Raw genomic sequence first — 72,089 nt, 5'->3', positions numbered from 1 at the left:
CGAGTCGTAGTTTCGGCCAAAATGCGCGTTCTTGCGTATTTTGTAACCAAACTACTCGTGAGCATCAAAGCCGTTTGTTTTGATGCCAAACCTGTTTTCTAAACTTAGTTAAGCATGTTCTAACATGCTTAGCTGGTCACTTTTAGTATAGTGCTTATATAGGGTCGTAAGGTAAGCGATCTAAACCATCGCTTATACTTTCAAACCCGACCCATTTGGTCGATCATTAGGATCAGACCAAACATATTAGGTGACCATAGCTGTAACCTTCCGAGGTTATACCTTGTGGTCACGATGTTAGGCGTTCCAAACGCGTTCTACGCGAACGACGCGTTAAGGTAGCATAAGCTACCTAAACGGGTCGTAATGGGTCGCAAGCACTTAGGTTAGGTTTCATTTTAGTATGTAGGCTTTGTTAAACCATATTTCACGAGTCTCCATACTCGTTTGGTTTACGAACCCGCATAATATCCGATCCTTCCGATTTTGGTCCGGTATATTAACATAGCTACCTATTAGGTGTCGTTTGATATTCCGTGATCACTAGCATTGTGTGATTATTACACAAGAACTCCAAAGCAATCTCAGGTGAGTACATTGAACCCCACATTTACTGTATTTCCAAACTGTTTTGGGGTGAAACACATGTGCCTACTTGTTACTTTCATGCTTTCCCTGTTTTCACATCATATACCTGCTATGCTCATTAGTACATTATAGTACATGTTTTCATTACATTTCATGCTATGTATGCCCATTGTGTGCGTGCTTAGTACATTGTTTTACATTACATTTCATGCTATGTATGCCCATTGTGTGCGTACTTAGTACATTGTTTTACATCATATTTCATGCTATGTATGCCCATTGTGTGCGTACTTAGTACATTGTTTTACATTACATTTGATGCTAGGTATGCCCATTGTATGCGTACTTAGTACATTGTTTCACATTACATTTCATGCTATTTATGCCCATTGTGTGCATACTTAGTACAATTGCTTTCATCACTTGCCTACATTTTGGTATGACATTTGGTTTGTTTAACATGGAACAATACATTCATTAACATTGATCACGCCATTCGTTAGTAGGTAGTGGTACCATAGGAATTTACAACTCCCGTTCCTGAAATCCTGGGTTTGTTTGGATTGGAAGGAATGACCGAATTCGATATACATAACTTAGATAAACCTTTAATTTATTTAAGGGTTTATCGCCACAGTCTCAAGGCTTGGATGTATGCATTTTCACAATACCGCATAAATGTTTGTATCAGTATAGCATGCATTGTTCCACAAAACATAACGTTGATTTAAACCTTGTTTTACTTCAATACCTTGTGTGCATTTTACATATGGTTTAGTTGATACATCTCACTTACCATACAAGATATATTTTGGGTACACATTACATGATCTACATTAAACATAAACATTTAGACATTGATATACATACTTGGTGGTTTACATTGAACATAGACATTTCGATATGGTTTACACAATAACACTTGACAATTGGTTTATACATGAACAATTTACATGGTGGTTGGTTTGGGTAAATGGTTTGAGTAACGTGGCGTATGTAATATGGTACAAACATGGTGGATACGCCGCTGGTACTTCCTATATATAAATGCTTGTATGATATTACATACCGTGGTGTTATCTAAAGCATTTCTGTTTAGACATATTACGTTTTACACAAATAACATATTCTTCACAAGACTTATCTTATACAAATTCATTTTACTAGGTTATACATTTAACCTTACACTTTATCTATACGTATCATCTGAACTCATCGTTTTTCAAACGATTTACAAAACAAAACAATTTACAAGGTTCATGACTGTTGGACCGTTCTATGACCTGAAAAGTCAGTCGAAGTAGTTCATCTTCACATACGAAGGCGGAATCAACGTAAGTAAAGTAGCAACAGCTAATCCTTTCAATTCCTTGTGTTTGTATTGCTTTCTAATAAAATTCCAACAGAGTTTCGGCACCTCAGCACATACATACACCGTTACACATTATGAACCGTTCAACCTATTTATAGACAACCTGGGTCGCTTATGTGACAGTCCAATAAGCGATCCAGCACCAGTGTCACATAAGCGATCCACACACATGCCCTAAAAGCGGTTCTAAACTTAACCAAATGACACAAAAGCGGTTCACAACACATACATGACTAATAAGCGATCCTAAGTCTATATCACTCAATATTTACACTTTGAACCCCTTTAGACCAATCTTGACTTCAGACTTCATGTAGACGCAGTCAACAGACATTCCGTGCATCAACAGACTCCCCCTTGGATGTTGACGTAGTCTTTTTAGCATCTTCAGATCCGTAGTCTTTAGTCTTCGTTTTTACACCAACTCTGTCTGTCACCACAAACGTTCTTCACAGGTTCTCGGACTGACTTCTAGCTTTATCTACCATCTTCCCAATAGCTGTTGATCCAGACTCCCCCTCTCACTGACTCCCCCTTTCATTATGCTGGAATCTTGAGATATCTGGTTTAAGCTTTTGCAATTTGCCTCCGTTGGGAATTATCATCCAAACCTGTTTCTCAACTGATAACATTACATTCTATCTTATCAAACAATAAACACAACTTCAATCAGTTTTAGAAATCCACTCAAGTTTTCAAGTTCAAATTAATGACCCTGAATACTTAATTAATCTACCAAGTCCAATTTAATGACCCTGGTTGATCTTGTAACGAAACAAACTGATTTAGTAAAACAATTTTCCAATCTTCTGAAAAAAATAACAAGTATCAACTTAATGAACTTGTTTGAAACTTTTGAAAACAAACATTTTTCAACAATATAAGCTCTCCTTGATCTTCAGCTCAGAATCTCCTGCATCTGCTTCATTTTGCTAGAAACCGACAATCAACTTTCCACTCTGGTTTGTCTAAAATAAAGCAGAAAGAAAATCTTTTTGGATTTTAGGATGTTCTAAACTAAGAAATGAAATAACAGGAAACTTAAATTGTAGAAAACAAACTATTTACCAATCTGTTTTTGGCGAGCGTGTCAGGGAATCATATCAGCTCTTCAGACAGATTACAAGTACCGTTAAGCTATAACACATACTCAGATTTAAACAATTCACCTCGATTGTCGATATACTGATCCATCTTAAATTTTCATACAAACTTCAATCTATTCAGGATACTGTTTAAGTGTTTTAAGAACATAGATCGATTCATGTATCCCACCTCTTGAATATACTCCCGTATCCAGAATCCCAATATTCAGTCTTACAGGCAAAGATACTACAATGATGTCTGTACATAAATTAGGGTATGCGAGAACTGAGGGATCTCAGGTCAGAACTTCCGTTCAGCAGAGAGATATCAGCTTCGACTTTGCAATGTGTTCCCTTTAGAGAATCTTTTAGCTACAACAACTGATTATCAATTTTATTGTCTAATCAGCTGAGGGCTTTATGCTATGTTTCAAGCATTTGGGTGAAAGTATTAGCCAGGGACTAGGTCAGAACCACTGTTCAGCAGAAGTCCCGGAATAATACCCCAGACATCATAGAGTATAACCACCTAGTATATCAGAATACGAGACCTTTCAAACGAGATTTCAGGGGTTACCTATATATCCAAGTAGTGTTCCCCACGAATTTCACTAGTTTGAAATTTTAGGTTTATATCCCGAATAAATCTACTAAATGTACAAAAACCTATCGACACATCATTAGTGAGACTGTTTAACTCATTTTATCTTTCCAAATCTTTAGCATACTGTAATTGTCTAGCTGATGTACTATCATTTTCCCTATATACACAAGCTCTTTTTCAATTTTATCATATTTATGGATTTTTGCATTTTTTACTGTTTTTGTATTTTTCTGAAAATAAAATATGTACAACTATCTATCTCCCCCTAAATACCAAAACAAGTAAAAAATCGACAAACCATCGCAGATTGTTTCTCATCTTCATCCGCAACAGTACTCTCATCAACGCTCACAACCCCATCCGACACCGAAAGCAATTTCATACCATTAAGTTTTAACAAATATTGAAAGCGATTTTTATCAAAAGCTTTGGTATGCAAATCAGCTTTTTGTTCGTCAGTGTGGATTTTCTCAATTCGTATCAACTTTTTCTCGAAGCAATCGCGAATAAAGTGATGACGAATCTCAATATGTTTAGTTTTAGCGTGATGTACTGGATTTTTAGTTATATTAATCGCAGCCTCATTATCAACAAACAGAGTTGTGTTAAGAAACTGCAAACCGTAGTCGCGCATCTGTTGCTGTATCCACAGGATCTGAGAGCAGCAACTGCTAGCAGACACATACTCTGCTTCACATGTAGATAGCGCCACAGACGTTTGTTTCTTACACTGCCAAGTAACCAATCTCGGACCAAAAAACTGGCATCCTGCAGTTGTTGATTTCGCGTTAACTTTGCAGCATCCGAAATCTGAATCGGAAAACCCTTCGAGTGTAAAATCGCCGTTGCGAGGATACCACAACCCCAATGTGGGTGTGCCTTTCAAATAACGTAAAATCCTCTTCACAATAATCATGTGCGATTCTCTCGGGTTAGACTGAAATCTTGCTGCGAGGCACGTTGGGTACATAATGTCAGGACGTGAAGCAGTTAGGTACATCAAAGAACCTATCATGGATCGATAAAGTGTCTCATCAACCCTGTCTCCGGTGAGATCTGGGTGAATACCATGATTTGTCGCAAGTGGGGTAGCAGCTGGAGTAGAACTTGACATTCCAAATTTCTCCAGAATATCATGCACGTACTTCGTTTGATGAATGAAAATCCCTTCAGGAAGTTGTTCAACTTGTAGTCCCAGAAAGAATTTCATCTCCCCCATTGAAGACATTTCAAATTTCTGCTTCATCACCTGTTCGAAATCTTTACATAACTTCTCATTCGTCGACCCAAAAATAATATCGTCTACATAAATTTGTACTATCAGAAGATGACCATCAACGACTTTAGTGAAGAGAGTGGCATCCACTTTTCCACGTATGAACTGGTTAGCGAGTAGGTGTTGAGACAAAGTCTCGTACCAGGCTCTCGGCGCCTGATGTAGACCGTACAACGCTTTGTCCAGCAGATAAACTTTGTTCTTGTGGATTGGGTCAGTAAAGCCCGGCGGCTGACCAACATAAACCTCCTCTTTGACCTTCCCATAAAGAAACGCTGATTTAACATCTAACTGAAATACTTTGAAATTCTTCCAAGACGCAAATGCTAGGAAAATTCTGATAGCCTCTAATCGTGCGACAGGAGCATAGACTTCGGTAAAATCAATCCCCTCCTGTTGACTAAAGCCCTGAACAACGAGTCGAGCTTTGTTCCTTACAACCACTCCTCTGTCATCCCTCTTACATTTGAAAACCCATTTTGTATTGATTTTTCTTTGACCGTCCGGTAAATCAACCAACTTCCACACACCTAACTTCTCAAACTGACTTAATTCTTCTTGCATCGCTATGACCCAAGAGTCTTCAGTAAGCGCCTCTTTGTAAGTCCGCGGTTCGACCTGCGAGATAAAACAACTTAATGAAAATTCAGTTTGTAAAGGTGCTACTGTAGAATAAAAACATCTTCAGTAAGCGCCTCTTCAGTAAGCGCCTCTTTGTAAGTCCGCGGTTCGACCTGCGAGATAAAACAACTTAATGAAAATTCAGTTTGTTTGACTTGACAACTGGATCTGCTCCCCCTCAAGATCTGAATCACCATGATCAAAAACTGGCATGTTTTCAGCTTCTTGATCATCATTCACCTCCGACTGATTACCAGGAGCAACTTCATCATCATGTTCACCAGCGTTACTAGGACCTGCTTCATCATCATTTGAAGTCTCCCGAGGTCTGCTAGAATACTCTGCTGGAAACCTGAGCGACGATTCATATTCTCGTAAAATATCCAGCTCATCAAAGAAATCTTCCTCTTCCTCTGATTCTTCTCTCATGTCAAACGATTCCCAAAGTTTGTCATAATTAAAACGCCATGAATCACCAGGATTCTGAGGCGGCATAGTATAACCTTGACACTCAACATTTGCTGCTTCAATAATACGCTTTTCGCTTGGAACAAAGACACGTCGTGTAGGACCTGAATATCCAACAAATATTCCTTCAAAGTTCTTCGGACTAAGCTTGCCATGTGACTCTATTACCGTACAGGGTGACCCAAACGGTTCTAGATATTTCAAATTTGGCTTGCGTTTATTGATTAACTCAAAACACGTCTTGTTGAACTTTTTCACAGTAAGAACTCTGTTGAGAGTATAGCATGCAGCAGAAACAGCTTCAGCCCAGAAATTGATTGGTAACTTGGAATCTGCAAGCATTGTTCTGGCTGTCTCGATTAACGTCCGGTTCTTGCGTTCTGCAACTCCATTTTGCTGAGGAGTGTACGGAGCACTAAACTCATGCAGTATACCTCTTTCATCACAGTATTCCTCCATCTTACTGTTTTTGAACTCAGTACCATTGTCACTTCGAATTCTACAAATCGGTCTCTGGTACAGATTCTCAATTTTCTTAAACAACACTACCAAACTATCAAAGGTTTCGTCTTTCGTTTTCAAGAACATGACCCACGAAAATCTGGAGTAGTCATCAGTCACAACCAAACAGTAAGAATCTCCTGTTATACTTTTAACATTCACTGGACCGAACAAATCCATGTGAAGTCTTTCCAAAGGCCTCGAAACTGAATTGACTTGTTTTGTAGGGTGTGACTTTTTCTTCTGTTTACCTCTGACACAGCTTATGCACTCCCCTTCCAGATGAAAACCTTTAATATTCACTCCGGTAACCAAGTCGTTATGCACTAAGTGATTCATTTTCCTTAAATGAATATGCCCCATCTTTCTGTGCCATAACCTTGACTCCTTTTCCGTTGCTCTGGACACAAAACAATGAGCCTGACCCGTGGTTGTAGTAGCAACGCTCATGTCCAACACGTACAGATCATTGACTCTTGGTGCCCTCATGATGATCCACTCTTCAGGTATCACAAATCCCGGTTTCAAGATCAAACATTCTTTGTCGGTGAAATGAGTAGTATACATCCTGTCACAGATCTGGGAGATACTCAGCAGGTTGTTCTCCAGCTCAGCGATGTAGTTAACTCTCTCAAACGTGATAATACCATTTGATAATGTTCCTTCACCTATGATCCTGCCTCCTTGATTACCCGCAAAACCCACATAACCACCATTAATGTCATTCACATCATACAGCAATGCGGTCTTCCCTGTCATATGCCTTGAAGCTCCACTATCCATTATCCACCTGGATACAAGTTTTGGAAGATCCTGCACATAACAAATCATCAATTAAGCAACTTCAAGAAAGATGCCGATTCATGCTTCGCAATCCAGGAAGCTCCGGCAATTCAAACTGTTTAGTCAAACATGGTGTCCACCCAGGCCTTATCAGCCTTAGGTGTAACCGTGACTTTAGCAATTTGAATTTTGAAATTCTTAGACTTAAGAGGTGGAAATTGTGCATCATAATCAACCGTAATTGATTCTTCAGCCTTTTTCACCTCAGAAGTTGAAACTTTCTTCTCAACTTTAGGTTCAATTTTAGGTTTCCACACCTGTTGAGCTACTGCAACCCTCTTATAAATTTTATCATTTTGATATACCAGCTTCTTTACGGGTTCAGCTTTTACATTCAAGTTGTCAATTTGAACATTTTTCTTCCCAACAATTTTCTTCTCAACATACATCGGTGTTTTTCCCTTCACATCAACTTTCTTTTGTTGAACTTTCACAGCTTCAGTCTTAGGCTTCACATATGTACACTTTCGTGCAATATGACCAACCTGTTCACATCTAAAACACGTACGAGTATCAGCTTCCCTACTCGTGCCTTCAGACTGAGCCTGTGAAGCTCTCTTTTCAAAAAATTCTTTGTTTGATTTTGTAAAAATTTCTTTTTCTTCATCAGCAAGTGAACTTGAACTATTCACAAACTTTTTCTTTTCAACATACCTTTTGTTTGAAACATTTCTTCTATGAAATGGTTTACCCCCCTGATAACCACCCGACCAATTGTTTCTGTTGTTATTGTAAAAACGTGGTGGATAAACAGCTTTCTTGTTGTAAATCCTTTCTTTCTTTCGACTCAGATTATTCACTGCTGACAACTCGACTTCAACCAGTTTGAAAACATTTGTCAGTTTTTTCAGATTAACATTCTCTAATGGAAACTCAGAATCCGAAAACAACTTATCCGATCCCGACATCTTGTACATGACAAGATCAGATTCATCATATAAGTTGTTTTTGGACTTCTGCTTCGGAATGTATTTATCTAGAAAACACCCATCCTCCTCAGAAGTGTCACAATCCGATTTAAGCACTTTGTCTATCACACTTTTCACCACATCATTTTGGACACCCTCTTCATTGGAAGACGTGAACGTGACATCAATGTTCTCAGGAAGTGTAACATCACTTTCTTCCTCAATTTCCATCAAACTAGACTGCTTTTTTGTGTAGTTGTCTAAAATTGGCGGTGGAACTTTGTGAAACCCTACACCCGTTCCATCAGAAAACACACCCTCACCAGCTTTGTTTTTTCCTATAGGTTTGGGAACGATGTGCTGCAAAACAAAGCTAGCTGAGCTATAACTGTTTAATTTCAACTGAATTCTTTCATTTTCAATCTCAATTTCTTTAACCTTAAGTTTTAAATTTGCAATCTCATCTAGTTGGTCATTAATTGATTTTTCTTTTAATTGCAACACAGCTCTTAGATGTTCATTTTCTTTGAATGTTTTTCCGTTTCGATCATCACTGTCTTTCACAACACTTTTAAGTTTCTCAAATTTTTCGGAGATTTGACGGTTTTCCAGAATTAACTTTTCATTTTCAGTTGTAATTTTGTCACATTTAGCGGTTAATTCATTAAACCGTTCAGTTGAAACTTTTAACTCTGTGTCACGATCAAGAATCTGATCTTCAAAAGTTTTAACTTTTGATTTCAGATTTTTCAATTTCTCATCATTCAAATACGTGACTGTACTACAAAAATTGCATTGTTTGTTGCAATTTTTGCAGTCAACATTTCCATCGACTTTGTTACCTGATCTGGATGTTGACACACTTTGACTGACCTTCTTTTTTGACTCAGAAACAGAAATAGAATCTACCTCAAGTGCTTTCGCAGCTAGCACTTGGTCAGCCACTTTCTCTGAATTCTCCGTATCAACCATCTTTGATCTCTTAGTCTCTGCGTTTTCTTTCTTCTCTCTCTCTTCGTTTTCCTTTCTCTCTTTTTCTTTCTCCTCCTCAATCATCTTCGAAGTTGGTGTTCCCCACCACTTATGCTGCCAGTATTCATCATCTTCTTTGTACTCCTGAATGATGGCTTCAATATCTAGCGTTTTGTCATCAACTGCTACATTACCATACCGATCAAGATAACACTCCCTGTCTGGATCCCAACGATTTGCTCTTCTTGCTTCCAAGTACACACCAGAAAGTCTGATAATCTTTGTTTCAGCAATCAACTTCCTGTATTGGTACTTCTGTTCCTCTGTTCGATCATCCTTCCAAGGAATCGGTTCATCTTGACTTGCCATGAAAGCATAACCAATGGCATCATCTTCCGGCAACACCTCTTTGCTCCAATCGTAACCTTCATCATCATAGATCACAGCTAAAGCCCTTGACTTTTCTCTTTGCTCTTCAGCCTGCTTTAGTCTGGGCGGCTCTGATTTATTTTGATGGTATATAGCTTTCTTATAATAATCGTCACGAAATGGATTTTCAGATTCATCAACATATGCATTCCGACACTCTCGCTTGAAATGGCCCTTTTGCTTGCACTTAAAACACGTCACTTTTGACTTATCGAACCCAAGCTTTGTTGACGGACCACCAATTGATTTCCTCCCGGTAATTTCCATAAAACGTTGCGCACGTCGCACAGCACTCGCCATTGCCCAACGAATGTCAATAAGCTCCATTTCCTCGGGATCTATCTGATCGTAGTCTTCTTTGGTCAAATTTGTATTTCCGATCTTCCCGGCTACCAAACCTTCATAGGACTCTAAAACAGACGCTAGAAAAACCATCTGTTGTCTGGCCGATTCTTCGTCAAAGTTTTGTGCATTCTTCAAATCGATTGCAATGTTGCACGAAAACTTCGCATCAGAACGATTTGTAGAAGACGTAGATCCACTGTGATACCCACTGTGACTTCCACTACTTGAACTGCTTTGACTTTCTTTGTTTGTTGAAGAAACATTCTCAGCAGAAAATGCCGTTTTCGGAGAAGAAGCTTTCGGCATCAAGCTTTTTGGATAATACAAATCCAGATTCTGCTGATAGGATGAATGATTAACTTTGTATGTTTTCTTCAACTCTAGCTCATGACTTTCAAGTTTCTCAATCACAACATCTGGTTTCAATTGGTCAGGAGCAATAGTGTTCTTTAACATCAATGCATAATATCTCCAATCCATCTCATCAGGTAGTGAATCAAACAATTTATCAACTATCTCATCATCAGGATAATTGATCCCATGTCGAACAAGTTCCAGCTTAAGATGACCAAACCGTTCAATCATTTTACCCACTGATTCATTTTTCATACACCCAAACATATCAAATTCTTTCCGAAGAAGTTTCTTCTTATTCTTTACAATTTCCTCGCTTCCAATACATTTTGCTTTCAGTTTTTTCCACAAATCTTGTGCATTTGAGTAATCGATCAAGGAAATGATGTCTTCTCGGACGGATTGGAAAAGCAAGGCTACACATTTTTGTTCTGCCACAAAAGCATCAATTTCTTCAGTTGATCTCAACGCTTCACCATTCTTCTTGCCATTTGCATAGCCATTTTTCATACTTTTCCAGCTCTGAAATGCAAAAGCCATCAGCCAGTCTTCAAATTTGGTAGCCCACCTGCTATAATCCTCTATAGCCATAAGCTTTGGGGGTTTGTTGAAAGTTCCGAAGGCGCTCTCGGACTCCCAAGCTTCTTTCTTCCTTTCCTTAGGCGGACTTTTATCTTTATTGCTTGACGATGTATCATTGTTGTCCGTACTTCCCGAAAAAGCATACATATCACTGAATGGGTTCAAGAAAATATCATCCATATTGATTGTACCTGCAAAATCAAACAACACTTAGAAAAATTTTGGTTTTGAAAAATATCGGTTCACAAAAACGATCCTGTTTAAACAGTTTGACAGAAACGCGGTCCAGAAAATGTTTGTAAAAGCTGATCAGACAATAATGGCTAATTCCTTTCGAACAATCCACAAATTGTCAAATAAGCGACCGAGAGAATGTTCGTTCGAGCGAACCAGAGTATGATCTTTCGAGCGGTTTCAAAATTGTCCGTTCGAGCGGTCCTAGGTATGTCCGTTCGAGCGATTCAAGTACTGTCACAAAAGCGATCCAACTTTCGTTTGTTGGAGCGAACCTGACTTGTTCGTATGAGCGGTCCAAGTATGATCGTTCGAGCGGTTCAACACTGTTGTCCGTTCGAGCGATCAGAAGAGTCAAATTGTCTGGAAAGCGGTCCTAATGTGATCGTATAAGCGGTTCAAGTATGTTAGGTCCAGAAAAGTGATCCTACGTCCGAAAAAGCGATCGACCGATTTTAACCTGTTTTAACCATTTTTAACCCGTATTTTCACCTGAATTTTTCTAGGGTTTATTAAAAGTGTGTTTTACACGTTATATTCAAATTTTAGACAATTTTGACCGTTAGAACCACTGAAAACCAAAAAAATATGAGAGAAAGTGAGTAGAAAAGAGAGATTTCTGCAGATCTATGCTGTCGTAGTATGAACTCCTCGTCCTGAGCTCTGATACCACTTTGTTCGACCGTTCTATGACCTGAAAAGTCAGTCGAAGTAGTTCATCTTCACATACGAAGGCGGAATCAACGTAAGTAAAGTAACAACAGCTAATCCTTTCAATTCCTTGTGTTTGTATTGCTTTCTAATAAAATTCCAGCAGAGTTTCGGCACCTCAGCACATACATACACCGTTACACATTATGAACCGTTCAACCTATTTATAGACAACCTGGGTCGCTTATGTGATAGTCCAATAAGCGATCCAGCACCAGTGTCACATAAGCGATCCACACACATGCCCTAAAAGCGGTTCTAAACTTAACCAAATGACACAAAAGCGGTTCACAACACATACATGACTAATAAGCGATCCTAAGTCTATATCACTCAATATTTACACTTTGAACCCCTTTAGACCAATCTTGACTTCAGACTTCATGTAGACGCAGTCAACAGACATTCCGTGCATCTACAATGACTGACTGTTGTTAAACGTTTCTTTAAACTCAAGCCATGAATCCCATTTTCACAAAACCTATGTATCTCATAGGCATTTTTATGCTGACGTACCTACTTTCACATGTGCTTTCAGGAGCTATCGTGTAGGTTGACAATGGTGACACTAGGGCGGACCTGTGCCTTAGAGACTAAAAATGAAGATAGACTAGCTTAATTATGTTGTGAACTCTTTATTTCTTGTTTGTTATAAACGATGTAACACTCTTGCTGATAAATAAAATGTAAACTTTAATTTCCATGGTTATGAAATAATTAATTCTGTCCAACACTCCCCGGCGTTTCCGCCGCGGTTGCATGTTGTACGCGGCCGGGGTGTGACAGAAGAGTTGGTATCAGAGCCAATGGTTATAGGGAATTAGGTTATTAGTAATGCTTTGACCTAGACTATAACTTTCTAGGACCCTAACAGAAGTTATCTTGTGTATAAGATTTTAAAACATGCGCTTCACCTATCCTTAGGTGATAACCACAACGAGAATTTCGATTCCGAATCCTCTTCGAAAATTAATCATCTGTTCTAGGATGATTGATTACTAGGTTTGAATCCTCTGTTATAAGGTTTTGAACCCCTTTGAATTTTCAAAAATCTCGTCAAGGTTTCCGGGTTTTAATAGTGTAAACACGTGCGAACGGGAAGAGTAAATGCCTGTACCCTGAGTTTTCTGTCTAAGGCTAGAGTGTTCGTACAAATCCACATAATCGGACCAGTCACTCTTACCTGGGAACTCTTGGGGTGAGTGTTCCCTTATAGGCGAACATGTCTTCGCGATACATTATTTTTGACCCATTTACTTTCACTAGACATTGCGTATCGCTTGTTTGCTTTGCGATGCGTAACCACATTCTTTGCTTTTGTTGATTTCGTTTCATTTCATCCTCTTCATCAAATCATCTCACTCGTTTCCTTTCATGTTTTTCCTCTTTTAGAATGCCTCCTCGATGCGAACACCAAATAGCAACTGCCGAGCTGGCAGAAATTATTGCGCAGCAGATGGCTGCTCAATTCACAAATCTCTTTGCTCAATGGAACCAGGCCAACAACAACAACAATGGTACATGCAATTTCAAGAATTTTAACTCGGCTAAACCACTCAAGTTTAGTGGTTCTGAGGGAGCAACTGGGCTTCTTCAATGGTTCGAGAGCATTCAGAATACTTTTCGCCACGTTCAGTGTCCGGATAATCGCAAGGTCGAGTTTTCTTCGAGCGTGTTTCAGAAGAGGGCTCTTACATGGTGGAATGGGGTAATGAGAGACCGTGGTGCAGAAGTTGCTCTAGCACAGACATGGCCTGAACTTAGAGCTCTTATGATGAGGGAGTTTTGTCCTCGTCATGAGCAACGAGCGTTGGAGAAGGAGTTTGATGATTTGAAACAAGATAGTGGCGAGCACAGGGCATATACTGATAGGTCTGAGGAGTTAAGTCTACTTTGTCCGACTGTGGTCGCCCCACTCGACAAGGCTATCGAAAGGTACATCGACGGCCTGCCTGACTCGGTACAAGACATTATTACTGGTAGCAACCCTACCACACTCCGTCAGGCAATCGAGTTATCAGCGACACTGACTGAGTCGCAGATTCGAAAGAATAAATTACACAGGAAGGGTGACAAGGGCAAGAAACAGTCGTCTGACAAGGAAGATAGCAAGAAAGGTCAAAACAAGAATGGAAAGGATTCTGGTTCATCAAAAAGGGAAAAGAAGCGAAAGGCTTCCCAAAACTGTGCTATCACTGCCCAAGCTAACCAGGCAGCTCCCAACCAACCTGCACAGCCTCCAGCAAAGAAACCCTATTCATGAAGTGCACCTTTGTGCAATCGATGCAATAGTCACCATCAGCTGCAACATCAGTGTCGTTTCTGTACTAACTGTGGGAAGTCAGGTCATCTTACCGATGTTTGTCGGTTTGCTCAAAATCGCGCAGTTCAGAACCCTGCTCAACAAGTTGCTCAGCCTCCTGCTCAGCAACAGGGTCAAGCTGCACGACCACAATACCCACCAGGTGCTTGTTATAACTGTGGGGATCTGACCCATTACAGAAACCGGTGGCCAAGACTAGCCAACCAGAACCAGAATGCAAACCAGAATCAGGCTCAGGCTCGAGGGCGAGTCTTCAACATGAATACTCAAGAGGCACAAACAGACAATGAAGTGGTGAACAGTACGTTCTTTATTAATAATCAGCCTGCATCTGTTCTTTTTTATTCGGGTGCCGACAAGAGTTTTGTGTCATTGTCTTTTGAGCCAATGCTTCGCGTGTCTAGAACGAAACTAGGTAAACCTTTGACAGTAGAGGTTGCCAGTGGTGAACCCATTGTTCTTAATTCTGTTCTACGCAACTGCCAGTTGAACCTTAACGACCATATTTTTCCTATTGTCCTCACGCCAATGCAACTTGGAAGCTTCGACGTAATAGTGGGCTTGGATTGGTTATCTAAGCATCGCGCAGAGATAGTTTGTTCTGAGAAGATTGTTCGTGTGCCGCTGTCGACAGGCGAGATCCTACAAGTTCGTGGTGAGAAGCCTGCCAGTGGTCTCAAACTCATGTTTTGTTTTAAAGCACGGAAGTATCGACGGAAGAAGTGTGTGGCTTTCTTAGCACATGTTATAGCAGATAAAGGCAAGGGTAAGTCTATTTCAGTTATTCCTGTCGTTCGGGATTATTCTAAAGTTTTTCCTGAAGAGTTACCTGGTCTACCCCCAGCACGCCAAGTCGAGTTCCGTATTGATCTCATACCTGGTGCGAATCCCATTGCCAGAGCTCCACATCGTCTTGCACCGTCCGAGATGCAAGAGTTGTCTAAACAGCGGCAGGAACTTTCTGACAAAGGTTTCATCCGTCCTAGCTTTTCACCTTGGGGTGCTCCCGTTCTCTTTGTAAAGAAGAAGGATGGATCTTTTAGGATGTGTATCGATTATCGTGAGCTTAACAAGCTTACCATCAAGAATCGATATCCCCTACCTCACATTGATGATCTCTTTGATCAATTGCAAGGCGCTTCTTATTTTTCAAAGATTGATCTGCGATCTGGATATCATCAGCTTCGTGTGCATGAAGAAGATATTCCAAAGACAACGTTCCGTACTCGTTATAGGCATTATGAGTTCACAGTCATGCCATTCGGTTTGACTAATGCTCCTGCTGTTTTCATGGACTTGATGAATAGGGTCTGCAAGCCTTATTTGGATAAGTTCATCATCGTTTTCATTGATGACATTTTAATATATTCTAAGACGCGAGCTGATCATGAGCAACACCTTCGTCTTACTTTGGAACTCCTAAAGAAAGAGCAACTTTTCGCCAAATTCTCCGAGTGTGAATTCTGGCTTAAAGAAGTTCAATTCTTAGGACACATTGTCAACGAACAAGGTATTCATGTAGATCCCTCCAAGACCAGTGCGATTAAGGATTGGGATACGCCTACTACTCCTACTGAAGTTCGTTCTTTTCTTGGTCTAGCGGGTTATTACCGCCGCTTCATTGAGAACTTCTCAAAGATTGTAGTTCCTCTAACTGCTCTAACTCAGAAGAACAAGCCATTTGATTGGGGAGTCAAACAAGAGGAAGCGTTTCTGACTTTGAAACAAAAGCTTTGCGACGCGCCTGTCCTAACATTGCCTGAGGGCAATGATGATTTCGTCATTTATTGCAATGCATCTAAATTGGGCCTTGGCTGCGTCCTGATGCAAAGGAACAAAGTCATAGCATATGCATCGAGGCAGTTGAAGATACATGAGAAGAACTACACCACTCATGATCTTGAGTTGGGTGCAGTTGTCTTCGCTCTTAAGATCTAGAGACACTATTTGTACGGTACAAAATGTGTGGTTTTCACGGACCACAAAAGTCTTCAGCTTATCTTCAATCAGAAATGTGACAACTCGAGTTTCCGACTCTCACTTTCGCAATTATTGCACGTTGACTTTGACTGTTAGTTGTTTGACTTGGTTGACTTGTAACTGTACGCGTTGTGTTTTAATGGAACGTATTATGATTGTCGGATATGTTATGTGCTATATGATGAAAGGTGTTATGTTCGCATGGTTAGGTGTTTGGTTGCATGAATACTTGTAAACTGTGTAAGAATTTAACAACCTGTCGAAACATGTGTGATTCGCCATAAGTTGTCTCGACGAAACAAGAGCTTGTTTCGTCAAACATACCACGACGAAACGGGCGTTTCGTCGGCCCAGTGTCTCGCCGAAGCCCAATTCGGGCCCAGTATGCTGTCTCGTATATCATTACGTGAAACAACATAGGTTTCACAACTTTAGAAACCAGGAAACCCTAGTCTCTTTCTCTGTGTGTGACGGCAATATCCAGATTCCTCGAAACCGTGACTAGCCTCGTGTTATCTGGTTAGTAATTCCATCTTGTGAGTAGATCGACTGCCATGTGATGTTGTTTATGATTGAAATTGATTTGCTGGTTGGGAATCTTTATAATCCGATGTTATGATTGATCATGTGTGCCTGTCATTGAATAACCTGCAGATTTATTAATGATCTTGATCTCACAATGTTTTGATAATTTATAAGGTTGCATGAACCGATCTGGTTGTATTGTTAATTGATAGATGATTTGGTTGACCGAAATTATTACTGATTGTTTGCTTGGCATCCTGTATTGACTGCTATCATGATTGTAGTTGTAATTTCATGTGCATTGTCAGTAGTGAATTTTTGGTTGATGTAATGTGTGCTCATTAGTTGAATTAGTGGCCGGATCAATTGTGGTCCAATCAAAAAAAAATAATACATATGTCATGGCACCTTACATAATCACCACATCAAAAAGTGGCGGCCGTAGGAATTAATAATAAGGAAGGGTCAAGGTCGGTTGAATGGTTTAATCGGTCCAGTTATATCTTGGGCGGCTAGCTTTGTCTTCACTTTATGTACATAGCCAAGCTTTATCATATGTATGTGTTGTATAATTTTCAAACCTACCAAAAGATTTGGTCCAATAACATTTGAGGTGATTTCAAAATTGTCGGCCATGTACATTAAAAATAATAAGACTTTCATGTATTTACTCATGTGGGGGCTTGACTTTTGAATGGATTTGTCAGATCCAATATGTTGAATCGGTCCAATGATAGGGTATGTGGTGGTTTGATTAAGTCAAAGGGGATAACAAGCAAATGGTCGGCCACTTATTGAACACATACTTTGTTTATATGGATTTACTAATATGTGATAGTTGAAAAAGGAAGTGTATTGTGTGATTGTGCATGGTTATGTGTTAATTGTGATAAACTTGTCAAATATGTAAACTTGATGGTGTACATGAAATTGTTATGAGATGGTGTACATGTGTAAAATATGATACTTAGGGAGGTAGAGGGTAAATAGTGAAATCCTAGAGATACTTAACCCTAATCCCTTTTTCACTAATCATTCTCACAAAAATCGAAAACACGTACTTCACATTCTCTGGCAAACATCACCAAATCATTGGCAAGACATTCATCACTTTTGATCCGTTTCTCTAGAATCATTCAAGGTAATTGTTTATTGATTATGTGTTCATGAAAACCCTAATTGATTGCTTGATTATCATCAAATCTTGATTCTTGATCATGTGTTCACAAAAACCCTAGTTCCTCATATTATGTTCTGTGATTTTGATTTGATTCTGGATAATTGTGATTATGATGATGATTAGTTCATACTTGATAGATTATTCTTGTGACGATTGTTGTTGTTAAGCTTTTGATTATTTGTTATGTCTCTGCCGTCAATACGTGTGAAATTAGGGTTTCAGAATATGAATGTAACTGATGATCAATGGAAACGTAACTGTTACGATGATACTGGACGTGTGATTGAATGGTTGTCTGAGTATGTTAGTCAGAGTTTTAGCGAATATAATTGTCTGAGTTTTAAAAGAGCATGCTTAATCTGAGTTTTGAATAACTTATATATGTCTGAGTTCTTTTATTTTGCTTGCTATCCGAGTTTTATTATAATGCAAGGGGTCCGAGTTTGTGACCCATCACCCTTGTCCGACCTTTAATGACCTTAGAAGGTCCGAGTTCTTAATGAGGAGCATGGTCCGAACTTTAATCCCCACCCCCATGGTCCGACTTTTAAAGGTACTTGATGTCCGACTTTTGATATGTTCTTGAGGGTCCGAATATTAAGAACATTGAGCAAGGGTCCGAGTTTATGGAGTAACCATGATCCGAGTTTGGGGATGAAGCTCTAGTCCGACTTTTAGTTGTTTATGCATGTCCGACCTTGTGAAGCTTTAACCCCAATCCAAGTTTTGTCATGGATGGCTGGTCCAACTTTTTGGACAAATAGCAACACTGTCCGAGTTTTTAGCAAGGAAATCCCCCACCCCTTAGTCCGAATTTGTGGTGGGGAGTCCCTCTAGTCCGACTTTTTCACATGTAGTCAGGGTTTCTAAGTCCTTGCCTCCTGTCCGACCTTTTTATGATGCAAAGGAGTCCAAAGTTTGTTAAGTGGATTGTGTTGTCCAAGTTTTGTTGACTTTATATGCTGAATAAGTAAATAAGTGTTCTGTTATGACAAACACCAGTAATTAAGCTTCCTGTATGCTTCTGTATATAGTTTCATGCAACTGTTCATGTTTGCTTATAAATGAATGATTCGATATATGATTTCATGCTTTTGATTGCAACTGCATGATCCTGTACACAATAAACACACACAACACAATCGCTTGGATATCAAAGATGTGTAAACCCTAATTTGATGCAAACACTTACATCGTATCATGTGTAATACAACCTAGGTCGTGTGTAACGGATTTAGACACTTAACAAACCCTAGAAGCAATAACATACCGAGCAAACCAAGGTGAGTTCACACTCTTAGTAAGGCATGGGATTCCCAAGGGCTTGGGAATGGGATTGAAGGAATGAGATTGACTAGATTCGTACATACACTGTTACTAGACTACCATACCATCGTCCTCGGTTGTGCAGGACACATACGCAAAACCTACGTATACTTATGCTACTCGCTATCCTCGGTTGTGAAGGATACTCACGTAAAACCTACGTGAAATTATACTCACTACTGCCTCGGTTGTGTCAGGCACTTATGTAAAACCTACGTATACCCCCGCGTACCCCTATCCTCGGTTGTGAAGGATTACTTACGTAAAACCTACGTAAACTTGTACGTGTTACTGTTCTCGGGATATGTAGAACACTTATGGTTACGAATAGTCTAGTGGATATACAACATGGGAAGCCCCCACCAATAGAACGTACTATCGGCCCAGTAGAGCCACATGTTACCAACGTACTTGCTATTACGTATTTACTTTTTGTGAACTCGCTCAACTAGTTGTTGATCCTCTGTTACATGCCTTGCAGGTCGTTAGGTACATGGAGCTTGCACATGGAGGAGCTGGTCGTTGTGGGCTTGGATCTTAATTATCTTATTAAACACTTATGACATTTCGTACTTAATTATGTTGGGTTTTGATTATACGCTTCCGCTAAACAATGATAACTTACTTATGTTTTGGAACACCTTTCATATGGATTTGGTTTGGTTTAATGGCAATTACTTTTACTATATGTATTGTTCTATATGATTGGTGGCTTGATCCTGGTCAGTCACGCTCCCAAGCGGTGATACTCCGCAGGTGCAATTTGGGGGTGTGACAGATTGGTATCAGAGCCACTGGTTATAGAGAACTTGGTTTTAATATGGGGAAACGTTTTTATTAAAACCAGACTATAACCAGAACAGTGCTCTCAACGATCCACAACGACGCTTCGCTCCACGTGCAAGACTCAACATCCTAGGTAATAAGGTTTATGTTTATTGCCTACATGCTAGAATTGCATAGAACTTTGCTCGTAGTATGCTTACATTACTTTGCTCACTACTTGTTATTGCTTGAGAACACCTATGTGCTTACACTCTTCTGTGATCGCACTATTCGCGAACCTTTCTCACTTATGTTGCCTTTGATGTGAAGATCAATGGCCGGGCGAATTAACATGACACAAGCCTAGTTGACGGCTTTCGTTAATGAACAAGTTGCTGCGGCACTTGCAGCTGCTCAAGCAGGTAGTATACCCTGCAGTTTATTCTCACACTAGGATCTTTAGATCCTACATTAACTCTTGTGTTTAACCTTGTCCTATTCGTACACAATAGGTCAACACGCTCAGCAGCCCGTCTGCACTTTCAAGAACTTCATGGATTGTCGTCCTAGCACATTTAGTGGCACTGAAGGAGCGGTTGGACTCCTCCACTGGTTTGAAAAGCTTGAGTCTGTGTTCGAGATGTGTGAATGCCATGAGGCTCGCAGGGTGAAATACGCCACTGGCACACTTGAAGGGATTGCGCTCACTTGGTGGAACGCACAGGTGCAGATCTTAGGGTTGGCAGCTGCTAACGCCACCCCATTGAATGATTTCAAGGAACTGATAAAAAGGGAATACTGCACTCGGGAAGACATCCACAAGCTGGAGGATGAGTTTTATCATTTGAAAATGACTGGGTCAGAAATCGAAGCTTATACTAAACGGTCAAACGAGCTGGCCGTGCTGTGTCCAACTCTGGTGGACCCTCCATACAAGCGCATCGAGTTGTACCTCAAGGGATTAGCACCAGAAATTAAGAACCATGTGACATCGGCTAATCTTGACAACATTCAGGCTATTCAACGCCTCGCTCAATGCATCACAGATCAGGCAGTGGATCAGAACAGACTGCCTAAACGTATCAGCGCTACCGCTACCGCTACTGCTTCTACTACACTTGCTACTCCCAGTGACAATAAGAGAAAATGGGATGGGGATTCTAGCAAGGGATCAGCTTCAGTGCAGTCACAAGTTCAGGAGCGAAAGACAGACAGTTATCAGAGTCCCAGTCAGCACTCTTCAGGTAGCCACATGCAGGGTGGATATCGAGGGAACCTTCCAAAGTGTAACACCTGCAACAGACACCACAGTGGCCAGTGTAACAAGGGTCGCTGTCAAAGATGCCTCAAGATGGGTCATGAGGCCAAAGATTGTAGAAGCCCTCGACCTGCGAATCAGAATCAGCAGCAACCACCAACACAGCAGAATCAACAACAGGGCAACAAAGGGTGTTTTCATTGCGGCGCAGAGGGTCACTTCAAAAGGCACTGCCCTCAGCTAAACAGGAACCAGAACAACAACAACAATAACAACAATCAGGGAAATGGCAACAACAACAACAACGGTGGGAACAACGGCAATGAAGCAAGGGGTCGTGCGTTTGTGTTGGGGCAGGGTGATGCCAGAAATGATCCCAACGTAGTTATGGGTAAGTTTCTTCTCGACGATATTTATGTTACTGTTTTGTTTGATTCGGGTGCGGATACAAGTTATATGTCTTTGAAAATGAGTAAATTGTTAAAACGTACACCAACACCCCTAAACACCAAACATGTCGTAGAACTAGCAAATGGTAAAAGCGTAGAAGCCACGCATGTAGTCAAGGGTTGTAACATCGTTCTAGCGGGTCAGACTTTCTCCATCGACCTTATTCCTATAGTTCTGGGTAGTTTCGACATCGTCATCGGCATGGATTGGTTATCTAGGCAGCAGGCAGAGATTCTATGTAAGGAGAAGATCATTCGTATTCCTCGTTCGGATAAGGAACCTCTCGAAGTTCAAGGCGACAAGAGTGGTGCAGTGGTTGGCATCATCTCTTTCCTGAAGGCTCAAAAATGTTTACGAAAGCGTCATACGGCTATCTTAGCGCTAGTTACTGATGCAGCTTCGAAAGAGAAAAGAATAGAGGATATTCCAGTTGTACGCGAATTTCCTCAGGTGTTTCCTGAAGATTTACCTGGTCTACCGCCTCATCGCCAGGTCGAGTTTCAAATCGAGCTAGCTCCAGGAGCAGCACCTATAGCTCGTGCGCCGTATCGTTTAGCTCCAACGGAATTGGAAGAACTGTCAAAGCAACTACAAGAGCTCTTGGATAAGGGCTTCATTCGTCCAAGCACTTCGCCTTGGGGAGCTCCAGTACTATTTGTGAAAAAGAAGGATGGCACCTTCAGGATGTGCATCGACTACCGTGAACTGAACAAGGTCACAGTGAAAAACCGTTATCCTCTTCCACGCATTGACGATTTATTCGACCATTTGCAAGGGTCGAGTTACTACTCCAAGATTGATATAAGGTCTGGTTATCATCAGCTGAGAGTCTGGGATGAGGACGTCTCCAAGACAGCATTCAAAACTCGCTACGACCATTACGAGTTTCTTGTCATGCCATTCGGGCTTACAAACGCGCCTGCAGTCGTCATGGATCTTATGAACAGGGTGTGCAAACCTTATCTTGACAAGTTCGTCATTTTCTTCATCGACGACATTCTGATCTACTCCAAGAGTCAGGAGGAACACGAGAAGCACTTACGTCTTATCTTGGAACTTCTTCGAAAGGAGCAACTGTACGCCAAATTTTCTAAATGCGACTTCTGGCTTCGTGAAGTCCACTTCTTAGGCCATGTGGTGAACAGGGATGGGATTCATGTCGATCCATCCAAGGTAGATTCGATCAGGAACTGGCCTGCACCGCGTACACCAACGGAAATACGCCAATTCTTGGGTTTGGCGGGGTATTACAGACGATTCATCAAAGACTTTTCGAAGATCGCACAGCCGCTTACTATGCTGACACAGAAAGGTGTCACCTACCGTTGGGGAGATTCCCAGGAAACCGCTTTTCAGTACTTAAAGGATAGGCTTTGCAGCGCACCTATTCTCTCATTGCCAGAAGGCACGGATGATTTTGTGGTCTATTGTGATGCATCGATACAGGGGCTTGGTTGTGTATTGATGCAGCGTGATAAAGTTATTGCGTACGCTTCGCGGCAACTCAAGGTTCATGAACGGAACTACACGACACATGATTTAGAGCTGGGAGCTGTTGTTTTCGCGCTTAAGATATGGCGCCACTACCTGTACGGTACCAAGTGCACTATTTACACCGATCACAGGAGTCTCGAGCATATCTTCAAGCAGAAGGAATTGAACATGCGTCAACGACGATGGGTCGAACTGCTTAATGATTACGAATGCGCCATCAAGTACCATCCAGGAAAAGCCAATGTTGTGGCTGACGCTCTCAGTCGAAAGGATACTTTACCTAGGCGTGTGCGAGCTTTGCAGCTCACTATTCAGTCTGATCTCCCTGCACAAATACGAGATGCTCAGGTAGAAGCATTGAAACCAGAAAACGTCAAAGCTGAAGCCTTACGCGGCTCAAGGCAACGAATGGAACAAAAGGAAGACGGCGCATACTATGTAACGGGGCGTATTTGGTTCCCACTTTATGGCGGTTTACGAGAGCTTGTGATGGATGAAGCTCATAAGTCTCGCTACTCGATACATCCAGGTTCGGATAAAATGTATCACGACATCAGAACTACATACTTGTGGCCTAGCATGAAAGCCCACATCGCTACTTACGTCGGCAAGTGTTTGACATGTGCGAAGGTCAAAGTGGAGTATCAGAAACCAGCGGGCCTACTGCAACAACCCAGGATACCACAGTGGAAATGGGAAGAAATTTCCATGGACTTTGTTACTGGCCTGCCTAGATCCCAGCGTGGGAATGATACCATCTGGGTGATCGTAGATCGACTCAGAAAGTCTGCTCATTTCCTGGCTATTAAGGAAACAGATAAGTTCTCTACCTTAGCAGACGTCTACTTGAAAGAAGTTGTTTCGAGGCACGGAGTGCCAACCTCTATCATTTCGGATCGGGATGCACGATTCACGTCAGAGCTATGGCAAGCGATGCACAAATCTTTCGGCTAACGGTTAGACATGAGCACAGCATATCATCCTCAGACGGATGGGCAGTCTGAGCGAACGATCCAAACTCTTGAAGACATGCTTCGGGCATGTGTTATCGATTTCGGCAACGGCTGGGAAAAGCACCTCCCGTTAGTGGAGTTTTCGTATAATAACAGTTATCACACTAGCATACAAGCCGCTCCATTCGAGGCATTGTACGGACGTAAATGCCGGTCACCTCTCTGTTGGGCAGAGGTGGGGGATAGTCAGATCACGGGTCCAGAGATTGTAGTGGACGCCACAGAAAAGATTGCACAAATACGACAACGCATGGCGGCAGCACGCGACCGTCAGAAAGCATACGCGGATAAGCGTAGGAAACCGTTGGAATTTCAGGTCGGGGACCGGGTTTTACTAAAGGTCTCACCCTGGAAGGGTGTGGTTCGATTTGGTAAACGAGGCAAGCTCAATCCACGATATGTTGGACCGTTCGAAATCATTGAGAAAATAGGCAAAGTGGCCTACAAGCTAAACCTACCAGCTGAACTCGGTGCAGTTCACAATGTATTTCACGTGTAGAATCTGAAGAAGTGCCTGTCAGATGAGACCCTCATAGTCCCTTTTAAGGAACTCACTATCGACGAACGGTTGCAGTTCGTCGAGGAGCCAGTTGAAATCACGGACCGGGATGTTAAGGTCCTCAAAACAAGAGAATCCCTCTTGTTCGAGTTCGTTGGAACTCTCGACGTGGCCCAGAGTACACCTGGGAATGCGAAGACCAAATGAAAGAAAAGTACCCCCAGTTATTCGGAACCAATGCAACCACTACAGAGGCTGAAGCTACTACTACAGAATTTCGGGACGAAATTCCAAATCAACGGCGGGATGATGTGACACCCCAGGAAAACCAGTAAACGATACAACTTACCTAGCTTCCTCAGTAACCACATGCTAAATTTCGGGACGAAATTTCTTTTAAGTTGGGGATAATGTGACAACTCGAATTTCCAAGATTCTATTTCGCATTTATTGCACGTTCTTGTCTTGTTTAGTTGATTAATTGCACAATTAGTTGCTATGGAATTGTATACGTTTTGGTTACAAGGAAGTGTATTGTGTGATTGTGCATGGTTATATGTTAATTGTGATAAACTTGTCAAATATGTAAACTTGATGGTGTACATGAAATTGTTATGAGATGGTGTACATGTGTAAAATATGATACTTAGGGAGGTAGAGGGTAATTAGTGAAATCCAAGAGATACTTAACCCTAATCCCTTTTTCACTAATCATTCTCACAAAAATCGAAAACACGTACTTCACATTCTCTGGCAATCATCACCAAATCATTGGCAAGACATTCATCACTTTTGATCCATTTCTCTAGAATCATTCAAGGTAATTGTTTATTGATTATGTGTTCATGAAAACCCTAATTGATTGCTTGATTATCATCAAATCTTGATTCTTGATCATGTGTTCACAAAAACCCTAGTTCCTCATATTATGTTCTGTGATTTTGATTTGATTCTGGATAATTGTGATTATGATGATGATTAGTTCATACTTGATAGATTATTCTTGTGACGATTGTTGTTGTTAAGCTTTTGATTATTTGTTATGTCTCTGCCGTCAATACGTGTGAAATTAGGGTTTCAGAATATGAATGTAACTGATGATCAATGGAAACGTAACTGTTACGATGATACTGGACGTGTGATTGAATGGTTGTCTGAGTATGTTAGTCAGAGTTTTAGCGAATATATTGTCTGAGTTTTAAAAGAGCATGCTTAATCTGAGTTTTGAATAACTTATATATGTCCGAGTTCTTTTATTTTGCTTGCTATCCGAGTTTTATTATAATGCAAGGGGTCCGAGTTTGTGACCCATCACCCTTGTCCGACCTTTAATGACCTTAGAAGGTCCGAGTTCTTAATGAGGCGCATGGTCCGAACTTTAATCCCCACCCCCATGGTCCGACTTTTAAAGGTACTTGATGTCCGACTTTTGATATGTTCTTGAGGGTCCGAATGTTAAGAACATTGAGCAAGGGTCCGAGTTTATGGAGTAACCATGATCCGAGTTTGGGGATGAAGCTCTAGTCCGACTTTTAGTTGTTTATGCATGTCCGACCTTGTGAAGCTTTAACCCCAATCCGAGTTTTGTCATGGATGGCTGGTCCAACTTTTTGGACAAATAGCAACACTGTCCGAGTTTTTAGCAAGGAAATCCTCCACCCCTTAGTCCGAATTTGTGGTGGGGAGTCCCTCTAATCCGACTTTTTCACATGTAGTCAGGGTTTCTAAGTCCTTGTCTCCTGTCCGACCTTTTTATGATGCAAAGGAGTCCAAAGTTTGTTAAGTGGATTGTGTTGTCCAAGTTTTGTTGACTTTATATGCTGAATAAGTAAATAAGTGTTCTGTTATGACAAACACCAGTAATTAAGCTTCCTGTATGCTTCTGTATATAGTTTCATGCAACTATTCATGTTTGCTTATAACTGAATGATTCGATATATGATTTCATGCTTTTGATTGCAACTGCATGATCCTGTACACAATAAACACACACAACACAATCGCTTGGATATCAAAGATGTGTAAACCCTAATTTGATGCAAACACTTACATCGTATCATGTGTAATATAACCTAGGTCGTGTGTAACGGATTTAGACACTTAACAAACCCTAGAAGCAATAACATACCGAGCAAACCAAGGTGAGTTCACACTCTTACTAAGGCATGGGATTCCCAAGGGCTTGGGAATGGGATTGAAGGAATGAGATTGACTAGATTCGTACATACACTGTTACTAGACTACCATACCATCGTCCTCGGTTGTGCAGGACACATACGTAAAACCTACGTATAGTTATGCTACTCGCTATCCTCGGTTGTGAAGGATACTCACGTAAAACCTACGTGAAATTATACTCACTACTGCCTCGGTTGTGTCAGGCACTTACGTAAAACCTACGTAAACCCCCGTGTACCCCTATCCTCGGTTGTGAAGGATTACTTACGTAAAACCTACGTAAACTTGTACGTGTTACTGTTCTCGGGATATGTAGAACACTTATGGTTACGAATAGTCTAGTGGATATACAACATGGGAAGCCCCCACCAATAGAACGTACTATCGGCCCAGTAGAGCCACATGTTACCAACGTACTTGCTATTACGTATTTACTTTTTGTGAACTCGCTCAACTAGTTGTTGATCCTCTGTTACATGCCTTGCAGGTCGTTAGGTACATGGAGCTTGCACATGGAGGAGCTGGTCGTTGTGGGCTTGGATCGTGATTATCTTATTAAACACTTATGACATTTCGTACTTAATTATGTTGGGTTTTGATTATGCGCTTCCGCTAAACAATGATAACTTACTTATGTTTTGGAACACCTTTCATATGGATTTGGTTTGGTTTAATGGAAATTACTTTTACTATATGTATTGTTCTATATGATTGGTGGCTTGATCCTGGTCAGTCACGCTCCCAAGCGGTGATACTCCGCAGGTGGAATTTGGGGGTGTGACATGCATTGTCAGTAGTGAATTTTTGGTTGATGTAATGTGTGCTCATTAGTTGAATTAGTGGCCGGATCAATTGTGGTCCAATAAAAAAAAATAATACATATGTCATGGCACCTTACATAATCACCACATCAAAAAGTGGCGGCCGTAGGAATTAATAATAAGGAAGGGTCAAGGTCGGTTGAATGGTTTAATCGGTCCAGTTATATCTTGGGCGGCTAGCTTTGTCTTCACTTTATGTACATAGCCAAGCTTTATCATATGTATGTGTTGTATAATTTTCAAACCTACCAAAAGATTTGGTCCAATAACATTTGAGGTGATTTCAAAATTGTCGGCCATGTACATTAAAAATAATAAGACTTTCATGTATTTACTCATGTGGGGGCTTGACTTTTGAATGGATTTGTCAGATCCAATATGTTGAATCGGTCCAATGATAGGGTATGTGGTGGTTTGATTAAGTCAAAGGGGATAACAAGCAAATGGTCGGCCACTTATTGAACACATACTTTGTAACACCCCAAAAATATTTATTATATATAAGTTAAAAAGTAACACTAAAAGGGTAGTGCTAGAATTAAAGTTGTGAAGGAAATACAAGGACTAAAGCTGTAAATACCTAAAAATGAGATTAATTAAAATGATTAATAATAAAAACCCACACACAGTACGTGTGTGGGGTTCTGTACGATCGAACAAGGGCCAAGGGGAGGGAGAAACCCTAGCTTCATCTAATTCACAAGGAAAATCATAAAGATTCAAGCAAATTGAAAGCATAATCAGGAAATTGCAAGCTCTTAACTAATCCTTTGAAAGGGTAAGTTCGATTTTGTGATTTAACAAATTGTAGCAAGTGGGTTTTGATCTAATCTTGAATGCATGGTAGGAAATTTATGAAATTTAGTTAAGGTTATGATGTAGGATCAGGATTATGTCTGAATTTTTGAAAGAAATGTGATTAATAGCCGAAACCCAAGTTGAGGAGAAGTTGCTAGGGGTAAATTGATCAAGATTTGACATGTGTATGTGTGTTGTGAGGAATAACCTTGTTTATGATGAATAATCACTAGATAATCTGATTTAGAGTAAAGCTTTATTGAATGTTATTGAATGATTAAAGAAATTAGCTTACCTATATATGTTAGTTAAATAAGTAAATTCCTCAAAAATGCGAAACCCGCCATGTGTTTGATGAAATGCTTGAATGAACACCTATGTGAAACATTGAATGTAAAGGAATGAAATTCCGGATACTAAACAAATGAACGGATGTGTTAATATAGGTGTAAAGGAAGAGGGCTCGGGTTCTAAGAAGTCGGAAAGCTCGCAAGACAAAGGTATGATCCGTTACATACGAAAGTTTACTTCTTTTTATTAATCGTTAGCAATTATAATGAATAACCCTTGTTATAAGAATCATTCTATGTTTAGTTATTGAAGTGTTAATAATGAATGGTAATCCCTTGTGGATTCGTTTAAGCTAAAAACGGACTATGCTAAGTTATGCAAAACGACCGGTTCTTGCAACTAGGTCGAGTAAGGATATGAAACCATCCGTCTAGAATGGGTGGTCATGCAAGCAAATAACCGTATGCATAAGGTTCAATCCATTAAACGGATAGAACGAAAGATTCTTAAGCTAAAAGTAACTAACCCGATGTTATCGGGTCGAATGCGAGATATTTGAATCTCAACATGAGTTTGTATGCCATACCCATTAAAGTGGGTAATCGAATGCAAGATACTTGAATCTCAATATGAGATTGAATGCCATACTCACTAAAGTGGGTAATCGAATGCGTATGAGAAATGGAAGCATATAGATGATTATAAATACCATATTGGTTTTATGGACTAAATAAATGTCTTTACTAACTTTTAAAAGTTTGATGTTTAATGTAGGTAAATCCTCGATTTAGACGTTTGGACGGCTTGGAACGTGCACACTTGGATTACGCCCGCCTCACGCTTCCGTTATTAAGTCTTTTAAAATGGGTTAAGTTTTGGTCATATGTAACTAGGTTTATGTAGTATGTTGATAACTTCGTTGTTGGGTAAAAACTTGGTAGTCGAAGTCATGTCGTGTCCAATGTAGGCTTTGTTCGTTTTGGGTTTTTGTCAAGAATGTTAAACGTTGAAGTTTGGTATGTATAACAGGGGGTTAATGGTTTTAAACGAATAGGTCATGCCGAATTTTTCCTTAAATTTTCCTATTTATTTTATATGTCGAAATTAGAGAAATGGGGCGTAACAAGTTGGTATCAGAGCCAAGGTTTGAGGGATTCGAGCGAGGATGATAATGCTTGAACTCAAACCTCTGGCTCACGCAAAAGTGTGCTCGCTCCGAGATCGTCAACAAGGTAAAGCTTTGACTATACGTTTAGTATAAGAATGTATAACTTATTCACGGTTAATGTTTTAAGCTATGTATGCTATAAAATAATGTTGGGGTGGAATAAGAGGTCTCGAGACCAGTGCAGCTGGAAAATGGACTCGAGAAAGAGCCAAAATGATAAAACAAAGAGCTGCAGCGAATTAACAAAACGGCTGGCCGTCGCCGACGGCTAGACACCCGTCGCCGACGCCATGCCTTCGTCCGACGCCTTAACACCCTGCCGACGGGTAAAAGTCCCCGACGCCTATTTTATGAGCCCGTCGCCGACGGGCATCCTTGCCGTCGCCGACGGCTTACAAAATGTCGATTTCTGATTTTTTTTTTTGTTTTTCATATTTTGTGGTCCCGGGCTATCCAAGAACTTATCCTACGATTAAATAGAATTCGTTAAAGACTTGCTAGGTGTGTGTGAAATCACAATTAGTGAATTCAACAAGGATGAATTCGTGAAAAGTAGAAAGTGATGAACCGAATAATATGAGGTGGATTAAGTAAATATGGACTAATGAACATTGATATACTAAAAGTCTATGAATTGTACTAAACAAAAATATGCTGTTGTATAGATGGCTGATGCAAGCAACGTTAATGATGGTGATGATACGATTAGACAAGAAGCACTTGAGAGCAAAGTCACGGAAGTAGCTGAAGGGGTTATAGAAGCCAATCTCCCACGATTAGCTCAAGAGGTAGAAAGTAGAGTCTTGGGAATAGTAGATGCTATGATGACAAGTAAGATCGAAGAGTTAAAAGAATTAATGGAAGGGTTTAAAGGAAAGGATAAAGGTCGACGATGTACATATAAAGACTTTATGGCGTGTAAACCCACCACTTACGATGGCAAAATTGATCCGGTAATGTGCCAAAGGTGGATCTTGAGCATGGAGGCGGTATTCAAACGAAGCCGGTGTGATGAGGAGGATCAAGTGATGTTCGCTACGGGGCAACTCACCTTTCAAGCGAAAGACTGGTGGGATGCTTATAGTAAGGATATAGGCGAAGACAAACTTCAGACAATGACTTGGCAAGAATTTAAAGAACCTTTCATGAAGTACCATTGCCCTCAGTCAGCCATCGATAAGATTCAAGAACATTTCCTACGACTCCGACAGAAAAACGAGACGATAAATGAGATATCTAGTATTTTCTTGGATAAAATGAAGTTCTGTACGGAGTTTGTGCAAACCGAAAGAATGAAGATCAATCGCTTTTATGGGATACTGAAGGCAGAATTTAGGGAATTCATCACTCCCTCGAAATGTGAAACCCTTGATGAGCTTATTAATTTGGCGCGGGATAGAGAAATTGAAATTAGAAGGCAAGAAGAACGTGGTGAGAAGAGGCCAAGTGAAAAAGGTATGAGCTCGAGTCCATCAAAAAGGGGAAGGTTTCAAGACCAAGGGAGGAAGGAAAAGTCGAAAGGTGGGATCACTCCTTGCAAGACTTGTGGAAAGCTCCATACTGGGGAGTGTTTATTGGGTAAGAAGGGATGTTACAAATGCGGTAAGGAGGGGCACTCATCTTATCAATGCCCGAGTAGCCCAAAGACTTGCTTTAACTGTTTCGAAAAGGGGCACATCAAGTCTGAGTGCCCGAAACTCCAGCAAGAATCGAAGAAGGAAGATAAGAAACAAGAAGGTTCTAGGGCCAAGGGTAGGATGTTCCAAATTACATCCGAAGAAGCCAAGTCTCACCCGAATGTGATTTCAGGTATCTTTTTACTAAACTCCATACCGGTTTATGTTCTATTCGATACTGGAGCTACTATGTCATTTATTTCGAATGAAATTATACAACATCCGTCCTTTAAGATCGAACGAATGCCAATACCTCTAGAAGTAGAAATAGCCGATAGTAAGATGTATATGTTACATGAGGTTTGTAGAAATTGTAAATTCACTATAGAAGATGAAGAATTTGACATCGACCTTATACCTATGGTTTTGGGGGAATTTAAAATGATCGTGGGGATGGATTGGTTGGCGCGACATCATGTGGAGATCAACTGTGAAAATAAAGTGATGCTTATTCAAGCTCCAAGTGGAAAACAATTAAGTATTCAAGGGGAGAGAAACGTAGAAACTAAGTTGTGTACCTTGGTCCAAGCTTATAAGTACGTACTTAACGGGAGTAGAGCATACTTAGCTTTGTAGGAGATGCCCAACAAACTCTCCCGAAGCTTGAAGACGTTGAGGTCGTGAACGAATTTCCGGATGTATTCCCGGAAGAATTGCCGGGACTTCCTCCCGAAAGGGAGATAGAGTTTCGCATCGAATTAAACCCGGACGCGAAGCCAGTTGCAAAAGCTCCCTATAGACTTGCTCCCACCGAGATGCGAGAACTGATGACACAGTTGCAAGATCTTCTAGATAAAGGCTTTATACGCCCAAGTGTGTCGCCTTGGGGAGCACCCGTCCTTTTTGTTAAAAAGAAAGACGGGTCGATGCGTATGTGCATCGACTATAGAGAATTAAACAAACTGACCATAAAGAACCGCTACCCTTTACCGAGAATCGACGACCTTTTCGATCAATTACAAGGGGCGAGCTGGTTCTCCAAGATAGACCTGCGTTCGGGGTACCATCAAGTTAGAGTACGGGAAGAGGATATTCCAAAGACTGCATTTTGAACCCGTTACGGGCACTATGAATTTCTAGTCATGTCGTTCGGATTGACGAACGCGCCGGCTGCGTTTATGGATCTTATGAACCGGGTGTGCCGACCCATGTTAGACAAATCGGTAATCGTGTTCATAGATGATATCCTAGTCTACTCGCGAAGCAAAGCTGAGCATGCAAGGCATTTGCGTGAAGTACTCGAAATTCTCCGCAAGGAGAAACTTTACGCAAAATTTTCAAAATGCGCCTTCTGGCTCAGGGAAGTGCAGTTTTTAGGCCACGTGATTAATGCGGAAGGTGTTTTAGTGGATCCATCAAAGATTGATGCTGTAGTGAGATGGCTTTCCCCAAAAAGCCCGACTGAAATAAGGAGTTTCCTAGGCCTCGCGGGATACTATAGGCGGTTCATACAGGATTTCTCAAAGATAGCTCTACCCTTAACCAGGCTGACGAGAAAGAAAGAAAAGTTTGTGTGGGGTAAGGAACAGGAAGAGGCCTTTCGTATACTAAAGGAGAGGTTGTCGAGTCCTCCGGTCCTGACATTACCAGATGGAACTGAAGACCTGGTTGTTTATTCAGATGCTTCACACCAGGGGTTAGGTTGTGTTTTGATGCAAAGGGGAAAGGTTATTGCATATGCTTCGCGGCAATTAAAGCCTCACGAGGTAAACTACCCAACACATGATCTGGAATTGGCAGCGGTAGTGTTCGCCTTAAAAGTCTGGAGGCACTACGTATACGGTACGAAATGTACGATTTACTCAGATCATAAAAGCCTCAAATATTTCTTTGAGCAGAAAGATTTGAATATGAGGCAACGAAGATGGCTGGAACTTATCAAAGATTATGATTGTGATATCCTCTATCACCCGGGGAAAGCAAACGTGGTAGCCGATGCGTTAAGCCGAAAAGAGTATCCGTCTCCTCTCCGTGTAAAGTCCATGAAGATGATAGTTACGCCACGATTGTTCGAAACGATACGTGAATCTCAAATAAAGTCTCTTGGAGAAGAAGACTTAAAGAAAGAAAGATTAAAAGGCGTAATTGATAAATTAGAAGAAAATTCGACCGGACTCAAAACGCGATTCGGCCGAATCTGGATACCCCGATTTTGTGAAGTCAAGGCCGCACTACTCGACGAAGCACATAAGTCACGTTATTCGGTCCACCCTAGGGCTACAAAGATGTATCGAGATCTAAAAACCAATTATTGGTGGCCGGGCATGAAACGCGATATCGTTAAGTATGTCGCAAAATGCTTAACGTGCTCTCAAGTGAAGGCGGAACACCAAAAGCCCTACGGGGAATCACAACTCTTGGGGATACCGTTGTGGAAGTGGGAGGAACTAACAATGGATTTGGTAACCAAGCTTCCAAGAACGAAAAAGGGGCATGATACAATATGGGTAATCGTAGATCGACTTACGAAAAGCGCCCATTTCCTACCCATTAAAGAAGCTTATTCTTCCGAAAAGATGGCGGAGGTCTACATGAACGAAGTCGTATCTCGACATGGGGTGCCCGTGTCAATCATCTCGGATCGTGATACTAGATTTACCTCTCGCTACTAGCAAAGATTTCATGAGAGTGTGGGAACGAGGTTGCACATAAGTACCGCCTACCACCCTCAAACTGACGGTCAGTCAGAAAGAACCATCCAAACACTTATCGATATGTTGAGGGCGTGTGCTTTAGATTTTGGAGGAAATTGGGATGACCATTTACCGCTAGTGGAATTTTCTTATAACAATAGTTACCACAGTGGCATTAAAATGGCGCCGTACGAATTACTGTATGGGAGAAAATGTAGAACTCCCGTATGTTGGGGTGAAGTAGGGCAAAGGGAGCTCGCGCCAAATGATTTAATAGCATTGACAAATGAGAAGATTGAATTGATTAGAGCTCGTTTGAAAGCAGCCCAGGATCGGCAAAAAGCTTATGGAGACAAAAGGAAGCGTCCTATTGAATTTCAAGTTGGAGATTTCGTTTTATTGAAGGTGTCACCATGGAAAGGCATAATCCGTTTTCGTAAACGGGGTAAATTAGGCCCTCGGTATATTGGGCCGTTTAAAATCTTGGCTCGTGTTGGAAGGGTTGCATATCGATTAGAATTACCGCCTACTCTAGACGGAATTCACAATACCTTCCACGTGTCGCAATTAAGAAAGTGTCTTGCGGATGAAACCGCGTTAGTACCTCTTGATGACATTGAGTTAGACGAAGGGTTAAATTATGTCGAAAGACCGACGGCCATTAAAGATGTCAAGGTGAAGAAGCTGCGCAACAAGGTTGTCCGACAAGTGTTGGTGCAATGGCAGCACTGAAAAGGGTCGGAGTTTACATGGGAAGCGGAAGACGAGATGAAGAAGCATTACCCGTTCCTTTTTAGTAAGTACACTTTTAAAAATATGTTTGTGTCAGGTTTCGGGGACGAAACCTCTTTTAAGGGGGGTAGACTTGTAACACCCCAAAAATATTTATTATATATAAGTTAAAAAGTAACACTAAAAGGGTAGTGCTAGAATTAAAGTTGTGAAGGAAATACAAGGACTAAAGCTGTAAATACCTAAAAATGAGATTAATTAAAATGATTAATAATAAAAACCCACACACAGTACGTGTGTGGGGTTCTGTACGATCGAACAAGGGCCAAGGGGAGGGAGAAACCCTAGCTTCATCTAATTCACAAGGAAAATCATAAAGATTCAAGCAAATTGAAAGCATAATCAGGAAATTGCAAGCTCTTAACTAATCCTTTGAAAGGGTAAGTTCGATTTTGTGATTTAACAAATTGTAGCAAGTGGGTTTTGATCTAATCTTGAATGCAAGGTAGGAAATTTATGAAATTTAGTTAAGGTTATGATGTAGGATCAGGATTATGTCTGAATTTTTGAAAGAAATGTGATTAATAGCCGAAACCCAAGTTGAGGAGAAGTTGCTAGGGGTAAATTGATCAAGATTTGACATGTGTATGTGTGTTGTGAGGAATAACCTTGTTTATGATGAATAATCACTAGATAATCTGATTTAGAGTAAAGCTTTATTGAATGTTATTGAATGATTAAAGAAATTAGCTTACCTATATATGTTAGTTAAATAAGTAAATTCCTCAAAAATGCGAAACCCGCCATGTGTTTGATGAAATGCTTGAATGAACACCTATGTGAAATATTGAATGTAAAGGAATGAAACTCCGGATAATAAACAAATGAACGGATGTGTTAATATAGGTGTAAAGGAAGAGGGCTCGGGTTCTAAGAAGTCGGAAAGCTCGCAAGACAAAGGTATGATCCGTTACATACGAAAGTTTACTTCTTTTTATTAATCGTTAGCAATAATAATGAATAACCCTTTTTATAAGAATCATTCTATGTTTAGTTATTGAAGTGTTAATAATGAATGGTAATCCCTTGTGGATTCGTTTAAGCTAAAAACGGACTATGCTAAGTTATGCAAAACGACCGGTTCTTGCAACTAGGTCGAGTAAGGATATGAAACCATCCGTCTAGAATGGGTGGTCATGCAAGCAAATAACCGTATGCATAAGGTTCAATCCATTAAACGGATAGAACGAAAGATTCTTAAGCTAAAAGTAATTAACCCGATGTTATCGGGTCGAATGCGAGATATTTGAATCTCAACATGAGTTTGTATGCCATACCCATTAAAGTGGGTAATCGAATGCAAGATACTTGAATCTCAATATGAGATTGAATGCCATACTCACTAAAGTGGGTAATCGAATGCGTATGAGAAATGGAAGCATATAGATGATTATAAATACCATATTGGTTTTATGGACTAAATAAGTGTCTTTACTAACTTTTAAAAGTTTGATGTTTAATGTAGGTAAATCCTCGATTTAGACGTTTGGACGGCTTGGAACGTGCACACTTGGATTACGCTCGCCTCACGCTTCCGTTATTAAGTCTTTTAAAATGGGTTAAGTTTTGGTCATATGTAACTAGGTTTATGTAGTATGTTGATAACTTCGTTGTTGGGTAAAAACTTGGTAGTCGAAGTCATGTCGTGTCCAATGTAGGCTTTGTTCGTTTTGGGTTTTTGTCAAGAATGTTAAACGTTGAAGTTTGGTATGTATAACAGGGGGTTAATGGTTTTAAACGAATAGGTCATGCCGAATTTTTCCTTAAATTTTCCTATTTATTTTATATGTCGAAATTAGAGAAATGGGGCGTAACATACTTTGTTTATATGGATTTACTAATATGTGATAGTTGAAAAATGGGGAATATATTAGGCTGGCATAATAGCGGGCCACATCACAGGCTAATGGATCCGAATTAAGTGTGGGCCGAATATGTTTAATAGTTGGGCCGGTTGGGTTAAAACTTGTGTAATGGGGATTGGGAGGTTGATGTGATAAGGTTAAATGGGTTAGTTATATGTCATTAAATGTAACTCATGTGAATATGCGATTAACTGTTTAATGCTATGAGTCGTTTGTTACTTAATCGATACTGTATGATCATGAATGATACGTGAACTATGTGAATATAAACTGATTGTGAATACATGCATAACTATAGGACTTGATTGGTTACTTGCGAGCACATAGTTTAGCATACCGAGCAAACCAAGGTGAGTTCACACCCTTACTAAGGCATGGGATTCCCAGGGCACGAGAATTGGGATTGAAGGAATGTGATTGAATAGAATCGTACTTACTCTATTGCTAGACTACCATACCATCGTCCTCGGTTGTGCAGGACACATACGTAAAACCTACATATACTTATGCTACTCGCTATCCTCGGTTGTGAAGGATACTCACGTAAAACCTACGTGAAATTATACTCACTACTGCCTCGGTTGTGTCAGGCACTTACGTAAAACCTACGTAAACCCCCGCGTACCCCTATCCTTGGTTGTGAAGGATTACTTACGTAAAACCTACGTAAACCCCCGCGTACCCCTATCCTCGGTTGTGAAGGATTACTTCCGTAAAACCTACGTAAACTTGTACGTGTTACTGTTCTCGGGATATGTAGAACACTTATGGTTACGAATAGTCTAGTGGTTATACAACATGGGAAGCCCCCACCAATAGAACGTACTATCGGCCCAGTAGAGCCACATGTTACAAACGAATATACTATTACGCATTTACTTTCTGTGAACTCGCTCAACTAGTTGTTGATTCTCTGTTACATGCCTTGCAGGTCGTTAGATACATGGAGCTTGCACAGGGAGGAGTTGGTCGTTGTGGGCTTGGATCGTGATTGTCTTGTTAAACACTTATGACATTTGATACTTTATTATGATGGGTTTTATTTATACGCTTCCGCTAAACAGTGATAACTTACCTATGTTTTAGAACACCTTTCATATGGATTTGGTTTGGTTTAATGGCAATTACTTTTACTATATATTGTTCTATATGATTGGTGGCTTGATCCTGGTCAGTCACGCTCCCAAGCGGTGATACTCCGCAGGTGGATTTTGGGGGTGTGACAGAGAGAGCTCAACATGAGGCAACGACGTTGGGTTGAACTTCTAAATGACTATGACTGCGAAATTCGCTACCATCCTGGTAAGGCAAATGTCGTGGCCGATGCTTTGAGTCACAAGGAACGTACTAAGCTTCATTGTGTTCGTGTCCAATCTGTTATTCAAGCTCAATCCGATATCCAAGCCCGTATTTCTCAGGCTCAACAAGCTTGCGTTTCACAAGGCTTGATGGATAAGGAATTTCCTTATCACATAACACCTACTCTTGAACTGAAGAACAATGGATCATATTACTTCATGGACCGCTTGTGGGTCCCAAGCCAAGATAATCTTCGTACCTTGCTTACGGATGAAGCCCATAAGTCTCGTTATTCTATTCATCCTGGCTCAGATAAGATGTATAAGGATCTTCGTATTCAGTATTGGTGGCCTTGTATGAAGAAAGACATTGCCTTATATGTATCAAAATGCCTTACTTGTCTTAAGGTTAAGGCTGAACATCAGCGTCCTTCTGGATTATTGGAGCAACCAGAGATCCCAGTTTGGAAATGGGAAAACATTACTAGGGACCTCATTACTAAACTCCCGCGCACAAAGAAAGGTCACGATGCCATCTGGGTAGTCGTTGATCGTCTTACCAAGTCAGCGCATTTCTTGCCAATCCGTGAGGATTTTTCGACTGACAAACTTGCTCAAATCTACGTGGATGAAATCGTAGCTCGACATGGTGTTCCTTTGAACATCATTTCGGACAGAGATGCTCGTTTCACTTCTCGTTTTTGGAGAACCATGCAATCTGCTATGGGGTCCCAACTCAATCTGAGCACAGCTTATCATCCGCAAACGGATGGTCAATCTGAAAGAACAATCCAGACACTGGAGGATATGCTTAGAGCTTGTGTGATCGATTTTGGTGGTAGTTGGGATTCACATCTTCCATTGATTGAATTCTCCTACAACAACAGTTATCACTCTAGCATCAACATGGCTCCTTTCGAGGCTCTCTATGGTCGAAAATGTCGTTCACCAGTCTGCTGGAATGAGATCGGCGAGGCTCAACTGACTGGACCTGCCCTCATTTTAGAGACAACAGATAAGGTAATGAAAGTTCGTGATAACCTTCAGACAGCTAGAAGCCGTCAAAAGAGTTACGCGGGCCTAAAACGCAAGCCCTTGGATTTCCAAGTCGGTGATCGTGTATTACTTAAGGTCTCACCTTGGAAAGGTGTGATCAGATTCGGAAAGAAAGGAAAACTTGCACCTAGATACGTTGGACCATTCAAGATCGTCGAAAGAATCGGTAAGGTAGCCTACAGACTTGAGTTACCTCCTGAACTTGGAAATGTTCATCCAACCTTTCACGTGTCCAATATCAAGAGGTGTTTAGCTGATGAGAACCTCCACATACCGCTTGACGAAAATCGTGTTGATAAAACACTGAAATTTGTTGAGAAACCGGTGGAAATCATGGAACGTGAAGTCAAGTGGCTTAAACGCAAGCGCATTCCTTTGGTCAAGGTTCACTGGAAATCTAAACGTGGACCCGAGTTTACTTGGGAACGTGAAGATCAAATGAAGGCGAAATATCCGCATCTTTTTCCACGAGTTTCCTCTAAATAAATTTCGGGACGAAATTTCCACAAGTAGGGGAGACTGTAACATTTGTGCTTGTAATCATTGTGAACAGTTAAATTATCAATAAAACAATGTTATTTGATCCCAATGTTTGTTTAGTTGTGTTTTACATTTTTCATGTTTTGACTTTTGTTCAATTTCAAAATCTACATCGTTTTCTGGAGAGTTATACGCAAACTGGTGCGTAAACGTACTCAGTTTAATGGGACAAATACTCTGAAACATCAACATATACTCAACATATCTTAAAGAACCTTGACATAACTTAGAAATGAGTTTTGAAGGCTTTGGTATGGCAAAAACACGTTAATTCGCTTACAGGGACTAAACTTGACAAACTGCAAAAGTATGCCAATTTGAACTGTAACAAACATTCTGGAACATGTCCATAAGTTAAGCATACCATAAATATCCTTTACATAGCTTAGAAATAGGCTTTGAGGGGTTTGGTATGCTAAAACAAACTTTTAGATCATTCAGGGGCTAAAAGTGTCAAAAAGTGCACAAGTTTGCACTTTCGCACATAACTTACGTTCTGAATACATCCGGACATCCAAAAATTTATGTAAGCATCCTTATATTATGCCTTAGTGTTTGGCATGAGAAAAATCCATTCGTCGCGTCATTTGGATCATTTTTCGCGCTTATGCGCATTCCGTCGTAATTAACCAAACATCGCGATCGTACGGTCAAACGAACCAACATCCGACATATTTTTGAGCATGTTTCATGTCCACAATGTTTAGGCATCATTTTAGGGCCTTAAAGTTGGCTTTACGGGCCTTAGAAGTACTGAAAATGGCTTAAATACGCGACAGGGTCCTAAACTGTAAATTCTGCAAGTGGTGTAGATCAGACAAGGCTAGGCGGGGCGCGTAAGCCCTGCCCAAATCCTTACGCGGGCCGTGTGGCCCCTGCAGATGCAGAAACTTGTTTTTGGCTGAAGATTGGCCTTTCAAACACTCCAAAGGGCAATGCCCTTTCACAATCTCAAGAGTTAAGGGTCATTTTGAGCCACCACAACTTTGCGACAAGTGTACGGCTTGGATCGTGGCACGATATTCAAGAAACGATCCTAACGGTCTTGCTTTTCCTATAAATACCCCCCCCCCCTTTTGGCTAAAAACCCACAAAATCTGATCTAAAGCTCTAAGTTGAGGCATTTGCTTCATACCTGAGCTCTTGGATCGAGATTAGCTTTCGGGGACCCTTCGTAAGTGTTCTTTCGTTCTTTTATTCGCTTTTCGAGTCCGAAAGTCAACGTTTTGTTTGACTTTATGCGTTGACCAGCCTATGGTCAACACGAAGTTCATTGGAACTTCATAACGTGAGCGTGATCACGATGGTTATGGTCCGTAGTGACTATACCTACTGATTACCACGTTATCTAGGCTCAGTGACGAGTCGTAGTTTCAGCCAAAATGCGCATTCTTGCGTATTTTGTAACCAAACTACTCGTGAGCATCAAAGCCGTTTGTTTTGATACCAAACCTGTTTTCTAAACTTAGTTAAGCATGTTCTAACATGCTTAGCATGTTCTAACATGCTTAGCTCGTCACTTTTAGTATAGTGCTTATATAGGGTCGTATGGTAAGCGATCTAAACCATCGCTTATACTTTCAAACCCGACCCATTTGGTCGATCATTAGGATCAGACCAAACACATTAGGTGACCATAGCTGTAACCTTACGAGGTTATACCTTGTGGTCACGATGTTAGGCGTTCCAAACGCGTTCTACGCGAACGACGCGTTAAGGTAGCATAAGCTACCTAAACGGGTCGTAATGGGTCACAAGCACTTAGGTTAGGTTTCATTTTAGTATGTAGGCTTTGTTAAATCATATTTCACGAGTCTCCATACTCGTTTGGTTTACGAACCCGCATACTATCCGATCCTTCCGATTTTGATCCGGTATATTAACATAGCTACCTATTAGGTGCCGTTTGATATTCAGTGATCACTAGCATTGTGTGATTATTACACAAGAACTCCAAAGCAATCTCAGGTGAGTACATTGTACCCCACATTTACTGTATTTCCAAACTGTTTTGGGGTGAACACATGTGCCTACTTGTTACTTTCATGCTTTCCCTGTTTTCACATCATATACCTGCTATGCTCATTAGTACATTATAGTACATGTTTTCATTACGTTTCATGCTATGTATGCCCATTGTGTGCGTACTTAGTACATTGTTTTACATTACATTTCATGCTATGTATGCCCACTGTGTGCGTACTTAGTACATTGTTTTACATCACATTTCATGCTATGTATGCCCATTGTGTGCGTACTTAGTACATTGTTTTACATTACATTTCATGCTAGGTATGCCCATTGTATGCGTACTTAGTACATTGTTTCACATTACATTTCATGCTATTTATGCCCATTGTGTGCATACTTAGTACAATTGCTTTCATCACTTGCCTACATTTTGGTATGACATTTGGTTTGTTTAACATGGAACAATACATTCATTAACATTGATCACACCATTCGTTAGTAGGTAGTGTACCATAGGAATTGACAACTCCCGTTCCTGAAATCCTGGGTTTGTTTGGATTGGAAGGAATGACCGAATTTGATATACATAACTTAGATAAACCTTTAATTTGTTTAAGGGTTTATCGCCACAGTCTCAAGGCTTGGATGTATGCATTTTCACAATACCGCATAAATGTTTGTATCAGTATAGCATGCATTGTTCCACAAAACATAACGTTGATTTAAACCATGTTTTACTTCAATACCTTGTTTTGTGCATTTTACATATGGTTTAGTTGATACATCTCCCTTACCATACAAGATATATTTTGGGTACACATTACATGATCTACATTGAACATAAACATTTTGACATTGATATACATACTTGGTGGTTTACATTGAACATAGACATTTCGATATGGTTTACACAATAACACTTGACAATTGATTTATACATGAACAATTTACATGGTGGTTGGTTTGGGTAAATGGTTTGAGTAACGTGGCGTATGTAATATGGTACAAACATGGTGGATACGCCGCTGGTACTTCCTATATATAAATGCTTGTATGATATTACATACCGTGGCGTTATCTAAAGCATTTCTATTTAGACATATTACGTTTTACACAAATAACATATTCTTCACAAGACATTATTTTTTTTAAACAACTTATCTTATACAAATTCATTTTACTAGGTTATACATTTAACCTTACACTTTATCCATACGTATCATCTGAACTCATCGTTTTTCAAAAGATTTACAAAACAAAACAATTTACAAGGTTCATGACTAACTGTTATTAAACGTTTCTTTAAACTCAAGTCATGAATCCCATTTACACAAAACCTATGTATCTCACAGGCATTTTTATGCTGACGTACCTACTTTCACATGTGCTTTCAGGAGCTATCGTGTAGGTTGACAATGGTGCCACTAGGGCGGACCCGTGCCTTAGAGACTAAAAATGAAGATAGACTAGCTTAATTATGTTGTGAAGTCTTTATTTCTTGTTTTGAAACGATGTAACACTCTTGTTGATAAATAAAATGTAAACTTTAATTTCCATTGTTATGAAACAATTAATTCTGTGCCAACACTCCCCGGCGTTTCCGTCGCGGTTGCATGTTGTACGCGGCCGGGGTGTGACAGATTGAGAGCCCCAGTAGAGGTACTTGTGCTTGCTGATTTGAAGATACGGTTGAGAATAAAATTACATTTTAGCTCAGGTAAATACTCTTAACTTATTTTCCCTATACGGGCTTGGGATACGGTATTATAATAATACCGCTTGGTCGGGTATTGAATGTTTAATCGGATTGTGATTAAATTATTGAGGTAACTCGTTTTAATCTGTCTTGTTTGAAATAAAAGCCTTTGGGGGTTAATGACCATGTCCCGGATATCCTTGGCATCATTATAAAGAAATGGCCACGTCTTAAGCACGGGGCGTAGGCATACACCTGATAGTTGTATAAGGAAAACGGTATCTCACTCTCTTGTGGGCCTATACTTGTGGTGTGTCTGTTAATCTTGACTCGGTTTCTAACATCGGACCCTGAATGTATAACAAACATATAATTTTGTATACAAGATTATTTTTATATAATTGTCCGAAGTTATAAAAGGATATTTGTGCCTTGTGCATTTAAATCAATTTTCATAAATGTTTTCAAAAGAGTCAGTTAATTATATTTACCAGTGTAAAAACTAGCGTATTTTCCCAAAATGACTAAGTGACAGGTACTGTACATAATTGGCTCGGAGCTCAGGGCATTAATAGGGAATCTTGCAAGTTCTAGACGTCTCAAATCTGTTGAACAGTGTTCATCTTTCTGTTTTTAAGATCCACCTGTGGATCCATCTTACAATCCGATTGTAATAATTGATGTTACTTTTGAATCGGTTTGTAATATATTTACTTTAGACTTCCGTTGTGCATTGAACTGTGATTATATGAGTATGATGATATCAACTACGTCACGATATTCCCCACCGGGCCCACCGGTAATATGTGGAAATATCGGGGTGAGACAGTTTGGTATCAGAGCCAACATCGGTTTGTAATATATTTACTTTAGACTTCCGTTGTGCATTGAACTGTGATTATATGAGTATGATGATATCAACTACGTCACGATATTCCCCACCGGGCCCACCGGTAATATGTGGAAATATCGGGGTGTGACAGTTTGGTATCAGAGCCAACATTGAGTGAATTAAACACTAGCCTTTTGTGTTTAATCTCAATGACACAGTAGCACATTCCTTAACTTCTGAGTCTAGACATGAACTAGGAATGATCTCATCCCTATTATATGTACACATTGTTTTCGATATTTACGCATCTCAGAATCGTGTCGCCGAGCAAAGCTGCCATTTGATGGAATGTTTTAAATTTAAAGTTTTATTTGTCCCTATATGTAGGAATATAACATATAAAATAAATAAAAAATATCATTCCTTTTGTAATTAATCTGCCTTTGAATGTTGAAAGAAAATCTTGAAGGTATAACCTAACCCATATGTCATTTAGACATGGCCTAGACGGTAAAACCTTTCTAAGATTTAAACTCTTGCTAACATCTGAAAACATGTTAGCACTCCTAGCAAATGTGATTCGATGAAATCACACAAGTCATCCTTATATTGGATTGTCACACCCCGACCACGTAAAACAACAAAACGTGGCGGAAACGACAAGTCATCCTTATATTGGATTGTCACACCCCGACCACGTAAAACAACAAAACGTGGCGGAAACGTCGGGGAGTGTTGTAACAGAATCATTGTTTCACAACCATGGATCAAACAGTTTCGTTTTATTGAATTAAATGTATTACATTACGTTGGAATTAGAAACAAAACATGAACAAATAGACTTTCATTGTTATTAAGTCACTAATGCCTTATCTATTCCTTTGTGAGCATATTGTGACAACTGTGTTCTATTAATCATTGTACAATGTAAAAAAATGTTGATTATTAATAAAACAATGTGCTTTGGTGTTATTATATGTGTTTTGGTGTTGTTATGTGTGTATTCGTGTTTGGTGATTTTTTAATTTAATTAGATTCCAATTTCAAACTTTAAATCGCTTTCTAGAAGGTTATACACGCACTGATGCGTAAATACAACCAATTTAATGCAACAAACACTCCGGAATAGTGAAATAGGCTTAACATACCTTAAATAACCTCCACATAACTTAGAAATAAGTTTTGGATGGTTTGGTATGTTGAAATCAAGTTTGTTCGATCGCAGGGACTATTTGTGTCAAACTATGAAACTATACCGGTTTGTATAGTAACGAACATTCCGAAATTTGGTCAAAGCAGAAAGTCAAACACTGTTTGACTTTCACGCTCGAAAAGCAATAAAAGAACGAAAGAAGCTTACAAAGGGTCCAAGCAATGGAGACTTGATTCAATTTGCTCAGGTATGAGGTGTGGAAACCCCAACTTAGAGCTTGGAATGAATTTGGGGTTGGGTATTTATAGGAAATCCACAACTGTCACACCCCCAAAATCCACACGCGGAGTATCACCGCATGGAGGCATGACTGACCAGGACCAAGCCACAAATCATATTGAACATAGTATGTAATTAAAAATAACACCCAACACAATATAATTGGTATCCAAACAAAACGTAGTTTAAGTGGTAAGCGGAAGCATATGTTTAAAACCAAAGTATAAGTTAAAATATATCAAATGTTTAACATGGCATAAGCATATCCATGTCCCACAACGTCCACGCCTCCCCGTGCAAGCTCCAAAAGTACCTAACGACCTGCAAGGCATGTAACAAGGAGTCAACAACAAAGTTTAGCGAGTTCACAGTTGGTTGTTTAGTTATGTTATTTGTTTCGTAAATCATATGTTCGTTTTGTAAACCATGTATCGTATTAATTCGTATCGCGGTCTCCCAGACATGTGTGCGAAGATTAGTGGGGGCTTCCCATGTGTTACTAGACCGTGTGTATCGACTGCTACGAAAATGTAAGAGGTGCCCTAAGTCAATGTCTATCAGCATTGACCCTTTGCCCATAGTCCATTAGTATACGCCCGTTTGAACGACACGGTGTGAGGTTTGTTAAACCTAATAGCGCTATTAACTAACGACCCGCTCGCCATAGGCCTCGGCGATTAAGTCAATATAAAGGAGGGACTTCAATGATAGAGGTTTGGTCCAGTGTGTATATTTGGCATCCTACCCACGGAGGATGGTCGTAATTACCGTTTAGTTCATTTACCCATTCCCAACCCTTGGGAATCCCATGCCTTAGAAAGAGTGTGAACTCACCTTTGCTTTGCTCGGCTTGTTAAGTTACTTGTGTTATGTTGGTCAACCGTATCCTATTATGGTTATCACTTGTTAGGACGGTAAACAAGTAATCACGTATAAGGTACATGTATCTAACACGTATTTGTCAAGTAGTGTACTAGTAACAGTTATGACATAACAATTTAATCATAAATAATCCATTTATAAAACAATTAATACAAAATGTCATGGATCAGTAAGTTGTGTGTGGCCTATAAAAGGTTTGGGCTTTTCTAGTGTGTGGCGCACTAGAATAAGGCCCAATGTATGTCTAATGTGCGGCCCACTTGTCAAGTGTGCGACCCACACGAGAGTGTGTGGTCCATTGACAAGTGTGCGGTCATACGAGTGTGCGACATATATTAAATGGCAAAACAAGTGTGTGACTAATCATGTAGTGTGCGATCCGAAATGTGCGATCCATAATCAAAATACCAAACAGTTGAGTGGAGTCCAGCTAAGTGTGCGATCAGACGTGTACGGTCACAAACATACATTAAATCCACCCTTTTCAAATTATCCAGAAAAAGACAAAACAAATATAAAGATTTTGAATCATTCACATTGCATATCATCTTTTCTAAATATAACAGCATGCATAATTCAGTTATACCTTGCGCATATTAACCTGTACCTCCATGAAAATACAATAACCATTATTCAATCCAACCCAGCTCATCAAACATTATAACCCATATTAACTATTCAAATCTTGAACATCAACGTGATACCGAAGCATTAACATGAATCATCAGTGTCCTTCTCAATAATAAACGTATCATCAAACAATTATATTCGAAACACCAGATCCATTTTATTAAAACAACAGACCTCTAAAAGTAAATCTTGTAGCAACAATCATCCCAACAGTTGTAACAATAATTTGAACCAAACAGCTAATACCCATGCATACATATGCTTAAAATCTGATGCACCTACTCCTATATTCATTTCCTAAATCCCTACAACTCTGTTGGATAACAACTTTGCCTCCATGGTTACACACTATCACAGTGATACATACATGTATAGATCACTCATATACATTCAACTTTTAAAGCTTCTGATACTCTATAACTATCCATGATCAACCAAGCACGTTATACATAACATCACATACGCAATCTCGTAAATCTTCATGTCTACACCAAGCACACCGGTTCATGTATGCGTTCATGTTATTAAACCGAAGTTGAACCGGAACAAGTATTCATGCATTCATTCGCATTCATCCTCTCCGACAAACTTTCATGTGTAACCATAGTCCTATCATCTACGCATATATGTAAATTCATGATATCATCATACACATACATGCATCAACAGGTTTCATATAACCACTTAATTACGACACATAAGCATTCACAGACTTATACACATTAATCAAGTTCGCATAACATAAAAATTTAAGCGCGATACTACGTAACATCAAACACATAGATCGAATGAGTAAGTCTACACGTAAACGTGACTACATAACTCGAACCGAAACCGAAACAATGAAACCTTAATTAGAGACTATGGAGTGATTTGTACTAACCGATTGTGTTTCGACCTCGGGAGCTGACCTCCGTTAACCGCAACGAAGAAAGAAAAGAGATGCAGGGATGTCGCAGGTTTGCTACGGGTATGGTAGGGTTTGAAGTTATGGGGAGAATGATTTGAAATAATACAGATTACCTTATATAAATGGTTTCGTATGGAGGTCGGTTATAATTGTTTGGGCCGCACATTTGGGAGTTTCAATTGGGGAGTTGTAAACAAGTAATATGCATGCGCTCATTGGATTAAAACACAAGATAGTTGGACGTTTTGGTCATCAAAAGGAAGTTAGGCCGATTTTGCAATCCAAATGCAGTTGGGCTGATTATTATTGAAATGGCAATTGGGCTAGGGAATTAAGGGTTGGGCCGCACAAAAGAAAGCAGAACTAGAATTGACGTGGCTGCATCTTTTTTTTATTAATACCATTATGTATTTTATTTTTTTTATGTTTTAAACCCACTAATATTAAGAATATAATTAATTAACTAATATAATGTATAATGATCATGCTCCGGTTCGGGACTTATAAGTTTCAGGTTACAAGAGTTATGCCCAGGTTCAAACGGTTCGAGTCGGTTCAACACGATATGAATATTATATAAATTTTATAAGCACGTATTTAACTCGTCAAATATGATTTGATTTATAAGAGTGAAACAAACGGATTTTTACCTCGAAGATATAGGTTGTCATATCATCCCCAACTTGAAAGAAATTTCGTCCCGAAATTTAGCACGTAGTTACTGAGGAAGCTAGATAGGTTGCGCGGTTTCCCGGTTTTCCTGGGGTGTCACATCATCCCCCCGTTGATTTGGAATTTCGTCCCGAAATTCCGCAGTAGCTTCAGTCTCAGCAGTGGTTGCACTGTTTCCGAACAACTGGGGATACTTGAGTTTCATTTGGTCTTCTCGTTCCCACGTGAACTCCGGGCCACGACGGGAGTTCCAACAAACTCGAACAAGAGAGATTCTGGTGTGCTTGAGAACCTTAACGTCTCTGCATAGAGAAGCGAGAACGTAGCGTCACTGTGGCAAAGGAATGACGGGTTGGTCTATGCCAATAGTAGAAATTAGGCATTGCATCAACCAATAGGCACCGGTTAGTACAAAGGCTAGCGAGAGGTTTACCATAATTAAGGTAACTGTCGTAGAGTCAAAGATGTGACTCTTGTAGTGCAAGGGGAAAAAGAGGTAAGGTGACAACTCAGTACAAGAAATATCCTTAACACAATAAAATAAGAAAATCCATTCAAATTAAACCATATACGTCACTACATCAAATATTCCCAAAAGTTTTAATCACCACGATTGTTTACACGAAAACAACTAAAAGAAAAATAACTAGATAAATGAGTGGAAGACGAGTCAGTCATCCACGTCTCCATCCCCGAGGTCACTACCATCATCATCATCTCCGTCATTATCCGGGACCTCCTCTGGCACTTCTTCCTCCTCTTCCGGCTCTTCCTCCTCCTCTTCGGGCTCTTCTTCCTCCTCTTCCGGCTCTTCATCAGATTCTTCCGCCTCTGGCTCGAGAGGTGCCGGGACTGGGGCTGGCTCGGGTTCAGGTGCGAAGCGGGCTTCCTCCAATTGATGGACCCTCCAATTCATCATACTAGCCTTTCGGCATGCGAGTTAAGCCTTTCATGATCCACTCGATCGTCTCTCATTATCAGAATTTGTACCTCGCGCCCTTTTAGGGCTTCTGCCATCAAATCAGTAGTTCTCCTATTAATTTCCTATATCTGCTTCTCCTGAGCTTCCACTCGCCCTCCTAGGGTAGTAACCTTTTTTTAGTAATTTCTGATTTTGCTCCATTAAGACTTGGTTTTGTTCTATTAAAATCTGGTTATAATCTCGGAGGGCCTTATTCACAGCAAACTCGGCCTGGGCGCTGAGCGAGTTAACTTTTAGTGCATGCGTAGGTCGGGAGGACGACTCCCCACCCTGCGCGAGTCTCTTCCTATAAGCCGCACGCGTCTCCACCTGACGCGGTGGTGAGTGAGTAGCAGCGGGTGCCTTCCCTGGCGCCCGGGATTGGTCGAAAGATGCGGACGGTGCAGACATGCATGTCGAGTTGATGATGTAACGCAAGTTAAACGAAAGAATGCACACTCACAATGTACCAAAAGAGGGTATTGACGCAGAAAGGGAAGAAAAAGAATGATAGAAAAGGGTAAGCACACAAGGTTTCTATCAACAGTTGCTACATTACTATGTGTACCATAAACAATACACTATGCAACAAATAAACAGGCAATATAAGTATAAACCATACCACCTATGGTGTTGAGTCTTGCACGTGGAGCGAAGCGTCGTTGTGGATCATTAAGCACCGTACAGGTTATAGTCTGGTTTTATCAAAAAAAACTTTTCCCTTATTAAAACCAAGTTCACTATAACCAATGGCTCTGATACCAATCCGTCACACCCCCAAAATCCACACGCGGAGTATCGCCGCATGGAGGCATGACTGACCAGGACCAAGCCACCAATCATATTGAACATAGTATTTAATTAAAAATAAAACCCAACACAATAAAATTGGTGTCCAAACAAAACAAAGTTGAGCGAGTTCACAGTTGGTTGTTTAGTTATATTATTCGTTTCGTAAATCATATGTTCATTTTGTAAACCATGTATCGTATTAATTCGTATCGCGGTCTCCCAGACATGTGTGCGAAGATTAGTGGGGGCTTCCCATGTGTTACTAGACCGTGTGTATCGACTGCTACGAAAATGTAAGAGGTGCCCTAAGTCAATGTCTATCAGCATTGACCCTTTGCCCATAGTCCATTAGTACACGCCCGTTCGAACGACACGGTGTGAGGTTTGTTAAACCTAATAGCGCTATTAACTAACGATCCGCTCGCCATAGGCCTCGGGGATTAAGTCGATATAAATGAGGGACTTCAATGATAGAGGTTTGGTCCAGTGTGTATAATTGGCATCTTACCCACGTAGGATGGTCGTAATTACCGTTTAGTTCATTTACCCATTCCCAACCCTTGGGAATCCCATGCCTTGGAAAGAGTGTGAACTCACCTTTGCTTTGCTCTGCTTGTTAAGTTACTTGTGTTATGTTGGTCAACCATATCCTATTATGGTTATCACTTGTTAGGACAGTAAACAAGTAATCACGTATAAGGTACATGTATCTAACACGTATTTGTCAAGTAGTGTACTAGTAACAGTTATGACATAACAATTTAATCATAAATAATCCATTTATAAAACAATTAACACAAAATGTCATGGATCAGTAATTTGTGTGTGGCCTATAAAAGGTTTGGGCTTTTCTAGTGTGTGGCCCGCTAGAATAAGGCCCAATGTATGTCTAATGTGCGGCCCACTTGTCAAGTGTGCGACCCACACGAGAGTGTGCGGTCCATTGACAAGTGTACGGTCATACGAGTGTGTGACATATATTAAATGGCAAAACAAGTGAGCGACTAATCATGTAGTGTGTGATTAGAAATGTGCGATCCATAATCAAAATACCAAACAGTTGAGTGGAGGCCAGCTAAGTGTGCGATCAGACGTGTACGGTCACAAACATACATTAAATCCACCCTTTTCAAATTATCCAGAAAAAGACAAAACAAATATGAAGATTTTGAATCATTCACATTGCATATCATCTTTTCTAAATAAAACAGCATGCATAATTCAGTTATACCTTGCGCATATTAACCTGTACCTCCATGAAAATACAATAACCATTATTCAAACCAACCCAGCTCATCAAACATTATAACCCATAATGACTATTCAAATCTTGAACATCAACGTGATACCGAAGCATTAACATGAATCATCATTGTCCTTCTCAATAAAAAACATATCATCAAACAATTAGATACTCGAAACACCAGATCCATCTTATTAAAACAACAGACCTCTAAAAGTAAATCTTGTAGCAACAATCATCCCAACAGTCGTAACAATAATTTGAACCAAATAGCTAATACCCATGCATACATATGTGTCACACCCCGACCGCGTATAACATGCAACCGCGGCGGAAACGTCGGGGGGTGTTGAGACAGAATTAATTGTTTCACAACTATGGCATACAAAGTTATATTTTATTTATCAACCACGAGTGTTACATTGTTTCTGTCACACCCCGGCCGCGTTAAAACAACAAACCGCGGCGGAAACGCCTGGGAGTGAGGCGACAGAATTATTGTTCCACAACCATGGTAGTTAAAAGTTTTGTTTTATTGAAATATTATGAAATGTTCATTGTCATTAAACCAAACAAACAAACTACATATTGTTTATAATTGTTTTTAAGTCACTAAGGCCTTGTCCAGATCTTAAGTGAACTCGCTTCCTAGCAAGCAACATCAAGCAATACCACCTGAAACATATGTAAAAATAAAGTCAGCAAAGAAATGCTGGCGAGTACATAGGTTTTATGGGAGTATCGGATTCATGGCTCGTTTATATGTTGCAGTATCTCGTTAGACTACAAGAGTCAAAATACAAACCTTGTTTTGAAAAGTGTATTGCAACATAAATAACCAACACAAATCAAATTGGTTATAGTTTATAAAATCTCGTAGCTATGACTCTTAACTCAAAAATATTTGTTTTAGTATAACAACTTGTAAACATCTCGTAAAAACTCGTTAATAAAACTCGTATGGTTTATATCGTTTCGAAAACCTCGTGGTGTGACATCGTTTCAAAATCGTTTCCCCAGTGAACTAAATAATGACACGCAATGTAACATGATAGAAGCACTTATATATAAGATGTACCAGCGGCGTATCTACCATGATTCTATCATACTACACCCGTCCCATTATCTAATCACTACCCAAAACCAATCGTTTAATTCGTTTAACTCGTTTCAAATCGTGTATCTCGTTTCAAATCGTTTAACTCGTCCCAAAATCGTATTCGTTTTAATAGTGAAACTACTTTTGGTTATCTCGTTAACAAAATTCAAACCTTCATGACTCGTCAACTCGTTTCTCGTTTCGTATTAACAAACCACCAAAGGGTAAGTTAACAATCATCAGGTTCGGTCGTTACCTACATAACCCCCACACATAACCATGGGTGTAGTCTGATAACGGGATTTGTCTGATCCTATGGTACCATAGCCTAATACTGGTCGGCTCGGCCAAAGCTAATGAATGTCATTCGTTATGTAATCACAACCAACAAGTCTTGTTCACCTTATTGAAATCGTTATTAGTTTAGTATAAACCATCGTTTTTGAAATTATCGTTTAAACCTTGAAATTCGTTTTGTACATATGAATCACCCCAAAACAATTGAAAACAGTAAAATAGGGGTACTATGTACTCACTTGGGATTGCTAATTAGTCTTGAGAATAAGACCAATTTAAGCTCCAAGGGTCACGGAATCAACCGGCACCTAGTATAGTAACTATGTTAATAAATCGGCTCCTAAATCGGGAGATAGGATAGAATGAGGTTCTATAAATCAAATGAGTAATTGAACTCATATGGTATGATTTAATAGTCCCAACATTCTGATTAGAAATCCTACCTAAGTGCTTTTGACCCGTTTCGACACATTATGGTAACATAAGTCACTATAAGGCGTCATTAGCGTAAAACTATGTTCGGATGGTTAACTATGTGCTATGCCAAGTCTTACATGCCCAATAATCCCTAAACATGTTACTAAATCTGGTTATATGTCAAAATTATGTTCACATAGTCAAAATACGGATTTATGCTTCAAAAGGGCATTTTGGTCATTTCCTATGGGCATACAAGCTAACAAGCATATGACTAACCAATCCTATGTGATCATAAGGTATAACCTCAGTGGTTATTACCTATGTAACCATGATCACTAAGTGTGCTTGGTCGGATCCTAAAGATCGACCAAACGGGTCGGGTTCGAAAGTGTAAGCGGTTGTTTAGACAGCTTACCTTACGACCCTAAACAAGCACAAACTAATAGTGTCGAGTTAAACATGTCAAAACATGTCTAACCTACTGATTTGGTATCAAAACAAAGTGTTTTGATACCCTAAAGTAGTTCCGAGGCAAAATGCGTGCTAAAACGCATTTTGACCGAAACTTTGACTCGACACTACAACTAGCTAACGTGGTAATCAGCAGCTATAACCGCGAAGGATTATAACTATCGTGATTACAATCACGTTTCAAAGTTCAATTGAACTTTGACTTGACCAATTGATGGTCAAAACCGAAAGTCAAACTGTTGGCCAAACTGTTTGACTTTCTGCTTAAACATAAAGAACAAGCATGAAAGAAGACTTACAAAGGGTCCTAGCTATCTTTTCTACAAAGAATAAAGTTCCAAGCAGATTAGAAAGCTCCCAAATCAGATAAGAGATGAGAAATGAGAGGAATGAGCAAAGAATTGAGGAGTTTGGCCAACTATTTATACTTGTTGGTGATCAACAAGATCATGACAAGTGGTTTGTTTAGCCATTAAGCATTGAATCACAACCATACAAGTGTTAGGAGCAGGTGCAAAGCCTTGGAGAGGTGGTAACTTGGCTACCACACAAAGAAATTGCAAGATTGGCCCCTGAATTTACAAACTGATGCTGAAAACAAACTTTCTGCCCAGATGTGATCGTCGCGTAGCGCGACCACAAGGCCTTATGGTCGTCGCGCAGCGCGACGGTGTAGGCTGAACTTTCAAAGTTTGGCAGAAATGGTCCCTGCACGTGTTTAAGCTTGTTTTTGACGTTTTTAACCTCCGTAAAGTCATTTTCAAGGCTCCACAAGGTCGTTAAAGTGTAGGGGACCTGAAATATGCTCTGAAATATCACGGATGTCGGTTCGTTTGGTCGTACGGTCGCGTTGTTCGTTAAATTACGACGAAACTCAAACTGGCGCGTGTACGATCCAAAATGCGCGACGAATGGCGTTTTCGCATCCGAATCACTAAAATAAAAATATTTTAGTGTGTACAAAAATTTTGGATGTCCAGATGTGTCCAGAACGTAAGATATGCGCGAAAATGCAAACTTACGCCGTTTTTGACACTTTTAGTCCCTGGAAGATCATGTAAGCATGTTTTCGCACACCGAACCTATCAAAGCTTATTTCTAAGCTATGTTTAGGTTATTTATGGTATGTTTAGCTTATGATCAAGTTCTGGACTATTCGACATCATACGAATTGGTATCGTTTCGCAGTTTGACACAAATAGTCCCTGCGATCGAACAAACTTGTTTTCGACACACCAAACCATCCAAAACTTATTTCTAAGTTATGTGAAGGTTATTTAAGGTGTGTTAAGCCTATTTCACTATTCCGGAGTGTTTTTCGCGTTTAACTGATTGTGTTCACGCACCAGTTTGCGTATAACTTTCTAGAAAGCGATTTAAAGCTTGAAATCGAATCGGATCGAATTGTAAAATCATCAAACACATAAAACACATATAATAACACCAAAACACATTAATTTATTGATAACTAACATTGTTTCGCATTGTTCATCGATTAAAGAGCACAGTTGTCACAGTCTCCCCTACTTTAGGAAATTTCGTCCCGAAATTTTAACTAGAGGAAACTTGTGAGAACAATTGCGGATATTTCGTCTTTATTTGGTCCTCACATTCCCAAGTAAACTTTGGGCCACGTTTGGATACCCAACGAACTTTGACTAATTTAAATTCGTTTGTTCATCAACTGTTTGAATGTACAGTCCATTATCTCCACAGGTTTCTCGACAAAGTGTATCGTTTCATCGATTTGGATCTCGTCGAGAGGAATGTGAAGATCAGCGTCAGCTGAACACTTTCGCAAATTGGACACGTGAAAAGTCTGATGAATATTTCCAAGCTCTAAAGGTAGCTCAAGTCGATAGGCAACCTTTCCAACTCTTTCAACAATCTTAATTGGTCCAACGTATCGTGGTGCAAGTTTTCCTTTCCTTCCAAATCTCACCACTCCCTTCCAAGGTGACACCTTGAGTAGGACATGGTCTCCGACTTGAAACTCTAAGGACTTGCTGTGACACCCCAGGAAAAACCAGTGAACGATTGAACTTACCTAGCTTCCTCAGTGAGTGCATACCAAATTTCGGGACGAAATTTCCAATTAGTTGGGGATAATGTGACAACTCGAACTTTAGACTTACTTTAATGTAACGTTACGTGTCTATGTGATACCTTGAATTAATGAATGTTACGTGAACCTTGTGAATAATGTGCTATGTATGTTGTGTATATATTGTATGCATGTATGAACTTGAACCGCACAAGCCCACATCACCCGCACAAGGCCGTTTGGGCGGACCATTAGGGCAGCCCATTGAGGGTTCGGCCCACTTTACTTTCACGCGAACAAACACCCGTAAGGGGGTTTTTGTTCTCTCACTTGTTGCAACACATTATCACACACACAAACCCTAGCATCTCTCCTCTCTCTCACGAACCAAAGGCAGCCGAACAATTCCTCTATACTGAAGATCTTTATTCGGATCATTCTCTTCTACTCGTGACCGGTTAGTGTTTGTATTGTTTTGTTTATTGATGATTACATGATCTCATGCTTAGACTAGAACGATTAGGGTTGTTGATTTGATGAAGATATGATCTATGTGTTGATGTCTTGCAAGTAATCGGTTGAATATAAGTTGTTAAATGTTGTTAAGATGATTGTAAATCGCATGCTTGTTAATCGGTTGTATAATTGTATTAATCGGCTGTTGTTGATGATTAGGGATCTAGAACACGAAATTAGACTATATGTTCAAATGTTTGAATATTGCTCATGTTGATGTAGATTAAGGTTCATAAGAGCTCTTGATAAAAACATTTGAATTTTGCTTGTTTGATCGATATTAGGTGAATCGAATGATTGAATGTTGTGTTAATTGATTGGTGTATGTTTGGAAACTGATAAACAAATTGTAACTAAATTGCTTGATTTTTGGGATGATTGAAACAAATCGCACAAGATCAGGTCGTACAAGACCTGATCCGATCACACAAGTGCTAACCGTACAAGCCCGGTCGCACAAACAGACCTGACCGCACAAGAATTACCCAGTCGCACAAGGACCTCTGAATCGCACAAGAGGTTATCCGTTTATAGTTGTTGGGCCGGCCAAGCCCAAGGGCTAATCGCACAAGCCCTAACCTGCCCGCACAACCCGATCGGATGCAAGTTGGGCCGTGTGTACTTCCTGATCACACAAGTCACTTATACACTATTTGGGCAGTTTGTTATTGGGTCACTTATGTTTCTGTTTTGGGCCGAATTATATATTGGGCTGGGTATTCACCGGATCGCACAAGGCACGCATGTATTATTTATTTTGGGCCGGATATGTTAATAGATTTCTTATGTAATTGGGCCGGAAATTGTTGGACTTAGATTTATATCGCACAAGATGGTTGGGCTCGCACAAGCTCAACGGCCCAACCATCCGAGACACACAAGTATGATTATGATATGCTTTGACTGATAAACGTGCTATACGTGTTTGCTATGATTCATACGTGTTTACCATGATCCTTGCATGCTTGCAACGTGTTAACTTATGTGATACATACGTGCGATACTTGAACCAAACCTGACCTGTATGGTAACCCTGATAGGACGCGGTTGACCACCCTTAGTTCAAGAACCTTTTATTGTGTATCTGCCGAGCAACCCAAGGTGAGTTCACACAGCCAAGGCATGGGGTTCCCAGGGTGGGAATGGGATGGAATGAATTATATGTACATACTTAGTTAACGGAACTTAATGATATGAGTCCTCAGGGTGAGGATGGTGAATGATGAGATACGGCTAGACTAGTATACCTACTTGAACAGATCTTCGCACACACGCCAAGGGTTGGCTGCGATAATTATGACTGATCTTCGCACACATGCCTCGGGAAGGCTGCGAACTATACATATTAGAACTTCGCACACATGCCAGGGTGGCCGGCGATACAAATATACATAGTCTAGGATATTTGGGAGTATTAACCCAAATCTTCGCATACATGCCGAAAGGGCCCGCGATGGAAACCAATGCTATACATGAACAACGAACGAATTAATACGATACATGATTAGATGAACGAACGCAATGCTTGCTATAACATTTCTGTTACTGAACTTACTTTCTGTGAACTCGCTCAACTAGTTGTTGACTCTCTGCTGCATGCCTTGCAGGACCTTAGGTACATCATGGAGCTTGCACAGGGAGGAGCAGGTCGTTGTGGGCAAAGGATCGTGAATGCTATTTGAATACTTATGATGTTTCACACATTAATACTTTATGTTTGGGTTTACTTAAATGCTTCCGCTATACTTAACTATATTACATGTTCAATATGACTGGTGGTTAGGATCCTGGTCATGTCACGCTCCCAAGCGGTGGTACTCCGCGTGTGGTGGATTTTGGGGGTGTGACAGATTGGTATCAGAGCCATTGGTTATAGAGAAATCGGTTTTAATATGGGAAAACGTTTTTATTAAAACCAGACTATAACCAGAACAGTGCTCTCAACGATCCACAACGACGCTTCGCTCCACGTGCAAGACTCGACATCCTAGGTAATAAGGTTTATGATTATTGCCTGCTTGCTAGAACTATATAGAACTTTGCTCGCATTACACTTAGATACACATGATACTATTACATGAGAATACCTACGTGTTACGCTTTACTGTCATCGCCCTACTCGCGAACCACTCTCACTTACGTCACTTTTTACTATGAAGATCATGTCTGGACGAATCAACATGACTCAAGCCCAGCTAGAGGCTCGCGTTCAAGCTCAGGTTGCTGCGGCACTTGCAGCTGCTCAAGCAGGTAGTATACCCTGCAGTATAGCACACACTAGGATCTTTAGATCCTACACTCCTAAACTAGCCCTTGTATTTAAACTTTGCCCTATTCGTACACAATAGGTCAACCAACGCAGCAAGTTTGCACCTTTAAGAACTTCATGGACTGTCGTCCAAGTACTTTCAGCGGCACAGAGGGGGCAGTGGGACTCCTCCACTGGTTTGAGAAGCTAGAGTCAGTCTTCGAAATGTGTGAATGCCCTGAGGCTCGCAGGGTGAAATACGCCACTGGCACGCTAGAAGGAATAACGCTAACTTGGTGGAACGCCCAAGTTCAAATCTTAGGGTTGGCAGCTGCTAACGCCACACCCTGGAACGACTTCAAGGAACTCATTAAGAGGGAATACTGCACGCGTGATGACATCCACAAGCTGGAGAACGAGCTTTATCACTTGAAAATGACGGGGTCAGAGATTGAAGCCTATACGAAACGGTCAAACGAACTGGCTATTCTGTGTCCAACTATGGTGGACCCTCCGGTGAAGCGCATTGAGTTGTATCTCCAGGGACTTGCGCCAGAGATCCAGAGCCATGTTACATCGGCAAACCTCGACAACATCCAAGACATCCAGCGTCTTGCTCATCGACTCACAGATCAGGCAGTAGAACAGAACAAGCTGCCCAAACGCGTCAGTGCAACTACTACTCCAGCTGCTACTTCTGCTACACCCAACGACAACAAACGGAAATGGGATGGGGATTCCAGCAGGGGATCAGTTTCCGTTCAGTCTCAAGCACAGCAGCGCAGGACGAATGACTACCAGAATCCGAGTCAGCAATCATCTGGCAGTCAGGAGCAGGGTGGATACCGGGGAGTACACCCACTATGTAACAAGTGTAACAGGCACCACAGTGGAAGGTGTCGCAAGGAACGTTGCCAGAGATGTCTCAAGCTAGGGCACGAAGCCAAAGATTGCAGAAGCTCACGACCAACTAATCAGAACCAGCAACTTCCACCACCAGCTCCTCAGAACCCACAGCAGCAGCAGCCACAGCGTGGAAACCGGGGATGTTTCCAGTGTGGGGCTGAAGGTCACTACAAACGCGATTGCCCTCAGTTGAACCAGAATCAGAACCACAACAATAACCAGGGCAATGGGAACAACAACAACAACAATGGCAACGAGGCAAGAGGTCGAGCTTTCGTGTTAGGACGAGGAGACGCAATGAACGATATTTGAACTTATAACTTGTTTTGGGTTTTCATTATTATGTTTCCGCTACTCAAACAAAGTTTAGTTTGAACATCAATCGTATTGAGTTTTATAAATTATTTTAATTACTATACTTTATGTTTGATATGATGGATGGTTTGATATTATTGAACGCACCTGCCGTATTTAAGGACCTTATGAACAGGGTGTGCAAACCCTACCTAGACAAGTTCGTCATAGTATTTGTGAAGTCCACTTCTTAGGCCACGTAGTGAACAAGGATGGGATCCATGTCGATCCATCCAAGGTAGACTCGATCAGAAACTGGCCTGCACCACGTACGCCAACGGAAATACGCCAATTCTTGGGTTTGGCAGGTTACTACAGACGGTTTATTAAAGACTTTTCAAAGATTGCTCAGCCGCTTACGCTACTGACACAGAAGGGTGTCACCTACCGTTGGGGAGATCCCCAGGAGACTGCTTTTCAGCACCTAAAGGATAGACTTCGCAGTGCACCTATCCTCTCTCTGCCAGATGGCACGGATGACTTCGTGGTTTATTGTGATGCATCCATTCGGGGACTTGGATGTGTGTTAATGCAGCGCGACAAGGTTATTGCTTACGCTTCACGTCAACTCAAGATTCACGAACGAAACTACACGACGCCCGATTTAGAGCTGGGAGCTGTTGTTTTCGCTTAAGATATGGCGACACTACCTGTACGGTACCAGGTGCACGATTTACACCGATCACAGGAGTCTCGAGCATATCCTTAAGCAAAGGGATTTGAACATGCGTCAACGAAGATGGGTCGAGTTACTGAACGATTACGAATGCGCCATCAAGTACCATCCAGGCAAAGCCAATGTTGTGGCTGATGCCCTCAGCCGGAAAGACACTCTACCATGGCGCGTGCGAGCGCTACAGCTTACGATTCAGTCTAGCCTTCCAGCACAGATACGAGATGCTCAGGTAGAAGCATTGAAACCGGAAAACGTTAAGGCAGAAGCCTTACGCGGCTCACAACAACGATTAGGACAGAAGGCAGACGGCGCCTACTATGTAACGGGGCGTATTTGGGTCCCACTTTATGGCGGTCTACGCGAACTTGTGATGGACAAAGCACACAAGACTCGCTACTCGGTACATCCAGGGTCGGACAAAATGTACCACGACATCATCACTACATACGGGTGGCCTAGCATGAAGGCCCACATCGCTACTTACATCGGAAAGTGTTTGACCTGCGCGAGGGTCAAGGTTGAATATCAGAAACCAGCTGGCCTACTTCAGCAGCCTAAGATACCGCAATGGAAATGGGAAGAAATTTCCATGGATTTCGTTACAGGCCTACCTAGATCCCAGCGTGGGAATGATACCATATGGGTGATCGTGGATCGACTCCCCAAGTCTGCACACTTCCTAGCTATAAAGGAAACGAATAAGTTTTCCACTCTCGCAGACATCTACCTTAAAGAAGTTGTTTCGAGGCACGGAGTGCCCACTTCCATCATTTCGGATCGCGATGCACGATTCACGTCAGAGCTATGGCAAGCAATGCACAAATCTTTCGGCTCACGGTTAGACATGAGCACAGCTTATCACCCTCAGACGGATGGGCAGTCTGAGCGAACGATTCAAACTCTTGAAGACATGCTTGGGGCATGCGTTATTGATATCGGCAACGGCTGGGAAAAGCACCTCCCTTTGGTGGAGTTTTCATATAATAATAGTTATCACACCAGCATACAAGCCGCTCAATTCGAGGCATTGTACGGACGTAAATGCCAGTCACCTCTCTGTTGGGCAGAGGTGGGGGATAGTCAGATTACGGGTCCAGAGATGTTAGTGGACGCCTCGGAAAAGATAGCACAGATATGACAACGCATGGCGGCAGCACGCGACCGTCAGAAAGCCTACGCGGATAAGCGTAGAAAGCCATTGGAATTTCAGGTCGGGGACCGGGTGTTATTAAAAGTATCACCCTGGAAGGGTGTAGTTCGTTTTGGCAAACGGGGCAAACTAAATCCGCGGTATGTCGGACCATTCGAGATCATTGAGAAAATCGGCAAAGTAGCCTACAAGTTGAACCTACCAGCTGAACTCGGGGCAGTTCACAATGTCTTTCATGTGTCGAACCTAAAGAAGTGCCTATCAGATGAAAACCTCATCATTCCTTTTAAAGAACTCACTATCGACGAGCGGTTGCAGTTCGTCGAGGAACCAGTTGAAATCACGGACCGGGATGTGAAGGTCCTCAAAAACAAGAGAATCCCTCTTGTTCGAGTACGTTGGAACTCCAAACGTGGCCCAGAGTACACCTGAGAACGCGAAGATAGGATGACAGAAAAGTACCCCCAGTTATTCGGAACCAATGCAACCACTGCTGAGGCTGAAGCTACTACTTCGGAATTTCGGGACGAAATTCCAGATCAACGGGGGGAGGATGTGACACCCCAGGAAAAACCAGTGAACGATTGAACTTACCTAGCTTCCTCAGTGAGTGTATACCAAATTTCGGGACGAAATTTCCAATTAGTTGGGGATAATGTGACAACTCGAACTTTAGACTTACTTTAATGTAACGTTACGTGTCTATGTGATACCTTGAATTAATGAATGTTACGTGAACCTTGTGAATAATGTGCTATGTATGTTGTGTATATATTGTATGCATGTATGAACTTGAACCGCACAAGCCCACATCACCCGCACAAGGCCGTTTGGGCGGACCATTAGGGCAGCCCATTGAGGGTTCGGCCCACTTTACTTTCACGCGAACAAACACCCGTAAGGGGGTTTTTGTTCTCTCACTTGTTGCAACACATTATCACACACACAAACCCTAGCATCTCTCCTCTCTCTCACGAACCAAAGGCAGCCGAACAATTCCTCTATACTGAAGATCTTTATTCGGATCATTCTCTTCTACTCGTGACCGGTTAGTGTTTGTATTGTTTTGTTTATTGATGATTACATGATCTCATGCTTAGACTAGAACGATTAGGGTTGTTGATTTGATGAAGATATGATCTATGTGTTGATGTCTTGCAAGTAATCGGTTGAATATAAGTTGTTAAATGTTGTTAAGATGATTGTAAATCGCATGCTTGTTAATCGGTTGTATAATTGTATTAATCGGCTGTTGTTGATGATTAGGGATCTAGAACACGAAATTAGACTATATGTTCAAATGTTTGAATATTGCTCATGTTGATGTAGATTAAGGTTCATAAGAGCTCTTGATAAAAACATTTGAATTTTGCTTGTTTGATCGATATTAGGTGAATCGAATGATTGAATGTTGTGTTAATTGATTGGTGTATGTTTGGAAACTGATAAACAAATTGTAACTAAATTGCTTGATTTTTGGGATGATTGAAACAAATCGCACAAGATCAGGTCGTACAAGACCTGATCCGATCACACAAGTGCTAACCGTACAAGCCCGGTCGCACAAACAGACCTGACCGCACAAGAATTACCCAGTCGCACAAGGACCTCTGAATCGCACAAGAGGTTATCCGTTTATAGTTGTTGGGCCGGCCAAGCCCAAGGGCTAATCGCACAAGCCCTAACCTGCCCGCACAACCCGATCGGATGCAAGTTGGGCCGTGTGTACTTCCTGATCACACAAGTCACTTATACACTATTTGGGCAGTTTGTTATTGGGTCACTTATGTTTCTGTTTTGGGCCGAATTATATATTGGGCTGGGTATTCACCGGATCGCACAAGGCACGCATGTATTATTTATTTTGGGCCGGATATGTTAATAGATTTCTAATGTAATTGGGCCGGAAATTGTTGGACTTAGATTTATATCGCACAAGATGGTTGGGCTCGCACAAGCTCAACGGCCCAACCATCCGAGACACACAAGTATGATTATGATATGCTTTGACTGATAAACGTGCTATACGTGTTTGCTATGATTCATACGTGTTTACCATGATCCTTGCATGCTTGCAACGTGTTAACTTATGTGATACATACGTGCGATACTTGAACCAAACCTGACCTGTATGGTAACCCTGATAGGACGCGGTTGACCACCCTTAGTTCAAGAACCTTTTATTGTGTATCTGCCGAGCAACCCAAGGTGAGTTCACACAGCCAAGGCATGGGGTTCCCAGGGTGGGAATGGGATGGAATGAATTATACGTACATACTTAGTTAACGGAACTTAATGATATGAGTCCTCAGGGTGAGGATGGTGAATGATGAGATACGGCTAGACTAGTATACCTACTTGAACAGATCTTCGCACACACGCCAAGGGTTGGCTGCGATAATTATGACTGATCTTCGCACACATGCCTCGGGAAGGCTGCGAACTATACATATTAGAACTTCGCACACATGCCAGGGTGGCCGGCGATACAAATATACATAGTCTAGGATATTTGGGAGTATTAACCCAAATCTTCGCATACATGCCGAAAGGGCCCGCGATGGAAACCAATGCTATACATGAACAACGAACGAATTAATACGATACATGATTAGATGAACGAACGCAATGCTTGCTATAACATTTCTGTTACTGAACTTACTTTCTATGAACTCGCTCAACTAGTTGTTGACTCTCTGCTGCATGCCTTGCAGGACCTTAGGTACATCATGGAGCTTGCACAGGGAGGAGCAGGTCGTTGTGGGCAAAGGATCGTGAATGCTATTTGAATACTTATGATGTTTCACACATTAATACTTTATGTTTGGGTTTACTTAAATGCTTCCGCTATACTTAACTATATTACATGTTTAATATGACTGGTGGTTAGGATCCTGGTCATGTCACGCTCCCAAGCAGTGGTACTCCGCGTGTGGTGGATTTTGGGGGTGTGACACTTGCGTCGTAAATCCGCATGACTCTTTTGACGGCTTCTAGCTTTCACAAGATTATCGCGAATTTTCTTGATTTTGTCTGTTGTTTCCAGAATGAGCTCAGGTCCAGTAAGCTGAGCTTCACCGATCTCATTCCAACAGACAGTTGAACGACATTTTCGACCATAGAGAGCTTCGAATGGTGCCATATTAATGCTAGCATGATAACTATTATTGTAAGAGAACTCGATCAATGGCAGATGAGAATCCCTATTACCACCAAAGTCGATCACGCATGCTCTAAGCGTATCCTCCAAAGTTTGAATCATCCTCTCGGATTGTTCATCTGTTTGGGGATGATAAGCAGTGCTTAGATTTAGTTGGGTTCCCATAGCAGATTGTATGGTTCTCCAAAAATGAGATGAAAGTCGAACATCACGATCGGAAATGATATCCAAAGGAATACCATGTCGTGATACAATCTCATTAACGTAAATCTTTGCAAGTTTATCAGCAGATAGATCCTCGCGAATCGCAATCTTAGAGAAGTTCGTAATGAAACGATGATAATAACCAGCGAGACCAAAAAAAGAACGAACTTCTGTGGGTGTCAAAGGTGTATTCCAATCCTTAATTGTAACAATTTTGGATGAATACCCTGCTCGTTGACTATACGTCCCAAGAACTAAACTTCTTTAAGCCAGAATTCACACTCGGAGAATTTAGCAAAAAGTTGTTCCTTCTTTAGGAGTTCGAGAGTCGAACGAAGGTGTTGCTCGTGGTCGGCTCGAGACTTGAATAATTAAGAATATCATCGATGAACACAATGATGAACTTGTCAAAATAAGGTTTACAGACCCTATTCATTAAGTCGATAAAGATAGCTGGAGCATTTGTCAAACCAAAGGCATAACAGTAAACTCATAGTGTCCATATCTCGTACGGAATGCAGTTTTGGGAATATCTTCTTCGTATACACAAAGTTGATGATACCCAGAACGCAGGTCGATCTTGGAAAAATAGGTAGCACCTTGCAGCTGATCAAAGAGATCATCGATTCGAGGTAGGGACTATCGATTCTTGATGGTAAGCTTATCATGCTCACGAAAATCGATACACATTCGAAAAGATCGTTTAAGGTTTTTTTAGGGAAGATCACAAGTGATCATGGAAATGACAGAACCACACGAGCAGTTTGTCTTTGTGTTGACATTACAAGGTTGCATCAAACATTCATACAATTGCAGTAGTTTAAAATAAAATCACAATTTTTATTTATATAACAACCGCATTGTCTTTAAATGTTAAAAGATAACAACCAAAAGAAATACCAAATACTAATTGTTTATAGCTGCATCATCGATCGCCTCGTTGATGTTAAACACTCGTCCACGAGCGAGATTCACGTTCGCGTTCGGATTTGGGTTAACATTCGCATTCGCATTCGCATTTACCAATCTCGGGCAATTGTTGCGAAAATGACCCATTTCTCCGCAATTGAAACACGAACCAGGTGGGAATCTCGCAACATTCCCTTGAGCTTGAGCTGGAACCTGGGCAGCCTGATTTTGACCAAAACGACAAGTATTGGCCAAATGCCCAAGCCTACCACACGTAGCACACTGTTTACAGACCTGTTGGGCAACATGGTGACCATTACATCGAGTGCAGTGAGGTGCGGTACCAGCATATGCTTTCTTCGCAGGAGGTTGAGTTGGTGGGTTCTGAGCAGTTTGATTGGTGACAGCAAAGTTTTGGGAAGCCTTGCGCTTCCTTGACTTTTTCGAAGACTCACCCTGCTGCTTACCCTTACCCTTTTCCTTATCAGAATCAGTTGACTCCTTTTTATCACCCTTGCGGGTGAGTTTACCCTTCCTGACTTGGGACTCAGTCAGGGTAGCAGACAACTCGATTGCTTGACGAACTGTAGTAGGATTAACGCCAGTCAGGATGTCCTGAATGGAGTCGGGTAAACCATCGATATACCTCTCGATTGCCTTATCCAGCGGGGTAACCATCGTGGGACACAACAAACTAAGCTCCTCAAATCGATCCGTATAAGCACGGTGTTCTCCCTCGACTTGTTTCAAATCGTCAAATTCTCGTTCCAACACTCGAATCTCGTGACGGGGACAGAACTCTCTCATCATGAGAGCTCGGAGCTCTTCCCAAGTTTGTGCTAGTGCCACTTCGGCACCCCTATCACGCATCCCTCCGTTCCACCATGTAAGAGCTCGCTTCTCGAACACACTTGAAGCAAACTCAACTTTGCGTGCATTCGGACATTGCACACATCTGAATGTGCTCTCGATACTCTCAAACCATTGCAGGAGCGCGGTTGCTCCTTGTGACCCAGAAAACTTAAGCGGCTTCGCAGAATTGAAATTCTTGAAATTACACGGTGCATTGTTGTTGTTATTATTGTTATTGCTGTATAACTCGTGGATTTGGATCACAATGCCTGGAAGTACAGCAGCCATTTGCTGAGAGACAAGGGCCGCGACTTCCTCAGCAGTAAAAGTTTGAGCATCACGTCGAGGAGGCATTGTCTAAAAAGGAAACATGGGAAACGAGTGAGGTCGACAATTGGGGAAACAAAAGAGGTATTGAAAACATCAACAAAACACAAGGAAGGCGATCATTTGTTCATTACCTCGAACAAACAAACGACACGCAGTGACAAATCAAAGTAAATAAGTCATAATAATGTATCACCGAAGACATGCTCGCCTATAAGTGAACACTCACCCCAAGAGTTCCCAGGTAAGAGTGACTGGTCCGATAATGCGGATTTGTACGAACACTCTAGCCTTAGACAGAAAACTCAGGGTACAGGCATTCACTCTTCCAGTTTGCACGTGTTCACATTATTTAGACCCAAACTTTGACGGGATTTGGAAAACTCAAAAGGCACTAAGCCAAAGATGGATCAAACCAGAAGGGTTCAAAATCATATAACAAAGGGTTCAAAACCTCATAACAGAAGGTTCAAAACCTAGTAATCAATCATCCAAGGATAGATGATTAATTTTCGGAGCGGATTCGTTATTGTGTTCTCGTTGTGGTTATCACCTAAGGATAGGTGACGGTATTGTTTTAAAATCTAAACACAAGTAAACTTGTGTTGGGGTCCTAGAAAGTTATAGTCTAGGTCAAAGCATTGCTAATAACCTAATTCCCTATAACCATTGGCTCTGATACCAACTCTTCTGTCACACCCCGGCAGCGTTAAAACAACAAACCGTGGCGGAAACGCCGGGGAGTGAGGCGACAGAATTATTGTTCCACAACCATGGTAGTTAAAAGTTTTGTTTTATTGAAATATTATGAAATGTTCATTGTCATTAAACCAAACAAACAAACTACATATTGTTTATAATTGTTTTTAAGTCACTAAGGCCTTGTCCAGATCTTAAGTGAACTCGCTTCCTAGCAAGCAACATCAAGCAATACCACCGGAAACATATGTAAAAATAAAGTCAGCAAAGAAATGCTGGCGAGTACATAGGTTTTATGGGAGTATCGGATTCATGGCTCGTTTATATGTTGCAGTATCTCGTTAGACTACAAGAGTCAAAATACAAACCTTGTTTTGAAAAATGTATTGCAACATAAATAACCAACACAAATCAAATTGGTTATAGTTTATAAAATCTCGTAGCTATGACTCTTAACTCAAAAATATTTGTTTTAGTATAACAACTTGTAAACATCTCGTAAAAACTCGTTAATAAAACTCGTATGGTTTATATCGTTTCGAAAACCTCGTGGTGTGACATCGTTTCAAAATCGTTTCCCCAGTGAACTAAATAATGACACGCAATGTAACATGATAGAAGCACTTATATATAAGATGTACCAGCGGCGTATCTACCATGATTCTATCATACTACACTCGTCCCATTATCTAATCACTACCCAAAACCAATCGTTTAATTCGTTTAACTCGTTTCAAATCGTGTATCTCGTTTCAAATCGTTTAACTCGTCCCAAAATCGTATTCGTTTTAATAGTGAAACTACTTTTGGTCATCTCGTTAACAACATTCAAACCTTCGTGACTTGTCAACTCGTTTCTCGTTTCGTATTAACAAACCACCAAAGGGTAAGTTAACAATCATCAGGTTCGGTCGTTACCTACATAACCCCCACACATAACCATGGGTGTAGTCTGATAACGGGATTTGTCAGATCCTATGGTACCATAACCTAATACTAGTCGGCTCGGCCAAAGCTAATGAATGTCATTCGTTATGTAATCACAACCAACAAGTCTTGTTCACCTTATTGAAATCGTTATTAGTTTAGTATAAACCATCGTTTTTGAAATTATCGTTTAAACCTTGAAATTCGTTTTGTACATATGAATCACCCCAAAACAATTGAAAACAGTAAAATAGGGGAACTATGTACTCACTTGGGATTGCTAATTAGTCTTGAGAATAAGACCAATTTAAGCTCCAAGGGTCACGGAATCAACCGGCACCTAGTATAGTAACTATGTTAATAAATCGGCTCCTAAATCGGGAGATAGGATAGAATGAGGTTCTATAAATCAAATGAGTAATTGAACTCATATGGTATGATTTAATAGTCCCAACATTCTGATTAGAAAGCCTACCTAAGTGCTTTTGACCCGTTTCGACACATTATGGTAACATAAGTCACTATAAGGCGTCATTAGCGTAAAACTATGTTCGGATGGTTAACTATGTGCTATGCCAAGTCTTAAATGCCCAATAATCCCTAAACATGTTACTAAATCAGGTTATATGTCAAAATTATGTTCACATAGTCAAAATACGGATTTATGCTTCAAAAGGGCATTTTGGTCATTTCCTATGGGCATACAAGCTAACAAGCATATGACTAAGCAATCCTATGTGATCATAAGGTATAACCTCAGTGGTTATTACCTAAGTAACCATGATCACTAAGTGTGCTTGGTCGGATCCTAAAGATCGACCAAACGGGTCGGGTTCGAAAGTGTAAGCGGTTGTTTAGACCGCTTACCTTACGACCCTAAACAAGCACAAACTAATAGTGTCGAGTTAAACATGTCAAAACATGTCTAACCTATTGATTTGGTATCAAAACAAAGTGTTTTGATACCCTAAAGTAGTTCCGAGGCAAAATGCATGCTAAAACGCATTTTGACCGAAACTTTGACTCGACACTACAACTAGCTAACGTGGTAATCAGCAGCTATAACCGCGAAGGATTATAACTATCGTGATTACAATCACGTTTCAAAGTTCAATTGAACTTTGACTTGACCAATTGATGGTCAAAACCGAAAGTCAAACTGTTGGCCAAACTGTTTGACTTTCTGCTTAAACATAAAGAACAAGCATGAAAGAAGACTTACAAAGGGTCCTAGCTATCTTTTCTACAAAGAATAAAGTTCCAAGCAGATTAGAAAGCTCCCAAATCAGATAAGAGATGAGAAATGAGAGGAATGAGCAAAGAATTGAGGAGTTTGGCCAACTATTTATACTTGTTGGTGATCAACAAGATCATGACAAGTGGTTTGTTTAGCCATTAAGCAATGAATCACAACCATACAAGTGTTAGGAGCAGGTGCAAAGCCTTGGAGAGGTGGTAACTTGGCTACCACACAAAGAAATTGCAAGATTGGCCCCTGAATTTACAAACTGATGCTGAAAACAAACTTTCTGCCCAGATGTGATCGTCGCGTAGCGCGACCACAAGGCCTTATGGTCGTCGCGCAGCGCGACGGTGTAGGCTGAACTTTCAAAGTTTGGCAGAAATGGTCCCTGCACGTGTTTAAGCTTGTTTTTGACGTTTTTAACCTCCGTAAAGTCATTTTCAAGGCTCCACAAGGTCGTTAAAGTGTAGGGGACCTGAAATATGCTCTGAAATATCACGGATGTCGGTTCGTTTGGTCGTACGGTCGCGTTGTTCGTTAATTACGACGAAACTCAAACTGACGCGTGTACGATCCAAAATGCGCGACGAATGGCGTTTTCGCATCCGAATCACTAAAATAAAAATATTTTAGTGTGTACAAAAATTTTGGATGTCCAGATGTGTCCAGAACATAAGATATGCGCGAAAATGCAAACTTATGTCGTTTTTGACACTTTTAGTCCCTAGAAGATCATGTAAGCATGTTTTCGCACACCGAACCTATCAAAGCTTATTTCTAAGCTATGTTTAGGTTATTTATGGTATGTTTAGCTTATGATCAAGTTATGGACTATTCGACATCATACGAATTGGTATAGTATCGCAGTTTGACACAAATAGTCCCTGCGATCGAACAAACTTGTTTTCGACACACCAAACCATCCAAAACTTATTTCTAAGTTATGTGAAGGCTATTTAAGGTATGTTAAGCCTATTTCACTATTCCGGAGTGTTTTTCGCGTTTAACTGATTGCGTTCACGCACCAGTTTGCGTATAACTTTCCAGAAAGCGATTTAAAGCTTGAAATCAAATCGGATCGAATTGTAAAATCATCAAACACATAAAACACATATAATAACACCAAAACACATTGATTTATTGATAACTAACATTGTTTCGCATTGTTCATCGATTAAAGAGCACAGTTGTCACAGTTTCAAAACAGGAAATAAAGTGTTTAGAACATATCCAACTAAGTCTATCTTCGTTTTATATCTCTAAGGCACGGGTCCGCCCTAGTGTCACAATCATCCCCTAAGCGACAGCTCCGGAAAACACATGTGAAAGTAGGTACGTCAGCATAAAAATGCCTGTGAGATACATAGGTTTTGTGAAAATGGGATTCATGACTTGAGTTTAAAGAAAACGTTTAATAACAGTCAGTCATGAACCTTGTAAATTGTTTTGTTTTGTAAATCATATGAAAAACGATAAGATCATATGATATGTATAATTAAATGTAAGGTTAAATGGATAGCCTAGTACGAATGAGTTTGTATAATATAAGTTGTTTGTAAAAATAATGTCTTGTGAAGAATATGTTATTTGTGTAAAACGTAATATGTCTAAACTGAAATGATTTAGATAACGCTACGATAGGTAATATTATACAGACACTTATATATAGGAAGTATCAGCGGCGTATCCACCATGTTTGTATCATATTACATACGCCACGTTACTCAAACCATTTACCCAAACC

At 40.6% G+C, this 72,089-nt stretch overlaps 1 protein-coding gene and 2 long non-coding RNA genes across 3 annotated transcripts; all 3 read left to right on the top strand.

The window, feature by feature from the left end:
* The first annotated feature begins 28,390 nt into the window (after positions 1-28,390).
* On the top strand, positions 28,391-29,734 carry LOC110881571. Its single transcript, XR_002559795.2, has 3 exons — positions 28,391-28,483; positions 28,950-29,003; positions 29,569-29,734. It is a non-coding gene; the product is annotated as an uncharacterized LOC110881571 (long non-coding RNA).
* An 893-nt stretch (positions 29,735-30,627) lies between these two features.
* LOC110881448 lies at positions 30,628-32,214 on the top strand. The gene has a single exon (XM_022129706.1). The coding sequence runs from the start codon at positions 30,628-30,630 to the stop codon at positions 32,212-32,214; it is 1,587 nt and encodes a 528-aa protein (XP_021985398.1).
* Positions 32,215-35,350: 3,136 nt separating this feature from the next.
* LOC110881570 lies at positions 35,351-36,584 on the top strand. The gene is made up of 3 exons (XR_002559794.1): positions 35,351-35,443; positions 35,910-35,963; positions 36,529-36,584. It is a non-coding gene; the product is annotated as an uncharacterized LOC110881570 (long non-coding RNA).
* Positions 36,585-72,089: the final 35,505 nt, after the last annotated feature.

This window comes from Helianthus annuus, chromosome 14 (assembly GCF_002127325.2).
Source record: "Helianthus annuus cultivar XRQ/B chromosome 14, HanXRQr2.0-SUNRISE, whole genome shotgun sequence".
NCBI lineage: Eukaryota > Viridiplantae > Streptophyta > Magnoliopsida > Asterales > Asteraceae > Helianthus > Helianthus annuus.
Note: the sequence above shows the minus strand (reverse complement) of the source record. Positions and strands in the feature narration are given on the sequence as shown.

Excerpts from the sequence above, each read along its gene's own strand:
- LOC110881448 (XM_022129706.1), top strand. The coding sequence starts at position 30,628 with ATGGCTGATGCAAGCAACGTTAATGATGGTGATGATACGATTAGACAA.